General features: G+C 38.1%; 1 protein-coding gene and 1 long non-coding RNA gene across 2 annotated transcripts; one reads left to right on the forward strand and one right to left on the reverse strand.

The window, feature by feature from the left end:
• Window positions 1–6,311: 6,311 nt before the first annotated feature.
• SLCO4C1 (solute carrier organic anion transporter family member 4C1) lies at window positions 6,312–35,034 on the forward strand. The gene is made up of 13 exons (XM_064642659.1): window positions 6,312–6,645; window positions 11,447–11,710; window positions 15,612–15,806; window positions 18,498–18,594; window positions 19,502–19,623; window positions 20,595–20,710; window positions 21,007–21,151; window positions 23,104–23,299; window positions 26,142–26,298; window positions 28,042–28,229; window positions 30,283–30,347; window positions 32,199–32,336; window positions 33,878–35,034. The coding sequence occupies exons 1-13, from the start codon at window positions 6,411–6,413 to the stop codon at window positions 34,000–34,002; spliced, it is 2,043 nt and encodes a 680-aa protein (XP_064498729.1). The 5' UTR covers window positions 6,312–6,410; the 3' UTR covers window positions 34,003–35,034.
• Window positions 35,035–69,443: 34,409 nt separating this feature from the next.
• Window positions 69,444–70,052, reverse strand: LOC135407584 (uncharacterized). Its single transcript, XR_010426934.1, has 2 exons — window positions 69,680–70,052; window positions 69,444–69,575 (listed from the first exon to the last, which is right to left on the reverse strand). It is a non-coding gene; the product is annotated as an uncharacterized LOC135407584 (long non-coding RNA).
• Window positions 70,053–72,089: the final 2,037 nt, after the last annotated feature.

A 72,089-nucleotide genomic window follows, 5' to 3' on the forward strand; every position in this document is an offset into this window, starting at 1 on the left:
CTTGTATCTTTTCTTCAGGGCTCCTCTCTTGCGGCAGCTGGTGGCAAGTTCACCATAAAGCAAGATCTTAGGGAGGCGGTGGTCCTTCATCCTTGAGATGTGTCCTGCCCAACGCAGCTGTGTTCTCAGCAACATGGCCTCAATACTTGTGACTGCTGCTTGTTCTAGAACAGATGTATTGGTCACATAATCTCTGACCAGTGGATGTTTAGGATCGTATGAAGGGAGTGTTGATGGAAGTGTTCTAGGAGTTGCAGGTGGCAGCGGTAGATGACCCATGATTCAGATCCATATAAGACAGAAGACAGCACAATGGCTCTGTAAACACTGATCTTGGTACTTCTCATCAAGTGTTTATTTTGCCAAACTCTCTTCTGAAGCTTTCGGAAAGCACTATTTGTCTCTGCTAACCTTTTGTCTGTCTCTCCATCAATCTTACCATCCGAGGAGATGAGGCTACCTAGTTAATTAAATTGCTGGACTGATTTGAGCACTGATTTGCCAATGGTGATATGGAGATGAAGGAAGACTTCCTGAGGTGCAGGTTGATAGAGAACTTCTGTCTTCTTTAAGCTGACTTCCAGACCAAAGAGCTCAGTAGCATCTGCAAAGCAGGATGTTAAACGCTGCAGAGCTGCTTCTGTGTGGGCAACAAGGGCGGCGTCATCAGCATAAAGCAGCTCCCAGACAAGATGGTTTAAGGTCTTGGTGTGGGCCTTCAGTCACCTTAGGTTGAAAAGGCTTCCATCAGTACAGTATTGAATGTAGATACCGTCCTGATCCTCGAGGTCTGCCGTGGCCCTTTGGAGCATCATGCTGAAAAAGACTGTGAATAGGGTTGGAGTGAGAATGCAGCCTTGTTTCACACCATTAATTATTAGAAAGGGCTCAGAAAGTGCTTTGCCATAACTGACTTGGCCGTGCTGATCCTCATGGAGTGAGATGATCATTTTAAGGAACTTGGGGGGACAACCTAAACATTCCAAAATCTGCCATAGACCTGTCCTGCTCACAGTATTGAAAGCTTTGGTGAGGTCTACAAAGGTTACATAGAGACCTTTGTTCTGTTCCCTAAACTTCTCTTGCAGTTGTCTGAGAACAAATACCATGTCTGTGGTGCTCCTGTTGGCTCTGAAACCACATTGGCTTTCAGATAGAATTTCTTCTGCTATAGCGGGTAATAGTCTGTTCAAAAGTATTCTTGCCAGGATTTTGCCAGCAATGGAGAGCAGAGTAATACCACGATAATTTGAACAGTCTGATTTAATTCCTTTCTTCTTATATAGGGTAGTGATGACTGCATCACGAAGGTCTGATGGTAGTTCACCTAGTTCCCAACAGTGCAGTAAGAACTCGTGAAATTTAGCATGGAGTGTGAGGCCCCCATGTTTCCAGACTTCAGGTGGAATTTCATCAACCCCAGCTGCCTTGCCAATTTTCACCTGCTGTATGGCCTTGAGGGTTTCTCCTAAAGTGGGGGCAGTATCCAATTCATACTTCACCGGTTGTTCTGTGATGGACTGATTTGCTGTGTCTTGGACTACATGGTTGGTACTGAAAAGGGTCTGAAAGTGTTCAGACCATCGATTCAGAATGGAGGTTTTATCTGTAAGAAGTGTTTGACCATCTGAGGTCAAACACTTCCAGTGCTGAGTAGAGGACTTTGAACTTGGTATGTAGGCCCGTATGCTGTTTTCAGGGCTTCATAGAAACCTCTGTGATCACCTGTGTCAGCGCACAATTGCGTTTTTTCAGCTAGACTGATCCGCCACTTATTCTGGATGTCACGGAGTTTCTGTTGGAGCTTGCTGCATGTAATGTGAAAGGCTGTTTTTCTTACGTGACAGGAAGGTAGTGCAAGGTGTGCTTGGTGGGCGGTTCTCTTCTTCCTCAACAATTCCTGGATCTCTTGATTGTTTTCATCAAACCAGTCCTTGTTCTTCTTGAGGGAGAACTCTAAGGTTTCTTCAGAGGACTGCTGGATGCTGTTTTTAATATGGTGCCAGAGTGTTACAGGAGAGGTATCTGTAGAATCTGAGGAATGGTTATCTAGCCTAGTTTGAAGATTAGCCTGGAATTTGTGTCTCACTGTGGCTGATTGGAGATTGTTAACTTGGAGTCTCCTCCTTGGGATACTGCCCCTTTTAGGTTTGAATTTAAGAATGAGGTTAAGTTTACAGCACACCAGTCGATGGCCTGTTTGGCATTCTGTGCTGGGCATCACGTGGGTATGGTGGACATAGAATCATAGAATCGATTGGGTTGGAAAAGCCCTCCGAGATCATCGAGTCCAACCCTTGGTCCAAATCCAGTCCATTTACTAGATCATGGCACTCAGTGCCACGTCCAATCTGCGTTTAAAAATCTCCAGGGATGGTGAATCCACCACCTCTCTGGGCAGCCCATTCCAATGCCTGATCACTCTCTCTGTAAAGAATTTTCTCCTGATATCCAACTTAAATTTCCCCTGGTGGAGCTTAAGCCCATGCCCCCTTGTCCTATTGCTGAGTGCCTGAGAGAAGAGACCAACCCCCACCTGGCTAGAACTTCCCTTCAGGTAGTTATAGACGGTGATGAGGTCACCTCTGAGCCTCCTCTTCTCCAGGCTAAACAACCCCAGCTCCCTCAGCCTCTCCCCATAGGACTTATGCTCCAGTCCCTTCACCAGCCTTGTTGCTCTTCTCTGGACCCGCTCCAGCACCTCAATATCCTTTCTGAACTGAGGGGCCCAGAACTGAACACAATACTCAAGGTGTGGCCTCACCAACGCAGAGTACAGGGGAAGGATCACTTCCCTGCTCCTGCTGGCCACACTATTTTTGATACAGGACAAGATCCCATTGGCCTTCTTGGCCACCTGGGCACACTGTTGGCTCATGTTGAGCTTCCTGTCAATTAGTACCCCCAGGTCCCTTTCTGCCTGGCTGCTCTCCAGCCACTCTGTGCCCAGCCTGTAGCGCTGCAGGGGGTTGTTGTGGCCAAAGTGCAGGACCCGGCACTTGGCTTTATTGAGCTTCATCCCATTGGAATCAGCCCATCTCTCCAGTCTATCCAGATCCCTCTGCAGAGCCCTCCTGCCTTCCAGCAGGTCGACACTCTCTCCCAATTTGGTGTCATCAGCAAATTGGACATCTCTCCGTCGCACCAAGACATAATCAATGAGGTGCCAATGTTTGGATCTGGGATGCATCCATGTGGTCTTCAGACTATTTTTCTGCTGAAAGATAGTATTTGTGATGGTAGCTGTTGCTCCGCACAGAATTCTAGCAGAAGTCGACCATTATCGTTGCAGTTTCCAACACCATGCTTGCCTAATATTCCTTTCCAGGCTTCAAAATTCTTTCCTACTCTGGCGTTGAAATCACCAAGGATAATGATTTTATCATCTGCAGGAACCTTCTGGATAAGGCAGCGCAGGTCAGTGTAAAATTTATCTTTTTCAGTAGGGTCAGCTTGGAGAATTGGGGCATATATACTAAAGAGGAGAACATGTTGCTTGCTGTGGAGTGGAAGGTGTAGGGAGATAATTTGGTCAGAATGAGCTGATGGCAGATTTTCGAGTTTGGGAACAATAGAGTTTTTGATCATGAAGCCGACTCCTGAGAGATACTTTTCAGTTCTGGGTTTACCTGACCAAAAGTGTGTGTAACCAGCACCATGTTCTCTGAGGCTGCCTCCTGCGAACATCACTGAGAGCGGCAATGTCGACACTGAGATGTGACAGTTCATGGGCAATCAGGGCAGACTGGTGCTCAGGACATCCATTATCTGCAGAATTGAGCATGGTGCTGATGTTCCAGCATGCTAGAGTTAATTTGGCTGCACCTTTGGAGGCAGGTGTATATGCCTTTGTCTTTTGATCTTTGTGTGACTGCATTTGTAGAAGATGTTGATACAGAGCTTTGCAAATGTGTGTAAGGCCTTTGAGCCTGCACGATGGATTTTTCAGGTGAGACACAGTATGCGCTGAACTGAACCCACCCTTTAATCCTAAGGTTCATCTGCCAGAGCCGAGCGAGCTTGGATGGTAGCAGCGAGGTCCTCAGGATGTAGGTTTAATTAGAGTGACCTTCTCTTAGATGGATGGCCTTACAGGGCTGATCGAGCTCCATCTGCCCGGGTTTGGAGTTTTCCTTCTCTTCTGTGAGTTCCGGGGTCCCGCTCTCATCTCCCACGATGGCACAGTCCGCACCAGCGAAGCTCCTCCTCTCTCACTCCTTTCCATGCCTGGGGCCGGGCCCAAGCGCATGTGTCCTGGGGCCAGGCTGAGGCTGGGCCGTGCCGAGTGCATTCTAGATACTTTCCTGGAAACCAATCATATTTTGCCATTTTTGGGTAGATTTTGTAACCAGTCTTGGATTGCAAGGAACTTAAACTTCTGTAATAGCTTTAAGTATGGTCTCAGAGTAAAGCAGTTTATAACAGCTGGTTGAATCTACTGCATTTTTCTGTAAATTGCTTTTGGGGACATAACCACTGCACAAATACATCATATTTTATTCCCTATCTCTCTCTTTCTGTCCCTCTGGCTTTCTTCTAAAATCTGTGTTCTGCTAGCACAGTATAAATTCTCAAGAGTTCACTCCTATTGAATTTCCTGGATTATTCAATTCCCTATTTAATTCCCAGACTAGGCCTATACTGGACACCGCAATGCTATCCTCCCCACTTTTCTTAAAAATGTTGGCTTTATCTGAACACTTTATTTTTCACAGTGAGCTCCATTCACTTCTCTTTTTCCCTTCTGTTCTGTCACCTTCCTGTGGTGATAAAACCAAAACCACCAGCTGACAGCTAGATGAAGATAACAACAAACCTAGCTGATCTGGTAGAAAAAGGGAGGTTTTCAGGTATCCTTAGCAGTATAGTAATTTAGCAATTTTGTGGATTATTCTTACTACTCTAGCATGTAGGCACTCTAGCAAAGATCAGGGTATCATTTCTAATGCCATGTCCTACTTTATTTTAATTAGGAGGACAAAAACCCAATCAATAAAATGCAAACAAAAAAAGAAAACTCTACTAAAATATTGTTTCTGAAACAGACTAGTGTGCCAGCTGGCTCAGGCACATCCTTAGACCTCTCACAAAGCTGTTAACTGGGATATATCTTGATGACCAGCAGAGGAAAAACCACTCCAGATCATAGCCTGAAATGATAATAAGCTAGTTTCAGAGTTCGGGCATCATCAGTGACCAGCAGATGAATGCTTCACTGGAGAGCAGCTATCTGAGCTCCTGGGGGCTTGGGAAGGTCACTGCTCTCTATGGGGATGGAGTAGCACCTGGAAGGTACCCTGTGGTGGCCAAGGAGGAGCGTGAGGAAGGCCCAGCTGCCAGGGGATTCCATGGCCCTTCAGCTCTAGCCATCACCCACTGCCTCTGCAAGATGCGTCAGAAGAATCAGAAGCAGCTGATTTCCCATTCGCAATTTATCTATAAGAATAAACAGACGCATATTCTCTTGTCTAAGTTACTTGTTATCTTTTACAGAAGGTCATCTCCATGTTGTTTCTGTGCTGCTAATGAGTACTTGAAAATGTGTGCTTCTCTCCTAAGAGCAGACGGATGAGAATCGAAGAGGATGCCCTGGCTTTCACTGTGAAGCCAAGGTCACTGATGATATCTCTAGTTTCAATCTTGTTTCACCTGTCTCTAAAATGTAAATGACTCTTAAGAGGGGAATTACTTTTCAGGACTAACTTCCACTGCCCAGAGATGAACACCAGCAGTGACAGTTAATTGATCCCCAGATTCCCTCCCTACTGTTCTTGTGTAGATGAGTAAAATAATTTACACTATAGACAAACAAACTTGGATTTTCTTATACATTTGACAAATTCTAATGGTTGATGTCTGCAGCTGAATTAATGTGTTCAATGACTGGGAACTGGTGTATGTGGAAACACTCACTGGTACAGGAAGGGAATAAGTATTTTCAAAGGATGACATCCACAAATGTCCAGGGCTTTTGCTGTGGGTGGGTCACGTTGCCTGAAGTGGGAAAGCACCGTATCTGGTCCATTTTGCAACCTTTCCCTTTTTGCAACACTTACGTAAGGAGATTTTGAACTATTTTTTTTTCATTTCCAGAAAGAAACTTACGTGAAGACTTTTTTTTTTATTTTATTTTCTTCTCCGCACAGAACGAATGACGCTGGATAACACACCTCTCTTGGCGGCTTACACCGACCCGCCGGTGCGGGGGAATTTCCCTCAGGGAGCGGCCGAGGGGGCCGAGCCGTGTCGGGGCCGTGCGGGGGAGGTGCCAGCACCTGCCCGGCGGGGCGGTGCCGGCTCGGCCCTGCCCTTCCCCGCTCGGTCCGGCCCTGCCCCCGTGGTTATTCAGCGGCGGGAGCGTTGGGCGCGGGTGCTGCTCGCAGCCGGGGGTGGCAACGGCTTCGGGCGCCATGAGCGGCGGCGGCATCGAGAACGCGGCGTTCGAGACTCCCAGCCCCAGCCTCGGCCGGCAGCGCCCCTGGAACTACACCAGCTCCAGTGCCAGTTCTAGTGCCTGTGCCCCCTCCGAACCCGACTTTGAGGAGGGGCCCTGCGGGTGGGGCGGCTGCACCCCGGAGTCTCTGCAGCTCTGCAACAACCCCGAGGGCTACCTGGTTGTGTACAGCCTGCTGGCCACCTTCCAAGGTAACCCGTCCCTGTGGGCCCTCTGGTGCCCGGGGCACCTCTTCTGCTGCTTCTCTTTCCTGGGGGGAAGCCGGCCGGGAGCCTGGACTGGGGGAGGCAGGAGAAGCATGTTTTGGGCAGTGGGCAAGGAGGGACAGGGTTCCTCTAGAGACGGTAATGGCTTTGCTAGGGGAAGAAAGTACAGTAATGCCTTGTATAGGGAACTTGCTCGTACAGTGTTACTCTCTCTACTTCACTCTGTTCTGCCTCTTTTCCCACCTGCGTTACTGGACGCTGCTGAGTCCATGGTCCCACCAGGTCTGTGCTTCGTGCTCTTGTCAGTGCTGCATCCGCACTGCTCACACTTCACGTGCACTTACGGGTTGGGACTTAGAAGCCAGGGAATAAAACACCAATATAAACCAGTAGACAAAATTCTAGTACCCGAGCATGTACTGTGTTACTTCCCTGCTAACTAAAACAGTATCTTGACCTGGTTGGGTTAGGACTTTGGGTAATGAGGATGGCTCTGAAGACAAGCAAATAAACAACATGTTCTTGTTCTGTGGATCCCAGTGCAGCCGTCTTCCCAAAACTTAATGGTTTAACTTGATTGTGGGGGAAACCTGAAGTTTAGCTTGCCCTAAATTTCTGCTGTTCAGCTTCAGAGTTTCTTGTCCACAGTTTTGGTTTTGTGTAAAAAGATTTGTTAGGGCCTTAGCAAGTCTGAAGCTTAGGAAGCAGTAGTAGTGACTGGATGGAGGAGAAACATTAGTGTACCAAATATACAGTCTTGAGGTTTGTCCTTCAAATGGAGCTATTGGATTAATGTTCATAACCCTTCAATTTTATTGGGCTGACTAGAAGTGAAAATGTGTTTCCTGGAAAAATATGAGGCTTTAAAGCTCATTGTTGTTGCTCTTAAAGAATGACACCGCTGTAGAAGGGTGAAGGGAGATGTTGGAGATTTGATGCTACAGGAGCTGGCAGCCTTCACCAAAGATATGTGGGATATGGATGGCTGCATTCCTGCCTGGAACTGCACTGAGATAACTGGAGTGGTATGAGGAGAACTGAACAGGAGGTTCTGCTTAAAACCTAGAAGGATTTGAATGCTGTTTGTGTTGCTTGGAAAGTCCTTGAAGGACATTGTCTCTCAGTATGTGTTTCTGTGAACTTTTTCTGATTTCAACCTGTTCAGAATCTAATCTTAGCATACAGGTCTTGTGTTAGAAAAGAAATATCTTGGGAGTTTTGAGCAGAGCCTGTTATTTCTTAGTTGGATTTGAAAAGTCATGCTACAGCTGCTAGGATCAGGAGGTGATTACTGTTACAGTTGTCCTGCTGTTAGCTCAAATTTATTTTCTTCATAAAAAAAAGAAAGGTAAAGGTGGAAGAACTTCTTACATAGCAGATTTCAATGGCAGTTGAATAGTAGACGACTTTTAGAATACACGTCTATCTTTTTTTGAGTGACTTAAGAGTACTAAACCAAGTGTCTTGAATATTTCCAGCACTTCTAAGTTTCTTCAGATCTGGTTTGCTGTTGTGATCTGGTTGCTGAGCTGAATAATAAACTTCGTGTCATTTAAAATTTTTCTCTTTTTAGTAGTCTTTGTAGGTTGCCAGTCATAAAAGCATCTTGTACCATAAGAATTTCTGTCCCCTTAAGAAGGCATAAATGTGCTGCTTATCCAGCTCTTGGTCCTGTTATCTAACTTTATATATATTCCAGGTAACTAATCTAGTTCAGGTTTAGGGCCTTTAATGTAAGGAAACTTCTGATGTTGGTTTTGGAAGCTGATTTTGGAAGCTGGTTTTTGAAGTGTGGCTATCACAAGTCTTGTGGCATTCCTGATGTTGTTACTTCGATTTTCTGAATAAGAGCCTTTCCTTTGGTTTAGAACACAGAAAGGAAATTGGGTGCTAAAGACTCAAGCTGCAATTCTTTTTGAGAGGCAGAAAAAACAATTTCTTCCTTATCAGCAAGAAATTCAATGTTGTGTATGAAGCTTTGTGAAAACATTCAAGTCTGTAGCTTCAGACTTTAGATAAAAGCACACAAAATACGACTGGAATTTTGAAGTTTTGTGAGCTAATGCTGTGTGGTGGTTTTGGGTCTAATTATTTGACTTACCCTCCAAATTACAGAAACAATCATTGAGGAAGATAAAATATATCTATTTGACTTCCTAGCACACCTCTAGAAAAGATTATAACGTAAGGTATTGAAGACTAACGAAGGCTTTTTACGTGAGTGAACATAGTGGGTGATTATCTTCAGTGACCTGGTACCTGTGTGTAGATTTCTGGGTGTATCTAACTGAAAGCATGTATTTGTCAGGTTATTTTCTAGCTGCTTTAGAAAAGAGATTATTGTTAGCACCTGATGTGCTGTATTTCAGCTTCTCAGAAGATTCCAGGGGAACTTGTAATTTCTTGCTGTTTCTGTGTCAAGTATGTATGAAACCTGTATTTCCAGAATAGAAAACAATTTGTGTAGAATGTTGTTGCATGGCTAATACCTGCTTTCTGTACAACACGTGGAATTGCATAAATGTATGTTGTATCTTGTAATACAGTAACTGGATGTGCTGCAATTCCTAGCTGTAGTAGGAAACAAGGTAGAAATTATCTCACTCTTTTGAGTACAAGAAGGACTGTCAGTAATTTTTATTAAACAAAATAACAAAACTGCTGTTTGAGGCTGGTTCATTCTAATATGTCTAAAAAAATTGAATAGCACAAATATTTTATAGGCTGGTTAGGCCTTTTTAATTTTTTTGTGTACCTGCAAACTACTGTGTTAAAGCCACCATGCTTATAACAACTGCAGAGCAGTTTTGTTTTTTTTAAGACAGGATAAAGAAAAAATACTCTTGTGTTTCACTAGAGCAAATTAAGTTGGTTTATAATTAATCTGGATTTTACAGGTCAGTACCCACTGAACCTAAAGCTCTAACAGATGTAGTGGGACAATAAAGTTTTGGTTAGAAGAGTTGAAAACTAGCTTCTGTGCTACAACTTTAGAGTGTTGAGATGGCCTTGCAGAACTTGTTTTTCAGATCAAGTATTAGCCAGGTTCCATCTTTCCTAGCGATTAGTCACTAGATGATGCCATTGGAGGAGTTATGCTGCCATTCATCACATCTGTGTGTTTACAGATGAAATCTAATTATTCAGTAAAATTAACTATGAGGTTTTATGGCTTTTAGGATGCAAATTAAAGGTGATGACTTAAACTACAGTAAAAGACAATGCCTTCTAGCTCTGTAATCCACTTACTGTGTAGCACACTTGCTTCATATGAATGTCTCAAGGCCTTAGTAAATGTTTGAGGTGCTGGCAAATGGGGAAAAAAGTTGTTTGTTCATTCCTTCATGCTATTATTGTTCTTTGGTAAATGCTCCTTAATAGGAAAAAGTTGCCAAATGTATAACCAATGGCAGTGGAGGAACATTGTAATACTTCTGTTATTGACTGATAGGTAGAATTGTCAACATTAATAAAGAAGCCATAGGGTATTGGAATTAAGATTGTGCCAAGAGCTGCCTCTGTATAAAAAGCTGAAATGTTTGCCTGTGGTGGGGATTAGAAAACAACTGGCTGATTTGGAGTAATTTTTTTTCAATATGTTGGAGCACTTGAAGGAGATGTTGAAGTTTGTCCTCAGTAGTTGTACTTCTGGATGGTACAATGCTTGTTGAAAAGTAACTTAAGTCTATTGCTGTCACCAGTCCTTTTGTTCTGGTTGTAGAATGACAGTAGAGAATCATGTTTGAATTTTATAAAGAGTAAGAATAACTGTAGGGCCTGTGTCATGAGAGAGGCTCATCAGTCATCTATGAGGTTACATAACTCCAACTTATTTGCAACTGTGACTCCAAGACATCCTAACTTCTTTTCAGGTATATATTTTATTATGGACATAGTTTAATTAGACTGTGATGAAGTTGCCTGGCACTGTTATGAACTACTGCTATTAATCTCTTTGGTGTTTCACATAGAAACAGAATGTGAAGCAGGATGGGAGATTCGAGTTAGAATCTACAGACAGCGCATTTGTAAAAATGGACATGCGCTGGCAATTGCAGCTTACTTGCTTCTACTTTGGGATAATTTTTATTTTTTTGAGGTTCATCTGTGCTTCAGTAGGGCAGCTTGTGCAATGCCTTTTTTTCTGGATCCTTTCATACTTTTGCTTCTGGGAACTTAAAGATTCAGAGGACAAACTTTTTATTTTTCACTTAAAGTAAATCATCTCAGTTGCTCTAGAACAGTTGTGAAGTATTTTTAAATAGCTTTTTTCAATTATAGGGGAAGCATGTCTATTCAAGAGCCTTCTTATCTTCCCTTGTGGTGGCAGGGAGGAACTTATGTTTTTTGACAGTACTTTGAAAGCTATGTCCTGAACTTAGTTCACTTGTAGCTTTTATTCTAGTGCAAGCCATAACCTTGACTAATTTCCTTTTAACTTGTACAGTATCTTATGATACTGTAATGCATTCTGTTTGGAATCTGTGCTTCAAACAGAATCTGGAACCTTAATACATGAAAAGAGTTTGAGGCATGGTATATTTCTGGCTTAATGCTTGAGTGTCCACAGGGGAATAAAATTGAATAGGCTGTGCAATTTTGCTGGCTTAAGCTGGCACTGTATTGATCTACTATATACCTGGATTTTAAAGCTAATAAATACTTACAATGGAGCTTTGTAAATATGCTAATTTCATAGCATTGCAAGGGTAAACTTACCATTGTGTGATGGAAAGGTTAAAATGAATATATCTTTGACTAATTATCTCTTTTTTTGGTTTTGTAGGTATTGTGGTAAATGGCCTGGTTAACATTAGTATTTCAACAATTGAGAAGCGTTATGAGTTGAACAGTTCCCTGACTGGCTTAATCTCTGCAAGCTATGACATTTCTTTTTGCATGTTGTCACTGTTTATATCTTTCTTCGGAGAAAGAGGGCACAAACCACGATGGCTTGCTTTCTCAGCATTTATGCTAGGACTGGGCTCCCTTACATTTTGCTTACCACACTTTAGTGTTGGAAAATACCATTATGGAGCTAAACCTGAAGGTAAGCTTGTCTTTGTTTTGAAAATTACACACACACACGCAAAAAGAATCTCTGTAGTGACTTGGTGCAGCTCTTTATTTGGTACAATGTAACTAATCTCTGTTAAAATCCTAAAATAAAGTATTATCTGTGACACTGAAAATAATGATTCTGTGAAATCTGTAAGTTCAAGAAGTTACAGAACTCTGCACAGTGAACTTTGTTTAACAGAAGTGATCTAACTGTCAATATCAGTTCTTGCTCATAAGCAACATTTGAATAAAATGCCTTTTTTTTACTTGCAGTGATATATGCAATTAAAATTCACTTTTGAGAAAAGTATCTGGCATCTATTTGTGAATTGGAATCAAGTTAGATCAGTGAGGTAGAATAAGTGTCAAAGTAAAGCTTTGACTGTAGTCAAAAAAATCAGACTTGCCATCTTGTTGAAAGGTGGCTACTTTTTGCAGTTCTTTGGGGTTTTGAACCATTAAAGACATCTTGATTCATTTGTTAACAAATTTCTAAGTTCCTTTAAAAGATGTTGATTAAAACTTGTAGATTTATTTGAAATAGAGGCAACAAGCAGTACTGAACTGTACTGAACAAAGCAGTATTTAAATCATGGGAGTAGTTAGCTCTCAGTTCTTACATAACTTTTCTCATGAAAGAAGACTTCAATGCAGTGTGGTTAGTGCAGTGTGGTTTGTATTTCAATTTAGTGGCACACCTGTAAGTAATACATAAATATTCGGATATGTTTAAAGCAGGATGACTTAATTGTTATTGCGATGTTCAACCAGACTTATGCCTCCAATGACTAAGCATACTAGTGTGCTCACTTAAAAAAATCAGTAGCTGTTAAGCAACCTGATGAAAGGTTTTGATTCTCAATTTCTTTAGTGTTGATCATGTCATACACTTGCATAAGCTGTCCAGACATTAGTTAAACAAGTTTGGTAAGCTATTTTCCCCTATCTAATAAGTGAGGATCTGTAATGGAAGTTAATTGAACATTTAACTGAACAAGGCCAAAAGAAAACGGTCTTCAGTGTTTGAGGGCTGTGAGCAGATGATTATTTGCTACCTTTTAATAGAGGGGCAAGAGGTTACTTGCTCCTGGCTCTGTTACAGTCCCATTTCTCTACAATTTTGGTTTCAGTATTGTACTTCCTCCTTCACTGTAGTATGGAAGGGAAGCTGAATTTGATATATAAGTTTTAACCTGATTGCAGGTTCTTGTTAATTGAAACAAGATACTGATAGTGTGGGAGAGAAGACCAACTATCACAACTGATCTCTTTCCTTTCAAACAACTGTAGTTGAAATCTCAATATGTTACTGTTTTATCAGACATCTACATGGATGTAGATGTTGATGCTTCATTAGGAAGATGTTCTACATGGACTTCTAAAAATTCCCCACCACTTCTAGATTTCGAAAGGAATTTGTCTCCTTCACCATGGCACTGTCAGCTGACAACATTCCTGCTGTTTTGACTGTTCTAATGCAGGTGCCTGTGCTGGGACTGTGGTGAAAGACTTAGCTGACTTAAACAGAACACTATTAAAGATAAATGACTAAGTGTAGGGAACGTTTGCACTGTGACAGAGTCAACTAAATCTTCAGGTGCTGTGCAATGGCATCCTTTAACTGTGAAGTACAGGATCATGGGATGTCTGGTTTAGCTAGTTCTGATTTTGATGAAGCATCTTAACTATACAATTGGTTGTGGAATTTAATAGCACCACACCCCTAAGACCTTCCTTTTTGATTATTTGTTTGAATGAGTAGTTAATAAAAAATATTGAAGTTTCTATAAAACTTTTATTTGATGCTTTGTATTAAAATCTACCACCTAATTTATTTCTGAACAGCTCATTTTACTAGTTGGTTACTTGATTATTTATGTTTGTCTGCTCTATGTCACTACAGTGAGTTTTACCTGCAGGATAATTTCAAGTACAGTTCAGTGCAATTTTTAATATGGCTACCAGGCTAATAAATAGATCTAGACTGGAATACAAAATACATATAACCTCCAGTATAAGGCTTACAGACTTCATGAAACTTACTGTTTTACCTTGGGATATTAATTTACTTTTATTCTGAGTATATACATATCCTACTCTACAAAACGACTTCATTGTTTATTTATCCTAATACCACTTTTTAGAAGTCGTTTAGTTTCATATTGAAGGAGTTGTTAATGAATGGTCTCCCTATTATTAAAATTTTTTAGCCATAGGAAACATTTCTTTTCTAACCTCCAGAAAGGCTTCGGACTCGGATTTGTAGCTTAGGTGTGACCAGCTGTTTGTTCTGAACTTTTCCAGGTTGCAGAGTCGCCGGTGCCTCGGTTGGCTCCGATATGTGCAGTCAGGGCTCCACCTGGTGGTGTGTCCGTAGCGGAAGCAGCCGAATTTGATTAATCAGAGATGGCAGAGGGGACTGTGAAAACTGCAGATGCTATAAGCAGTGTACCTTTAAACTTCTGTCTCGGATTTTATTTTAAAAATTTAAACATATTTCAATATGTATTTCATAGCAAACATGAATAGTAGTTTTTCACTTGACTCAAGGAAGATAATTTCATTGTGAAGACAGTCAAACACTGGGACAAATTACCCAGGATTCTTCTTAAGTGCAAAGGAAGGAAATCTTTGACTCCTCCTCTTGATGTGAGGTTTTATTATCCCTTATGTTGGCCTGTTTCTGTGTAACAGCACTGTATCACCTGTTGTGAGCTACAGGGAGTAACGGTAAAGTCCATGGATGTATTTATAACACCCGTGTAGACAGTTTGCTTAAATATCTGCTGTGTGGCAAGGACTTCCTTGTACTTTGTTTTGTGAGCTCAAAGTGTGGATTGAGCTTGCCCTTTCTTTGCTTAAGTAAAAAGTGTTTTAAAATGTAAAAGGACCTGAGGAAGAAAAAAAAATGTAGTAATTTTGTGGCAAAGTAGTGTGAATGAATCAGTCTGCTTGTTGGATCTGAAGGATGTTTTCATATGTCTGTTCAGTGTGGCTTATTCCCACAAAACTGATGAGTTTGTTGTTGTTCTTAAGGTTTCATGCTCTTCTATGGAAAAAAAGAAGCATGCTTCTCTTTTATCTCATCACTTGGCACTCTTACTGAAAGTGCAGTGATAGCAAGGGGAAGGAGAACACATACTCCCTGTCATCAGTTCCTCTTTTCTCTTCCTTCCTTGTAGTGCCAAACAATACAGGAGCAGACACAACCTTACACTGCTGCACCACTGCTTTCCTCTTTGTGTGCTTAAGTACAGAGGCTTTACCTTAACCACTTGTTCTGGAGAGGTGACAGTGTGTGTGCTCTATGAGAGGTAGTGGTGTAGGTTTCAAGGTGGGTTTTCTTTTCTCCTAGGGAAACATTTCTCAAAAGAGTGAATGAGAAGGGAGGATTATCTTTGCTAGTGCCTGAGTGCACGTTCTAGCAGTCCAGCTTTCCTTAGGTTGTTCAGGCTGGTCTGTCAATTGAGTGGAAGTTGTTAGTGCTCCTTAGAATCATTATAACATACAAGAACAAAATGAAGTGTGTTACCCAGGAGTATTCACAACCTGTGGAATGACCATTTGACAGATAGTTGTTTGTTTGTTTGTTTTTTTCCATAAATCTGATCAGTAATGCTTTCAACAAGGCAAAGCATTTTAATAAGGCTATTTCATTCATCTTACCTTCCTGGTGAGGAAACAAGAACCAAGCCGTGATAGTATTTCTTTTGGGGGATATAAACCTTGGCACTGCCATATGGGATACCTTGATAGGTGTGAAAATTGAAGTGGGAGCCTGACATAACAGCACTTCATTTGTAGTTTAGCTTTCAGTACAGATTTTTTTTTCAGCTAGACTGTGATGAGCTGGGTATCAGAATTATAGTCTTGTTGTCTCTGTTTTTCAGACACTTGTCAAGCTCCAGAAACCGTGTCTGCTAATATAACTTGCAATGCCAGCATGAAGTCTTCACATCACAAGTATCTGTATGTCTTCATTCTGGGACAGCTGCTGCTGGGAGTTGGAGGAACACCGCTGTATACTTTGGGAACAGCTTTTATTGATGATAGTGTCCCAAAACACAAATCTTCCCTTTATATAGGTAACTTTTAAACTGTTTATAACATATCATCTGGATTGATCATAAACTACAATATCTTCCAAATGCTTTTATGAATTACTCCAAAAATCTTGTAATTGTTTACTTATGTGCATAAAGTGTTTCTACATCAGTTACTGTGCAATTTAGGTATTAGTCTGCTTGAAGTATCAAGTCTTTTCAAGTTTTATTTTGTAGAGCCTGATAAAGTTACTTTGAGCACCTCTCCTGTTACTTTTTGATGTCAGTAACTGAAAATGGTTGTGGTTAATGTAGCCTGTCTGTTAACAACAGAATAGGCTGTAGCAAAAACTTGCTTTTTAGTGTCACAGGTGTTGAAAAATACTGCATATCAATTAGTCAGTAGCTAGGTCATATTGTATCCTTTAACAATTTTATTTACTTACCTTCTGTTAGTAAGCTGTCCACTCAGTACGGAGACAGTGCTGTGCATTGTGTGATCAGTGCAGTTCTCTAGGCACGTACAAATCTGCCACTTTAGGAGGACATACTGGAAGTATCTTTCCTTCATTCAAAGCCATAGTATTGCTTCAGGGTTAGGGTTAGAGTTGTTTAAAAACTAGCAGTAGTTTTTAACTTTTTTCAGTCATCATTCTCTGGGTTGTGTGCATTTTTACTGCCAAGTTCATTGTAGTCGAAGTGTGTTTTCTCTGGGTTTAAAGATATTTGCTTCCCCCCATTTTGTGTGTAAGCTGATAGAAGCATTTTAGCTATACTGATAACTTGTAGGAGGAATTCAAGGCACCTCAGATTCCTGAACTCGTTTCCAGATTTTATGGGGCAAAATTGAAATCATCACCTATTTGCTTACAAGTCTTGCACATTTGTTCCAGGCAAGCCACTTCATTTGATGACAACAAATACAATAGTTGCATATGATAAATCTAAAATAACAAAAACAGGTTTTATTTTTGCTGGTATTATACTTTTTTTTCATTTCCCTCCCCCCATCCCTGCCCCTGAAGCCAATGAAATAAATAGAGCAGAATTAGGGCTGTCTGCACGATTGGGGGATTAAGTAGTGACCTGAAAACTCAGGAGAATTATGTCAGTGTTCATACTTTAAAAAGATGAGTACAATAAACTAATGCATGTACAATCTTCAGGTATCTGAGTTCAGAAGAGCAGTGTATTCTGCCTAATATAATTAAACTGAAATGCAAGTGAGTGGGCAGGTAGCTACCTTAAGCCTTAATTCTTTTTCTTGCTTTTATGCAATATATTAAGGATTTAAAGTATATTGTGTTGCCTTGCCTAATGCAATAAGGCTTATACAAGGCAGCAAAAAACAAACAAAAAACCCCTAAAACTTTCTGTAAATAGCTGCTAGCATCTTTGACTATAGGCTTCAACTCAAAAGTTGATAGTTTCTTTCTCTTGTAAACTGGGTGCATTTTCATGAGGACTGTTCTGCTCTTGCTGAACTGGGACATCAACAACTAAAGCCACTGAAAAGTTCAGCAATTGCAAATGGTATTTAAACTGAGTGATGTGTAGGAGGAAATAGGTATCTTTTAAGCTTGGTTTGAAATTCTGTAGAATGAATGTGAACTTAGAAAGTTCTGATAGGCATGTCACTATTTCCAAAATACAGGAAAACCTGGGATATGTTTACTCAGTATTTATTTTGACTTGGGTGTCGCTTTTGCATTGGTTTCCCCTCTCGCACCCTTCTCACCTTCCTGCCTCCCCCATCATTTCCTTTTGCCATCTAACTAGAGTGAAATTAATACTAAGTACTCAGGATCCAGACATTTTGGAAACATCAGAAATCCAGATTCTTCAGCCTGGGGAAGCAACATAGAATATCAGCAGTAAGAATGCATGTTTACTAATTATTTCAGATCTTGTTTCTGTTAGTTGCAAGCCTTAATCTGCAGAGTGCTCCTGATAGCAGTGGGTGCTAAACTGCCACAGAAATCTGTGGTAGGTCAGGGAGACCGTTGTGATATTGAAAGTCTTGTACTTTTTAGCAGGATATGGTTACACCTGCTACTTTGCAGGTTAGGGTTTGTTTTTGTTTTGGTGGCATGTTTTATTTTTTGGCTTTTTTTTATTTTAGATGGTGTGTCTGGATTTTTCTTGATGTGTGTTGTTGTTGTTGGTATTTGTGTGTTGTTTTTTTTGTTTGTTTGTTTGTTTTGTTTTTTTTTTTTAGTGCTGTCAAGCACTGTCAAGAGCCCTGGCTTTGTATTTTAAGGCAGATATTACTCCAATCAGACATTTTAATGGAACCTTGTCTTTTAGTCTTGAAAGATGTAAAAATACTTAAGATTGAAAAATATAAATAACTAGATTCTTAAAGATTTTGGTCATGTACTGTTAACAACTGGTGCTCATACTTTCACTTCAACTTTTTCCTCAGCTAGCTCTTGAATGTAGGCACAAAAGGTAGGTGCAAATGGCAGTCTAATAATACTTAAAGATGCAGTCAGTGAGATGTTGTTTGCTGAACCTCTGAGTTGCAGCTTTTAATGAGAGCTGCAAATTTCCTTGTTGAGGCACAAGTATAAATTTTGTCTTCTACATGCTGTAGTTGAAGTAATGAGAGTGAAAAGAACAAGTTGAATTACAGAATTTTGATCTGAAGTTGATTTAAGAATTTTATTGAAAGAAAGCTTTAAAAAAAAAAAAACTTAAATCATGGTGGACTCGATGTATTTTCTCTTCTAGGAATTGCCTATGCCATGTCTCTGCTGGGTCCTGCTATTGGATATGTTCTAGGAGGGCAACTGCTTAATGTTTATATTGATATCCAGATACCAGAAAGGCAAGATACAACTGAATTTATTGCTTTCTATTTTCTTTTCCTAATAATTTTAATTGAAATCTTCAGCTTTTCTTCCTGTGAGAAAGAGTTTTTGTTCAGAAAATACTGCATTAGCAAGAGCTTCATTGATTTGTAAGCAAGTTGCACTCATAAAGGCTTCAAGTAAGTGAAGTACTTCCCACAGGGAGTAGTGTGACCCCATTATGTGTGCAGCTTCCTCTGCAGTGCAAATATTTAGTTCTAGCTTTTCAGATATTGGCTATTTTAAACCTGAGTAACAAAAAATGCTTTGTCTTCTGTTTAGTTGCTCGTTTAGTGTTAAACTGCACCTATTGATTTCTTGTGCAGAAAGTTTCCTTGAGTTGCAATGAGAGGTAGGATAGTGCTGCTTTACTCCTGGCAAAAATCTTGTGAGAAAATCTAACAGGTTGAGTAATAGGCCACTATTAAAAAAATGTTATAAATTGTACTACTGTCCAAGCCAACAACTTCATTTAGATTTTTATTTCCTGTGTTTTAGAGCAATGCAATGGCATTCTGAACTTCAGAGTTGGCTTTGACATAACTCATTGGTTATGAAGGTTCTTTCTGAACTCAGCTTTTGCAGTATCTTAGTAATGCTTCAGGATCTTGAAGTCAGGGCCAAAGAGTAGCCTCTAAATCAGAATGACATTTACTAATGAGATGAAAGCTATATTTGGTAGAATGCAATATTTTTATAATAGACCCTGTGAATGTGCAAAGAAGCAGACAAAAAACTTAATACATGTGGAAAACAAGAAAATTACAATATTAAAAGGCTTTCTGTTAAATCAGTTTTAAGAATAAATATTCCAGCTCATGAAATCTGAAATTGCTGATTGAAATTCAGAATGATAAACCTGCTTTTTCTGAATTACTTTTTCAGTACAAAGGTGGATCAAGATGACCCACGTTGGCTTGGAGCATGGTGGATAGGATTTCTTGCATGCTTTTTTGCAATTTGGCTTCTTATAATACCTTTTTCAATGTTTCCAAAGCACCTGCCAGGTAAAGGTTTAGCAATACTGAGTTAGTTTGGAAGAGGGATTTGTTTATACTTGTGGTTTATAGTCTGCTGGACTGGATGTTTCCTCTTTGATTCCATTGTTTGGTTAACTTAAGTCTTTGGCTAAAATCTGCTAAATACTTTCCCCCCCCCAGTATGTAGCCTTTAAAATAAGGCAAATGGATGAGAAGAAGGATCTTGTTTATGGTGTCCCCGCCCATGGCCAGGGGGTTGGAACTAGATGAGATGTGAGGTCCCCTTCAACCCAAACCATTCCAGGATTCCATGGTTCTTTTCCAGTAGAACTGGAAACAGGTACCTGAATGTGGAGACTGATGGTCAAATTTTGAAGATGCTTCCATCTAACTACCCAGAACTGTATTTAAAGCTGCTGTGTTACCCACCAAGAATAATGTGGAAACTCTAATGACTTAACTCATGCACTGTTGTCTTTTGGTTTTTTATTAGTTTGGATGGAATAATAAAGCATGAATCAAAGTATCCCAGAACAGTCTTCTAGAGAGATACTTAGAGTGTAATCTCTGTTCAGGTAGATATTATCTAGGAGTCCCTTGGAATCCAAGCATCCAAAGGAACTTAGTATACTAATATTGAAAGAGAAATGATGGAGGAAAAGAAACAATGAAGTAGGGAACAGGGGAGAGTGTGAGGATGCTTTAAAAAAAAATCGAATGGGCTTCAGCATACTCTGAAGATTTTAGGATATTCCTGATAATATCTTATTGCAACCAAGATATTCCAATGGAAGCATGATGCTTTCAACAAAAATCTCCTTTCAATTTATTATTGATCTCTTTATAAATCTGTACCAATAAAACACTCAAGAAGACCTGCAGTATCTGAACTACTTTTTCCAAGTAAAGGAAACATGAATTTTTCTGCCCTTTTGACATTAAGTCTATGAGCACAGGTATTCAATGTTTTCATTGTCAATAAATATGACTGTTTGTAGGAACAGCAAAAATACAGGCTGAAAAAGTCTCTGAAACTCATGATGATGGAAGTGAGGCCCTAGTTCGAATCAAGAATATTGGAAAAAATTTTAAAGACTTTCCTATATCTCTCCTGGTAAGAAAAATCTGAACTTTGCTAAAACTGGTATATTCTGAGGAATGAAATGCTTTTTTATATAATCTATAGATATTTAGAAAGATAATTGCTTCTTCATTGTGTTGTGATAGTGGTCTCCAGTGCTACTGATAATATAACAGATATTCATTTTGTTGATACTTGAGGTTGTTAAAGCAGAAAAGCATATTACTGAAGTTCCATTAGACTATCTACTTTAAAATATAGTGGCTTCTACTTTAGTTGGTACCGAAATCAAATGACTTCTGGAGCATTATGATAATTTCTCTCCATAGATACTGTTGAGGAATCCAGTGCTTATGTGTCTAATAATAGCCAGTTCTTCAGAAGCTTTAGTTACCACTGGATTTGCCACATTTCTACCAAAGTTTATAGAAAATCAGTTTGGACAGACGTCAAGTTTTTCAGCAACTCTTGGAGGTAATGTGACTTTTTATTTATAAATCTTAGATATATTGTATTGAACACCTCATTAACATGGTGGAAGATTATATGGGTATCTTGTTTGCCTGAGATATTTGTAAATGTGATTACATGGAATGCAATTTCACATCAGAAACAGTATTTTTGTTATTCTTGCCTGCTTTGTGAAAACTTAAGTTTTAATGTATAAGTTAATACTTGTTAACTTAAACTTAATTCATCAAGGGTGCAAATCTACTTGTCTGTAGGTTTTTTGAAGACTGTCAATCTCATATTAGAAGTAGAATGAGAAATTTATGTGCTGATGAGACTGTAGTTTATTCCTTTCTTATTCTTGGTGAAAAACATTTAATTTTCCTTACTTAAAATCAGGTGAAGTAGCATTAGTATCTTAGTCCCACTAAAGCAATCAAGATAAATGGCAGTTGGAAAAAAAGCAGTGCTTATTGCAAATAAGGGGTTGTCTCTGCCCTTCTCTTCTTCAATTCTGCAATAATGTTACAGTGAGATTTATTTACAATAAAATGACTAATCAGGATATGTTATAAAATAATTATGTAACAACTTCTATAGCTGGCTTACTGTCACTTATTCCTATTATCTGATATGGAAAAGTAATAGGCAAAATTCTGTGAAAAGCTGAGTATTAGAGAAACAGAAAAACTGGGTGGAAGAGCTGCGCTCAGTATGGTGCCATGATTCACTCTGACACAATTTCTTCCCAAGAACAGCAACCAGATCAAGGCAGACATGTCCATAATGTCCCACAGATGCTTGCAGTATGGCAGACTCAATGTTTCTAAACATGTCTTACCAAGCTGTAGAGTGCTGCAATATAAGGATGAGGTAGCTGAGCTGCTCTTTCTCCAACAAATATGTTTGGGAGAGACTTCCTGACTGACTTACTTACCGCTCTGGACAATACTAGATATAGTACTGTCACTATTCCTGGCTTCAGAACAAAGTATCTTCAAATTTTGCATAGAAATAGATTGGAATACGTGCTCAATTGTTAAACAATAACCAGGGGTGAAGCAGAAAACTGAGTGTTGCATTTTATGTCCACAGACTTTATCTGGATGCCTTTGAGTTGAAAATGTTGATAGGGCTTATTAAATGCACAACTTTAAAGAAATGGCTACGCTAATGTTGAAAGCTGTCTGTACCTGAACTGAGCTAGCTAGTCTGTTACCAATGACCGTGAAAACTACTAAAACTACCTTTGACTGTGATTGATTGTGACCTGTGCAGTTTTGCCACTGTTCTTGAGCTGTCTCTGAAGTTAGCTGTCTCGGGTCAGTGCAAGTTATACTGAATTCTGTGTTATTTTGTAGGTTAGCCATGTAGAAATGCCCAGTTATTTATCTGGAGTACTAATAGAGCAAAGAGGATAAATCATTGTGGACTATATGGCCTTGGACAGCAAAACTGACTCACTGACCTAGATTTCTTTAAATCTTTCAGTAGATGCCTCACTGCTTCTTGTGCTGTCTCTTGTATAATAGTGGTTATGTTCTTTTAGTAACAAGTTCAGTACACATGTATAGCAAAGAAATGTGTTGAAATTTTTCACATATGGACATGTGAAAAAAGACACTGAAGCAGTGAATGGGCATTTTGTATTTTCTGAAGTGAAAAGGCCTACTGGTGTTCAGAGATTCCTGCCCAATATGTAGTACTCCTAAGGCATCGAGTTTGACTGTGCTGAAGTCGGGTTTTGGACAGCTGTAAATTATGCTGTCAAGGTAAGCTTCTGGAAAGGCTAAAGGTCATGTAAGGATAGAATAAATGAGTCATACAGTCAGATTCTGGTAGTACAGTTTGAAAATGACATCATGTGGACTGCATTTTACAGGTAACTGTTTTGATTTTTTTTTTCTTAGTATAAAATTGCACTCTTAATTGCTTCACAATTATGTCTTGCATTTTTGTGTCTTGTTTTCCTCTAGGACTTGTATTAGTTCCAGCAGCAGTACTAGGCCAAGTCATAAGTGGCATCTTGGTTTCCAAGTGCAAAATGGATTTGAAAAGCATAATCAAGTTCATGATAAGCACTTGTTCAGTGGCCCTGCTATTAAACACAGTCTTTTTATTTGCCAAATGCAGGAATGAACCTTTCGCAGGTGTCTCTGAAACATACAATGGGTAAATATATTTTAATGCACTATGGGGTTTGGTGTTAATGTTTAAAATAAAAAGGTTACATCGTAGAATATAAATCCTTTTAAAATGTCATATTTTGCTTCTATGTATGAATCTGAAATATTTTATGCAACTTTATAAAGCTTTGTTTTGGAATCTTCATGTAATAGATGAGAGAAGGTATGGATGCCTTGCCTGCAAAATGTTCTGAGCAGTCAAGCCCTGCTTGACACAAATCTCAGCTTCTGTAACAATTTTAGGTGTGATAGGCGCATGGCATTGACTACACCTAAATTTGTATTGCTGTAAAAGTAGAGTATTTTGTATCTTGTTTCATTTAATCAACTCTGGATAATCTGAACAGTTTGTTCCTGGAAGGAGTTGTCAATTTTGTGAAAGGACATGAAAGTGCACTGCAACTTACACTAATTGCAAGTTTTTCGCTAGGAGAGCAAAGACATGATTGTAGCATCAAGTTCTAGGGGACTTGGCCTCCTTGTGCAAAGGGGCCTTTCTTTTTTTTTTTTCCTGGTCTAATGGCTGATAGAGGTAGAAACTTAATGCAAAGAGGGAATAACTCAGTGACAAAATTTAAGACCAAAACTGGTGGAGTAACATGGTTAATTGAAACACAGTTAAAATATTTTTGGCTAGCATGTATACAAAAGAATTCTCTAAACTTAATGTACTTTACTTTCCCTTAAACAGCGTAATTCTGCTTCCTAATGAGAATGTAGTCTATCACTCATTTTTAGATATTTGTAGTAATTGTAAGAAATTCTAGGATAAATTCTTCCTGTTGCTGTGAACAAAATTTACTCTGTTAATTCAATGTTAAATGTTGAACTATACTATATACAGGTCACTATATACATGTGACCTGCATCAGAATAGTTAGTGGCACTAATACAATGCCAGTTCTGAAACTGTATAAGCTTGTGAAAGTATAGCCAAGTGTCTGACTCTTGCTTATACTACTGAACAAATGGTTCTGAAAGAATAAATTATGAAACTGCTCTGAGAACTGACTTGGAACCTAATCAGATTCATTTTTGTGGAGAATTTAAAGAAATCCTTCATCGCAGGCATTCTCCTTCTATTGAGAAATAGCCTAGAGGAGTGAGGAAAGCTTTCGTATGCTTAGTTCCAGAACCATACCAGTACAGATTCACTTTTGAGTACATGTGTTAGTGGAAATAGTATACAGTTGGTAGTAACACTGTTCATTACTAAATTTGGCTATCAGCAGAACTAGCATGGCTTATTTTGTCTTAACAAGCACTTCAAAAGAATTGTTTTTGCCAAATTTAATTGCCCAATATTTCATTGAAAACTTAAAGGAAGAGAAATGCATTAACTATTTATGTAGTTCTGTTCATTTCCACGTGTCTTTGGGATTCCTTTGCTGTGAAAGAACACCCAACTGATAGAGTTTTTAAAGGGCATTTAATGGTCTCATCTGCTAGGCTTTAGAAAAGCAGTGGTATCTTTTTTCAGTGTTTTTCTCTGACCATACATACCTAAATGTTCAATCCCTCTTTGAAGGGCAGGGAAGAGAGACATTGTCTGCACACTTAACTGATTAAATATTTCTAGCCTTTGCCTGCCTTGCAGGCTAACAAGGCACTGTATGAACAAATCTGTAATTAGTGAATTTGCTTATGATGCACCATAGTTAATTCTTCGTACACAGAAGAATGACAGTTAGTTTGCTTAGGTTTAGAGCACTAATGTAATTTAGAAGGATTCCACTGTACTACAACCAAATGGATTCTATATATAGTTATGATATCCCTAATATTCCATTTGCAGTTTGAATTCATGTAAGTTTTCAGCTTAATTCCTAGATAAATTTTCTCCTACTAGTATTTTTACTATCTTAAATTCTTATGGAGAAACCTGCTTTTATATAATTAATGTGGAACTTTTATTTTACAGTACAATATTTAAACTACTGGCAGTGTCGGAATCCTGGTTTTAGGTGATGGAACTCTGAACCAGTTAAACTTCTTTACTTATTAATGAACTACTATTAGAAAATCAAAGGGTGTTTTTTATTCTCTCTAGTTACACCTCAAGGCAATCCTCACACATCTTAAACTGATTTTTCATACTAATAACATTGTGGGACTACTTCAAATACAACTAGACTATGGCCTGTTATTGGAAGTAAATGCCTAAAATGAGAGTAGATAGAGTAAGCAAGAGTTTAATTTAGCTCTGTTATTCATTAGTTATTCCCCAAACAGCCAGGAAAAAAATGTTTCAGGTCTTCAGGGTGTAATAAAGACTAGTTTCTATGTCATTGAACTCTGCGGTTAGCATATGCAGTTGTCTTGGTGCTTGTACAATTTAGATGTATGCATAGCAGTCTTAAAAATAGTAAAAATGCAGTGGGTTTGCAACTGGACTTGAATCAAAAATGGGGCAAAACCTTGGAATATGATCAAAAGAATAAACAACACCAAATAGTGTTTTTAATCTTGTACTTTTTTTCTTAAAATTTTAAATTGAAGAAATTGAAGTACCAAAGTGTGTGGGAGGGAGAAGGTGGTATAAGATAAGAATTGGGCTGATATGCAGAATTTTGTGATCTGTTTTGTGAATGGAAACTGCAGGGATAATCTATGGAAGGAATAATAGCATAAAACCAACTAGGTGCACAATAACTAGAAATTCCTGGAGATGTAGCTACTATGAATGTAACTTTTAAAATAATCAAGTGCATCAATAACCTGACTTAAATACTTTGAGATTTATTATGCTGTAAATCCTGCTGTACTTATTTATGTATCTTTTGCTTTTCAATTACTTTATTAAAAGCCTTTTAACCTCTACTTTTCAGAACAGGCACACTGCGTAACTTGACAGCACCATGCAACGCTAACTGTGGATGTTTGCGCTCTATGTACTACCCAGTGTGTGGCAGGGATCGAGTTCAATACTTTTCTCCCTGTTTTGCAGGATGCAAATCATATCTTGTTAATAGCAACATGACAAAGGTACTTTATGCAGTGAATATGCAGTTCTGTTCTGATTTCCTGCAAAATGCATTGTATTTCAAAAGCATCCTTCCCTTAGTATGACAAGAAATTGCAGTATTTATGAGTCTAAGTCGTAGTCACTACAAGAAAAACTGTTTTTTTTTTTTTTAACTTACAAGTTGAAGTGGATTGAATACTGATATGTGTCACAGTCCAGTACACATTAGACATTCCACCTGTAGAGGTGTAATGTTTAATACCAAATTTACTTGATAACAGTTGATGTTACATGGGATTTATGATTTAGCAGAGTGATGCAAAATATGCTAAAAACACAACACAAATGTAAGTTACCTTTAGCAAAATACACCAATTGCAATACACAGTTCAGTTATGGTACCAGTGTGACTACTGTTGCTGCTCTCTAATGTGTTCACTGTCACAATGCTGGGCTTCCTCAGTTATTGGGAAAGGCATATGAAGCCAACTCAAGCCTATTGCTCTCTGATTTTTCTCTGGTAGTTGTCTGGCTTTTTATGCTTTATGTTGGGCTGAGCCACACTTCCCAGCTCCCCATGCTGGTCTGGCTAATTTAGAGAAACATTCCCACTCTCTTAATGAACTCAGGGAGACCCATTTACACCATTGGTTGATTGACTCAGCTGTCACAGCTGTTTCTTTTCTGTATGGCATTCTTTGCAACAGCTCTGGTCATTCACAGCCTGCATTGTTCTGTGAGCTTCCTGGGCACATCCCTCTTTCCCATCTCCTCTGAGCTTCTTCCCTGGTAGGATTTTATTGGTCGGTCACAGTGTTTCTCACTTGTGTGGTCATGTCATTTTGCAAATATTACTTCTACTAGACATTCTGATGCTGAAAATGAGTTAAATCTAAATGTACTTTAATAGAATTGTCAATCAGAAAACTAGAAATCAGCAACTGTTTTGACATTACCTACAGTTCTTTTCTACTAGATATTAAACTAGACTTTAATACTGCTTCTGTGAAGTTTTTAAAACTTGAATGTCAGTTACCCCTGATGCAGGAATGGTAAGCCATGAAATTGGCTGGTTATCAAGCCCTTCCAGAACTCAGAGGCTTTCTGTGCTTGTCTCTACTAGTATAACAAACTCTTGAGCAGGGATGTGGGAGGACTGTAGGAAGATTCTAAAGACATGCAATCCCCTAGATACTTTTTATATCAGAAAAGGACAGTGTTAAATGAAGAGGTATTATCCATAAGAAACTATAGGATACTGACTGCTGCTTGCTATGAAAACTTCACATTTCACTGACACGGTTTTTTTTTCTTAGAAAACAAACTTGTGTGGATTTAAAAGAAGTGCATGTTCCAGTTGGACTGCTTACAAAAGCAGTCCAATATAGCTTCTAGTCTTTCCTGCTTAAGTCTTAAGAGTAGAGCTTGCCTCTCTCCCTGCATATGGTTTGCCTTTAACTTTAAAATCTTTAGTTTCAAGGGGGTTTTTTATGCTTGTAGGTAAAAACTTGCTACAAAATGGAGACTGTCACTGTCTTTTTAGGTCAAAAAAGTAATAATAACTTTTGCTCAGGTGAGATGGATCAGTCAAGTTCTGATGAACTACTTTTAAAAATTAGGGTTAGTGTCATCAGGAAATGGACTGTTTCCCTTATAGTAGGGTCAAGGTTTATTCTTGTCTAATGCAGACCCAATGAATTTTTACCAAAATAATGTCATTTTGTGTCTTTCTTGCAACTAAATTTTGTCTTATATATTTGTAGATATACCACAACTGTTCCTGTATTGGGAAACCAGTAAGAGAAAATGGTTCAGAAGACTTTCTCTTTGAAGCTATCTCTGGGAAATGTCCAACACAATGCAGATTTTTACCTATATTCTTGACGATCTTCTTTTTTGCTGTTGTTTTTACATTTATGGCTGTTACTCCAACAACTGTGGCCATTCTCAGGTACGTTTTCTGGGCTGAAAGACAGGTAACATTCTTGTGAAAGCTCGGATCAGTGAAATATTTTTATTTGTTTTGCTTTGGAATGTGTACTTCAACAGGAAATACCTTGTGCATTAGTTTAAGTACTCTATGTAGTAAGCAGGCAGTACTTGAAAGAGAGGAGAGTCATACAACTGTTCACTCTCTTTAATTACATTTGATTAGTAGATATGGTTTGAATCTATTAAAATTTGCCTGTTTGTATCAAAATGCTTCTTATGGGAGCGCTCTTGACTGTTTTAGTTAAAGCAAGAAGGAATAACTATGCCATGTGTTTGGATGAAGAAAATGTTTGACTAGTCTGTGTATCAATAGTGTCAGATCTTCAAATTGTATCAAGAAAAGAATAAAAAAAACAGTCTTGCATTCTCAACTTTTGTTTCCTGTCTCAATTCAGAGTTCTGGCTTGAAAAATTGACCTGTCAAAGTCTATGGACTACCTTTCATGATGTCGATGTTGTATATATGGTGGTCACAAATATAAAGTGTGATAGCGTGTATGTTTATCAGTGGTTTGGCTGTCTTTCAAATCGCTGAAACTGATATGCATGAAAGCTAGACTATTGATTTTGGTGTTTGGTTTGTTGGGGTTTTTTTGTTTGTTTGTTTTTTTTTTTTTACAATGTGGTCCTCATTCTGGGTGTAGGGCTGTTTTCCTGTACGATGAAGTCTGACTTGTACCTCTAATACTTCTAGAGAGAAAATACCCATGATGCATAGGCATACATGCAAAATACACATGATGCTTTGTGAAGTTGTGGCTAGATGCTCTTTGGCAGGGGCTTGAGGACATAAATGATATACTGCAGCAGTGCCTTGTAATAACCTCCTGTTCAGGGTAGGTGTAAATTTGGAATTAACACCTTGTCATATTAGTGCAGGGGCAGAATAACATGAAGTGTTGCATTATCTTCAAAACTGAACTGATGTAGTTTTATTTTGATAATTCTAAGCAGCAGCATTTGGATATTTGATTACTTGCACACTTCAGCTAAAATAGCGAGACTGTTTTTATGGAAGAAAGGACGATAGAGTAGTTTAAATGTTCAAAACCTAATTTAAATAACTAAATGTCAGACAAGTTTTACAGTATATTCTGATATCTTTTCAGCTGGCCTATTCTATGCAACTTTAAATGTAAACTCACATGCTCATGACAGTGTTTTACTGCTAGATATAATGACCTGCATGATGTAAAACTCCTTCTCCTTTCCTTAGCTGCCTTTTGGGTATTGGGGTCCTAACACTGACTGCTGTAACTACTCATCTTTGATGTTTTGATACGTGACTAATCCTCATACATAATCCAGAATGTGAAAATAACTTCTGAATGTGTAAATATGATATTTTTCAATACTGATAAAGTTTATTAAAGAAAAGACATGTTACAGTTTATTAAAAAATAGTTCTGAAACAAAATTGTATAAATTAAGCAAATTAGGTTGTATTTAGTCTTTATAGTAGTATCGTTAGGACACTGTCCTGAAAACATGTTTGTTCCCAGAGAAATATCTGAAAAAAATGGGGAAGAGGTAAGGAGGTAAATTTTGCTACTTACTAAATCACTATATTGATTTGTATAGCATAGGCCAGAATGGTTTAATTATAAAGTCACGTAATTATATGCAAAGGTTATGAGAATACAACATGTGCTCTGCTGAAGCCTGGTCTCAATTCATTTAGTGCTTCTTTAGGAGTAGTAACTCAGGATTACAATCTAGCACTTTTTGATTTCCTTGGTTGTTCTATGGAAAAAAAATTCGACAGTATATCAGGGTGCTGGGAGCAAGCTACCTTTTTATTTATACTGTTTGTTAAACTAGTTAAATCTAAAATTTCTTGATGGGCTATGGGATTTTTCTCAGTGTTTTGTCTAAACAGCATTTGAAATAGTTTTGTAACTTGTTCTGCAGGCTGGATTTCTAAACTAAAGCATATTCACTGAGGGAGACAGCAGAGAAATGAAACAGTTAAAACTTGTTTACTGTGCCTTAAACTTCAAATCTTGTTGCAGGTGTGTGCCACATAAACAGCGGTCATTTGCTCTTGGAGTACAGTTAGTGTTTCTACGACTACTGGGTACGATTTTCTTGTTGAAACATTTACCTCTGAATAATCTTCTTATTTGACATTTCTTTCTAGACTTTTAAATAATGCATTAAGAAGCTTTCAGAGGAGCTTGAAGCAGCCTGTCATTGGCTTATAGGATACACTTGTTGTAAGGTACCATCTGGATTCAAATTCCTTGTTAAATAGGGCATTTGTGCTCGTTGTAGCCTTTCTTGTTCTTATCAGCACAAACCAGATACAGGTAACTGTCATTCAGCAAAAGGCACCTGCTGTTATTTTCCCCAGAAGAAGGTCTGTTAAGAAGGTTGAGATAAGAAAAACTGATGTAGTAGAAAACAGCTTCATGTAGTTAACATCTGAAGATCCAGAAGTTTAAAGAAAGTGACTGTCATACACCTGTATTCTTATTGGCCATGCCAGTATATTTCAAAGTGGATAGATGGAGTCTTCCCTCCCCTCCTTTCCTTTAAAATTCCTTTGGCTAATTTTGGCATTTATTGAGTTTGTAGACACTTGTACATAAATAATTACTGAGTTTTAACATGGGAAATATAACACTTCTAAATCTAAGCATCTTCAGCATCTCAGTAAGACAGATGAATCACCTTAAAAAACAAAACAAAACTAAATGTAGGTATATTCTGATCCACACTGACCTGAATTTTCTCAGGCATATTTTAAATTCTTGCTTTAGTAATAGACAGTTTTTAAAAGGCATATTTAATTCAAGACTGGGACAAGACATGGTTACTTATTTGACTTTTATGTCAGCATTTAGTACTACAGCCATTCCTTCTCCTTTGAAATCAAATATCTAAGTGTGAGTTCTGCTTTGCTCTACCAGTTGAAACCTCAATTAATCTAAGTCATTCTACTAATACAGCATAATAAAAGCAAACATCCTCGCAGGTAAAAATTAGCTGGGAGGTAGTGTTGAGTATTATATGAGGGGCCTTCTCTGTTTCATTTTACTCAAAGTTATTTATGTTAGTCTTGACTCCTAATTTCACTGTGGAGTGGTAGAACTTTTTGCACTACCTGTACTATGACTGAAGAAGTGCAGCAACTAACAGCATTACTTAGCAGCTGCTGTAGGCTTGAGGAATCACACAGAGGTTCTAGGCAGAAGACCTAGTGAGGACATAGCTACTTGTTAGCTCTAGGACAATTTAAGGGTTGGGTAGGTTAGGTAGATATACAGTGATGTACCTGGGGTGTTCAATATAAAATTGGCTATACCTGGATGCAAGACACTTGTGCTTTATAAAACACTGCTGTAACAAAAATCACACAGATCTAATAAAATTACACAGGAATAATTTTAAACACTGCGCTTTTTTTTTTTTTTTTTCTTTTTTTTTGTGAAGTTTTTTCCTGGAAGCTTGGCTACATCTGAGGGATGGGAAGAAATAAGTAGCTGAAAATACTAATATAATAATATTTTAGTTCTCTGCATTTGGAACAGGTTAATGAATATGATCTGAAGGAAAACTATTAGTTAAAATCCTGCTTCCTTGATTAGCTGCTTTCACCCCTGATTTGAATAACTTTTTTTTTCAATGAAAACTGAGGAAGCTTTAAAAAACTCAAGTCTTTGAACAAACTTCTTGCTTGATAAAGTGAGAGCTGTATAAAGAATTAACTGGCACTCTGTGCATCTTACCTTTAATTGAGAGCAATGTTTAGGTGCACACTTGCTGTGTAGTATGAGCCCCATGACTTTGTTTAAAATGTTCTGTTTAGTGTTTGGTTCTCCCTTTTTATCTTCCCCACCAGTTTGGCATCTCACTGTATGCACAAAGACCAGGTAAGACTGTTTCAAGTAATTCAAACATTCTAACATTTTATTGTATTTTTTAGGTACTATTCCTGGGCCAATTTTGTTTGGTGTTTCTATAGACAGCAGTTGTACTCTGTGGGATATCGATGAATGTGAAACTAAAGGAGCCTGCTGGGTATATGATAATGAAAGAGTAGTTTATCTGCTGATGGGCATGAGTAAGTAATTTCTTTATATTAAGTCCGTGTACAAGGTAATAGGTATACTGACCCTGACTGCTAGATGGGAATTATTTTAAAACAGAACCTTACACTTTTAATCTTTAGCAGCAGTGTTTTAAATTTTTTTTCATAAATAATAAAAAGCAAAATATTGTGCAAGGAGAAAGACAACATTAAGTGACTCTTTAAAGGTTACTTAGAAAATATTTTAAATAATAGTACAAAAGAGTTTTGCTCTTTAGTTTTCCTTCATTGTCACACTTTATGTACTGAATTTTAAGGAACTGGCACACATCTCAGTCTGACCATAAAGATGATTAGGGACAGAAAGATGATTAGAGGGATGGACCTCTCCTATAAAGAAGAGGCTGAGAGAATTGGGATTGGTCAGCCTAGGAAAGAGAAGACTCCAGAGTGACCTTACTGTGGCCTTTCAGTACCTGAAGGGGAGCCTACAAGAAGGATGGAGAGGGACTCTGTCAGGGAGTGTAGTGATGGAACAGTGGGTGGTGGATTTAAACTCAGAGGGTGGGTTTCGGTTAAATATTAGGAAGCAGCTCTTTACCGAGAGAGAGGGTGACCAGGGACTGGAACAGGTTGTCCAGACAAGTTGTGGATGCCCCATCCCCGGAAGTGTTCAAGGCCAAGCTGGATGGGGCTCTGAGCAACCTGGTCCAGTGGAAGGTGTCTCTGCCCGTAGCAGGTGGCTGGAACTAGATGGTCTTTAGGTTCCCTTCCAACCCAAACCATTCTGTAGTTATCTGGGTTGTGTGTTGAAAGCTTAAGGTCTGAGGAGCTTTCTTCTTCTTGTCATATTTCAGTTCTTTTCTCTAAAGTATATAAAGTTCTTGTAACTATCTCTGAACACTGGTCAAAAAAATGCCCAACTTGTTTAACAGTCTGTTCCCTTCAACTACGGGAACTGTGTGTGCCTGTGGGAGAGAAGACAGGCTAAGCTTGCATCTGTGATAACTGTTCTTGTCATGTCTTCTAGGTACTTACAGTACATAAACTGAAGTACCAATATCTAATCCTGAAACTGAAAAAGCAATGGTCACAAGGCCGGGTTTCAGTATCTCCCAGGCATGTTTATGATACAATACAATCCCTCCTGTTTTCCCTATCCTCTTGGCCCCCCAAGTTGCACAAACACCTGTATGTAACCTTTTTAAGGTAGCTGATGAGAGAACTCTTAACAGACACTCTATGTGGGAAGTTCTAGATTGTGGAAAAGAGACCATTGATACAGCAAATGACAGTACTGAAACAAGGAATGACTTGCACTTCAGGCTAGAAGTGCAAAGCAAACTGAAGCAAAGGCAACAGCTGCTGCAAACAGAAACTCTCAGGCCAGTGAAGTTCGGTTGGAAGACTGCCTTTACCTGCCCTTTGCAGCTCATGTAAAATACATTTAAATGGATGCTGTGCATTTCAGAGTCTTACAGTGTAACTCCTCATGTGAAACTTCATAAATGACTGAAACACATTTTGCTACTGGAGGTGAATGCAATAAGGACTCTTCTATTCTTTGCATTCAGGTGCTGCTTGCAAAATCATCACAATCGTCTTTGTGGTCCTGGCAGTGTATTTCTACAAGCCTCCACCACTGAATAAAGCAGTGTCGCCAAAGGATGCAGAAATGGTATCTGCTGTACACACATGAATTATGAGCAAATCAGGGACTTTTGAAAGAAAGCAGTAAGAATAAGCACTTCTACAACAGTTGTACCAAAGTTCTTGTACACCCTTGCCTGAATATACAAGATCACATTTAACATCTGAGCAACTTAAAATATTTGTGAACCTGCAGTGTTCTTTAATCTGCTAAACATTGCTTAGTATTCCATTGTGTATATCCAAAGACATGGCACTTTAATTTGCAGTCTAATTTAAAAAGTCTAGTTTGTAACTTAATTGAAACAAGTTGCTTACTCTGACTGAGCCCCACTTACCTCTATTTGTAACTGTAGTGGGAGAAAACAAGTAACTTGGTTTAGTAAAGGGAACTATGTAAGTTCTAAAAGGATTTATTTTAATGTGCTCAAAATCTGGGCTAATGCCTTTGGGGATTTTTTTCTATAGCAACACTTGGGAATATGCAAGTTTGGCCATTTTGAAAAAATATTTCTACATGTTATTTTAGTGGTATAAGTTCACTTTATAGTATTGTAGGAAATTGTAAATGGTTATATGTTGTATATGTTATATGTAATATGTTAGCTGGGTTGTAAAATCAAAATATTGCTTAATTTGAGTGTTTGAGTTTCTATCTGGACTATACATAGAAAGTTGCTGTTCAGCTGATTTATTGAAACATTTTTAAAATGTTTCTGTAAAATTTGAAGAGAACCTATTTTTTTATAATTTCTGTGTATGGGCTGTCACTTCCAAATGACTGAGTTCTAGGCTTCTCAACTCCAAGAAGCACAATTCTGAAAGCTGGCAAGAATGTGTATGGAAAAATCAGAAGTAGAAAAATATAGCTTTAGTTGTTCTTTTTGACATAATAAGTAGTTATTCAAGCTGTATTTGTATAGCACAACAGGAGTGATATACAAGTCAGCCGCTGTTACCAGACATTAAATTACAGTGCCTGCTACTGAAATATCATTCAATGTTGACAGGAAATTTTTAATGAGCCAGATATCCCACATGTTTGTTTTACTTTGTTAATAAACACTTCTTTTTTGTTGCACTGGCTGTGCATGTCATTCTTATGTAGCTGTGTGCGCCCTCTTCATTGTGTTACAAGGACTGTACTCATTGACTCTACCAAGATTTTTAAACAAGTGCTACAGCAAAGGATTATACTTCATCTAATTCTTTAAATGTAGCTGTTGAATTAGGTAAAGGTTAAGTATGCAACTCAAGAAGATCCTCTGTAACTACTTGTAAGTTTTATTTACAGGAAATATTTTATTCAGGAAATAAAGCAAAATCAACTACACCCTGTAACACAACACTTGAGGTCTCTTGAGGAAGAGAAGGAAAGGGGCAGAATTTGCTTGCTCCGTATAGCTGAAGGTCTCCTGATAAGGTCTGTGATTCATTCCTGATAAATAGGCTCAGAGGAAGATTGGTAAAATCAGTTGAAAGAATGAAATAGAGATCTTCCTTAAAGTTTGGGAATGCAGCCTAAAATTCTGAAATAATTTTCATTTTCCAGCTCTGAAATGGTTTGTGTGAGGTATAGCAAATCACTTAATCATAGTAAAGACATGTAGTACTGTAGCTCAGCTATTAAACTTGCTTCTCTTGCTTAGACTTAGATCATAATTTCTGCTGCTGAATGTGGTTGCACAGACTACAAAACCTGGGGGGCAGAGTAACCAGAGTTTTCTCTTCTGAGGAGGTTACCCGCACTCTTACTTGCACTGGAGTGGTTATTTGGGTGGGGAAGGAAGGAAGCATTGCTGTTGTAATTTATAACCTATCCTGTGACTTGTTAAAGATTATGCTTGCTAGTTTAGGAGTAGCAGCATAAGGACTAGAAAGACAGACCAAATAGAAGTTTACTGATTTACCTTGTGTCATAGCCATGTTAAATTAATAGATACAGCAATAAATAGTGGAGGAAAGTAGATGTTGTGTCAAAGGTTTTTAGAAAGTGAGGGTAAACATCGCAGAAAAGTGCATCTTATGTGTGTGGACAGGGAGGGGTGAATTAAAAACTGCCCCCATGACTGTGCCTGGAATGTCAAAGCACAAAGTCCAGTTTGAGTCAAGTCACTGGTGCTGAACCCCACAGATCAATTCTGGGGCCAATACAGTTCAACCTCTTCTTTAATCACCTGAATGATGGGATAGACTGTGTTTTAGAGAAGTGGCTGATAGACTGGATGTTTACTGCCGTCTCCAGAGAGACCTTTAAAAGATTGAGAAATAGACAAAGAGAAACCTCATGAATTTCAACAGGGAAGTACAAAGGCCTACACCCAGGGAAAAATAATCTCAGGTTATTTTGGAGGTGACTACCCAACTGGAAAGCTGCTGTTCAGAGAAGGCCCTTAGGTTCATGGTGGACAAGCTGACCACAAGGCAGTAATATACCCCTTCTGCAAAAAAGACTAATAATGTCTTGGTCTGCTTCGGGCAAAGCGCTGGCAGCAGGTCAGGGGAAGTGATCCTGCCCTTTACTCAGTGCCGCTGAGACCATATCTGGAGAGCTGGATCCAGTTCTGGGCTCTCCAGAACAAGTGTATTACGGACTTAATAAATGGGCTGTGGTGCAGGGCTACAGAGATGATTAAGGGGTGGGAATATAATTCATACTGAGAGAGCTGGGGAAGCTTGTTTTAGCCAGCAGAAGATCAGGCTCAAAGGGTTCTGAGCCTTGAAGAGGTGGAAACCAGACTGTTCTTATTAATTCCTAACTCTATGGACAAGAGGCTGTAGACACAAAGGGAAACATCTGAAATTTTCTCTGAACACAAGAAAACATTTATTAACTGTGAAGGTGGTCAAATATCGGAACAAGTTGGTCAGGAATTTGTGGAGTTTGCCATTCTTTGAGGTGTTTAAAAGTATGATGTGTAACTTCTATATGTATTTTTACAAGGAAAGACCTATCTGTTCTTGAGCAGTGTTTTTTGATTCCTTTTTTTTTTAATTGGTTTTATTGCTGTTTTTTTTTTTTTTAAAAAAACCCACAAACTATCAGCTTGTTTCTCATATTAATACTTAGCAGCTAATACTTTGTGTATGTCTCACTGGTTGATATTAGTTCTTTTCTTGCTAAGAGTGATAAAACATTTCAAACTGAAGTTGACAGTCTTTCGTGATTTGTACATGCTCTGTGAACTACTGTTTAGAGTGCTTGGACTGCTAAATTTAGGGACTCGTATCTTTGAGGTTGTGTCAACAACCACAGGTTTGGGGTTTAAGAATTTCAAATATTGTCCAAAATAAGGGTGATTTAAAACTTTTTGAAAGTTGTCTTGTAATGAGCATGATTATTTTTAGAAACATATCCCAGTGCAAATGAAGCTGTCCCACTAAACATTGTAGTAAAACAAAAGTTTTAATTAATCTGTGAACCAGAAGTAAGCTTCTAAACCTAAGTATATTGCCCTGTATGTCTAGTGCAAATGAATTCTCCAAAACGTTATTGGAGCCTCTACTCAGTAAATCTGTAAGATTCCAGGATGCTTACAAGGGAGTGACAGTAATTAGCTATTAAAGTTGAGACAAAGTCTTTTTGTGGTTGTGGGTTTTTTAATCTTAAAACCAAGACTGCAAACTGTGCTTTCTCTGTCTTGAAGAGGAAGGACGATGATAAAGTAATCTCAAGATCTGTTTGGACAGTGAAAGCTGGAGCCCCTATTAAAATAAGCTAATTGTTTTTATTTTAGAACTTCTTCAAAGTGAACAGCTTAACACCAAAATTCACTTACCATGGCAAGAATACATTCTTTCTGGCATCATGAATACTGAGAGAGGGGAAAATATGAATTTTGTTTTGCATGTGGCTACCGTACTTATCATCACTTAAAAGTAATATTTTGTATATATACCTGGTTTGTGTAGTCTTTTTGCACATGGTTAGAAATATCTGAAAAAAATTACTGAAATGTATTGATTGTAAAAAGAGCAGACCAAAGTACATCTACTGGCAGATTATGGACAGAAACGTAGGAACCTTAGGAATGCTGCAGCTTTTTAGCTGTTTTTACCAGCTTGAAGTTCAGTTGCTGACCATTACTGAGATAATGACAGTAGGACTTGCGCTGCTTCCTGGTTTAAAATATATTACAGGTAGATCAGGTGCAAGTAAGTGTGAGACAATTACTGAAAAAACCCATCATTTAAGTCTGAAAGCCTTTAAAAGGTTTTGAGTTGAGTAATATTTCTGTTTAGCAATGAATGACTATAATATACTTATTTAATCTTTTGTTAGAGTAGCAGAACATACAGTTATGATATATAACTGGGATGAGGATTTTTTGTGTGTGTGTGTGCTTTTTTTCCCACCCACCAGATGGCTCTGTTTCTGCTAAAAAATATCAAATTTTGTTGGTTTTTGTATGGAACATTATGAGTCTTTAAAATGCTGAGCAAAAAATATGCAGCTTTTGCAAAAATATTCTGTTAATGGAAGTGTGACTGGTGCCTTTTGTCTGCTTGATTTCTGATTTTGCAGTGGCAGTGACTTTCTTTTTGTGGTAAATACGTGAATATGCCTGTTTGTGATTTATTTTCTTTTTATGACATGTCCATGGAGCATGATGCAGCTCTACTTTTGTCTGGATCCTTGTGGAGTTTTTTTGCTGAAAGACAGAGATCTGCAGGTAAAAAAGATCAATATTAGATTAAAGAAGCTTTAGAAAAGTACTGAGGAAGACAGTTAATCTTGTGTCTCAGTAATAAATGATGCAAAAAATCCAGAATAAATTATTTGTCTTTGCTTCTGTGGAAAATATACCCAGAAGAGTGAGTCTGCTATACAAGAATCTTATGAATTTGGGCAGCTTATTGTATGCCTTTCCAAATCTTTATAATGAGAGTGTTGATGAGTGGTTATAAAACACCCATTCCTCTCCAGTCTGCAGAACACCTTAGTAAATGTCCCAAATGGAAGTCCCAGTGTCACATACAACAGTTTTTTTCTGACCATTATTAATCTTTGAGCATTCATATTGAATATGTGAATTTTTTAGTATGAAATGGCACTCTTTAGCAGAGGTGAATATAAACCAGCAAAATCATATTCAAGCTGAGTATGGAGATCATAATTTCCTCCGAATTATTCAGAAACTTTAAAAAAAAAGTGTCTGGGCTAAATAAAGACCTGTTTTGCCCACAGTTTTTTGCTCTGAAATTGTCTTTAAAGGTACAAAATGAAGGAAATATTTAACTTGTCTGGAAATAAAAACAGAATCATAAAATAGGGTCCATTGGTGTGAAGTCAGGGAAGGTTTTGCTGTTTATTTAAGGGGAATCAGGGTGCTTAGACAAATTGCAAGACAATTCTTTGATGTACTTACCATGTATCCAGCTGAAGGAAGTTCTTCTCACAGAACTGAAAGGCTTTAGTAACCTATAAACCTTGTAAGAAATGACTGAGCTATAGCAGAAAATTAGTGCTTTTCAGAATTTTTTTTCCTACTTAGTCAGGTTTTAAAGATGTCTCACTTGTCATGTTTTAATTGGCTAGATGTAGAGATTAGTTTCATAGTTTAGGAAAAGCATGGTGATTAATGCTAATCCACATCTCCACCTTTGCACTTTGCATTTCTCAAGCGTCTGTTGCCATTCCTTCAAATGGCAAACTGTCAGGCTACAGATAATGGAGGCTCCAAAACACTGAAATAATAACCTGCAGTAAGTGAACTGAAGCAGTTACAGCAGGATATTGGCAAATAAACATACTAAACCAGCTATATCACGAGACATGAAATGAGACAGAACAAATGCAGGCTGAAAATGTAATACAGGGAAATACATAGAGGAGATGAAGAAGATTACATTGCTATTGTATTATTTCATTCTAGTCAAGGTTGCATTGAAGAGCTTTGTAAATCAGTTGATTGTGCCTACCAGAACACAAGGACATCCAGTGTTTGGTTGCAAGGGGACATAATCTTTTGGAAACAAACCCTGGAAGCAAGTCTGATAGTGTGAACATTGCAGTATGTGGTGGGTGTTGTGCTTTAACCCCTTCTGGCAACTAAGCCCCACACAGCCATTTTTATACTCCCTCCTGGTGGGATGGTGGAGAGAATTGGAAGAGTGACAGTGAAAAAAACTTGTGCATTGAGATAAATAAAGTTTAATAAGTAAAGCAAAAACCACACATGCAAACAAAGCAAAACAAGGAATTGATCCACCCCATCCCATGGGCATACAGGTGTTCAGCCACCTCCAGGAAAACATGGCTCCATCACGTGCAATGGTAACTTGGGAAGAGAAGCACCATCACTCCAAACATTCCCTATTTCTTCTTCTTCCCTCAGCTTTATATGCTGAACATGATACATATGGTCTGGAATATACCTGTGGTCATTTGGGATCACCTGTCCTGGCTGTGTCCACTCCCAACTCCTTGTGCACCCTGAGCCTCCTCACTGGTGGGGTGGGGTGAGGGGCAAGGTCCCCCTCAGTTTCCTCTTCTTGAGACTAAACAAACCCAGCTCCCTCAGCCATTCATCATAAGACGTGTTTTCTAGTCTGTAGTGCTGCATGGGGTTTGGGGTTTTCTTTTTTTTCTGTTTCAAGGCATGCAATCTGAAAAGCAGTTAAAATTATTTGGGAAAAGCAAACAATACATTTTTTTTCTAGGGCTTCCCGCATTACACTCAGACAACTCAGTATTAAATCATCTACAGGAAAAAAACATGGTATCAAAAATACTATGTAAAAGAACTCCAGATTGCAACAGTGAAGTACCAGAAGACTAAGCAGGTAAGATGGGTAAGAATTTAACCACTAAACAGTAGTGCTAAATATTTTGATTGTCTTTGTTTTCACTTTGAACTTGTACATTGCACCTACTGTGCTTAAGCTGTACTTGATTTAAAGTAATTTTAAAGCATTTGTAAGTCAATTCAGAATCATGCTGTTCTAAATGAATTGCTATAGTGGATGCATTTGGAATGATTCAAATGTGTAGAATGTACGGTGTTGTTAAATAACTGTTCCACTTACTAATGTGACTGAGCTTTATTTTTTTTTTTTTTTGTGTATTCTTTGCTATGCATGATTGTGTTGTGGCTTTTATCCTGGTTTGGGTTTTTTGATGCCTTTTTTTTTTGTGCAAGGGTGCTTGTTGCAGGTAAGATGGTTGTTGCTGGAGGTTCTCTGCATTAATTGAGAAAAAAACTTTGCTTTTTTTCTCTTCCCCCTTTTAATTAAAAGAGCAAACATAAAACTCCTTGGAACACTGTGCTGCTGTGATCTCTGCGTGAAATATTTATGGAGATATCACCATGGGCCAGAAAGTGTATCACATAATGGGATGGTTGATGTGCATGTGGGAGCCCTTAAAGTACAGAACAACAGTTTGTTGGCAATAAAATGTGATGGAAATCAATGTGGACTGGATAGAATTTGATCCAATAGAACATCTGTCCTGAATGCTGGAAGTAAGACATATTTGTGTCAGCCGCATACAAAAGCTGCATAAGTAATGGAGAGTTAGAAACAGAGGTAAGTTTTAGCACATTGCTACTCAAAGTATTTAGTATCCATGAAGACACATTTATTCCCAGGATAATAAAATTGAATAAAAAAGGAAAGGTATGTACACATTTCAGTTAGGTACTTTTATATTCAACTAGCTTTGTGCTACTATCTCGTATTGGCCTTTTTAGCCACCAACACGCTTGCAACAAACGTGGGTAGAGCCCTTCCCAAATCTTCGTTTGTGAAGCCCAGCCATGAAAAAGCTTTGTGTTTCAAACTCAGCTAGAATGTATCATTATATGCTATTTGCTAGTAAAGATTATTGTACCGTGAAGTTAATTTCAGGAGAAGTCACAGAAGAAATGGAATTGGTGCAGGAATGAATCTGGAAAACAATTGTGTGATAGGTTTAGTGGACATTCTATACAGTACCTTGCATATATATGTCATGGGTCTCTTGGACCTTACTCTTCCATTTGGAGGAGCTTGTGTTTTGCACGTTGTCTTGTGGTGGCATTTGAGACTGAAAGCAGTTCAATTCTACACGGTATCCCTTGTGTACATAGAGGTCAATATTAAAGGTGGTACGGCCATAAGTCAGCTTCCTTCTGGAAAATTAGCAAACTAAACCAGACCGACAGCAGTGATCTAGTTAATTCTTCCGTTTGTTGGTTTGCGTAGTTTGTTTAGGTATAGTCAGTCTCTGCCAATACTGTGGCTTTTAAAATATCAGCTGTTATAACTGCTGTTATTCTGTGCTCTGAGGAAAAGGCATGAAATCTTCTTATACAGTGAATGGTTGGTAGTGTCTCATTTATAAAACTGTATTCTTTGAATAGATTTAGACTTATTTTGAATGCATTTTATTCACCTTGAACTCCACAGTGGTTTGCATGGATTACGTGGTGCACTCAATGTGTATTTTGCTGTCCTTCACTTTCATATTGAAATGAATAAGGCAAAAGATGATATTTACTAATTTTATCTCGTAGCTTTGTGTATGTCAGACAAAATATTTTCCTTACATTTACCTTTTAAAATTTGGTTTAGAAAGCAGTATCTATTTGCCTGAACAATAATGTTCTTTTAGCATAGTGCTTAACATCACTTGTAGGTAGTAAAATAACATTATTAGGAGGTCAACATATTACATATTTTAACATGAGCCATGTGTTTCACTGTGGAGACTCTTCAGAGTGTTCAGGTAAAGCTCTGCTGAAAAGCTTCAGCAATCTGAAAAATAAGGTCACTTAATGAGACACCTGAAAGGACTATCTATGTGTGCAGCTGCCACACAATGTAGGGGTACCTGAGCTCCATTTTCCTCCTGCATTTATCCAACAACTCAGCTTTAGTGTTTGTTCAGGCAACTTGAGATGAATAGAAGTCTTCAATGTAGACCTCTTCAGGGCATCCCAAGCCTCAACTTGCATTAAAAAGCAAAATCTTCCATGGTTGTTCTGTCTGATATTCTAAGTGTTTATTTGTTGTTATCACAGGGAGTCAGGTCTAGTTGCCCTTGAGTGAGTAATTTCTTTTCAGAAAGGATATTGGGAGAGTAAGAGTAATTGAGATAGATAAACTGGGACACTGAGACCCATTTCTCCCCCCCACCCTCCCGCCATGCTTCTAAATTATTGAATTAACTACACTGTAGTGACTACATGATCTAACAGCACAAGACTATGTTGTTGATGCTCTCTTAAAATTATGATCCTAATGGGAGTTTATTTCTTCAAGCAGCAAATTCATTTGCTGAGATCAGCATATTGGTAGCAGAAAATTAAAATGAAAGTAAAATTGTAACTGTCAGCATCTGATGCAGAGCAATACACCAGTAACCATTAAATCTTATTTTTCTCTCTGCAAAGGGAAAGTGATGATCAAGATGACTGTTTTTAACACTTCCAATTTAACCCTACTGCTGTTTGTTTTAAAGAATTATGTGCTTGAAAAAAGTTCCATTTCCCTTTTACAGTATTAGTCTCAGATTCTAGCCCTATAAAGCTTCTTTCAAAATTTGTTTATTGGTTTCACTGACTGAAAATAAGTTGAATCTGAAACATGGCAAGTCAGCATGTTTTTAACTTGACAAATTAAAATGTTATTGTAATACTGTACAGTTTGGCAGTGACCCAATACCAAAACTCTTGACAGGTGTTTCATGCGGTACTTGTGTCTTCATACCCAGCATGAATCTGAGTCTCTGTTGGGTGCAGGGTGTGTTGTGGGTCCAAATCTCTCTTGAGAAACTGTGAAAAGCATCACACACTGATACTGCATGCTTGGCAGGGATTCAAACAGTTTGGTTTTGTTTTCTGCATTAACAGTGGAAACTGTGAGACTAAATTTTTCAGTGGTCCCGGGGTATAGAAATTTGACCAACACCAGTGCTATGCTATACTGTATTTTTTTTTTTAAATAATATTGAAGTTAATTTTAGAGAAAGTAGTAGATCTTTCAGAATGTCAGGTCTTTGGACAAAAGATATAAAACTTATATTTTCTTAAATTGTAGCTCTTAAAAAATGACTTTGAGCCCTGGAAATACATGCAAAATGTAAAAACAAATATAGAAATAAAAACATGAAGGCAGTTTTTCTATTGCTATAATGGTTTTAATTTTTGATGTAATTCAGAAAAATGTTTGCCTGTTTCAGAAGGCCATTCAGAACATGGGGGCAGCCACATTAATTCAATCTGAGAGGATCGCAATGTCTGCACGAGGCTGATGACACTGAGACAGAGGTAGGACCTGCAGGAAGAAAGTTGTGTTTGGGACAGAAGTCCAGATTTTAGAATATGTAAAGCCCTGAGCGGTTGCTGTCTGTCTCAGGAAATGCCCAAGGTCTTGGGTTACCTCAGTTTCTGTTTGCAAGCTTCTACACATGTGCCTTTGGATAAGTGTTATTAGTTATGCTTTAATGAATTCATTGTCATGGTGTGTTGCAAGTGACTGGAAATCAGACCTGCTCCTGTTCTGATTTAACAAAAATGCATTTGACATGAATTTGATAATAAAGAAAAACTTATAAATATTACTGAAAGAAAAAACATTGTGGTCCAGGCTTACCACCATGCCAAGCTCAACACACAGGAAGCATTTCTGCAGCTTAGTACCTGCAATCTCCATGAGCAGCAAATACTGGATGGTTCTGTATGTAAGGGAATTTGCTGAACAGAAAAGGCGGTAATGGGCTATCTGCTGCACACTTTCTTTCTTACATTTTTTCTTCACATTCCATTACAGGTGAAACAACTTATTAGGAGAAAATAAAATAGATACAATAACACACAGTAAAATAGAAAATAAACAGAAGAAATTGAAACATATTTGTAAAACAACCATGTAAAGCGTGCTTGGAAAAGTGTTTCTGTGGAAATGATGTCTTGGCACTCCATATTTATTTTCTGTTGAAGCTTCCAGATCAGAAGTGCTCAGTTAATAAGTCAAAGCAAGATTTTTCCAACAGCCCACACAGCATGCCCAGTGCTAACTGAAATTCAAGCTGTGCTATTCCACTTTCTAAATCATCACTAATATAAAGACTCTGGAGTCAGATTTTCACTGGCAATTCTCTTCATGCATTTTACAAATGAAATGTCTTTCTTTTCCTTAATAACTTACCATAAACTTGATTTGGACACTGAAATCAAACGCTTATATCACAGAAGGTAGAAAAGGAGAATATATGTGCAAACAACAAGGTTACTCTTTTCCAAAATCATTTCATCAGGACTGTAAACAAAATCTGGTTTGGAGAGAGTAAGAATCTCATTTCACAGATACCTAAAACAAATACCAAGTGCCTATCCTGACTTTTGTCTTTCCCTTTTCAAATTGAAACTTTTACCTTATGGTATAGAGAATGACCAAAATCTCAGAAATGTGGACTAGTACCTACTTCTAATTAGTGCTTGGAAGTAATAAGAATATTTAGAAAGATGGTGGTCATTGTCATATATAAATTAAATCTCCATGCTGTGTTTAAAACATGATAAAATTTTATGTTTGTTATACTGCAGTAATATTAAGAGACTGAGATACTGCGAGAGTATTGAGAGTGAATCAAAATAGAGCACCTCTTATATGCAAAGAAGATGCATACAAAAGCAGTCCTATATTGAAGGACATGCAGGACAGGACTGCAGTTTTGCAGTAACTTCAAGCTGTATCATCACATTCTTCAAAAGTTTACCTGTCTCAGATGTAGCTTTAACCTGGTCATATTTCTGGCTTGATTTTCTGACCAAAATATTATGCAGGCAAAAATAAGTGGTCATTGCAGATCCAAACAAAGGCGGTCGGGCAGGGGGAGTGAGTGAGGAGGAGGATGAAGGGATGACCTGATGGTATTTTGAGGACATCGTGAGAGCTCATTGTGCATTAGCGGAATGATATCCACCCTGCCATGGAGAGTGGGAAGTCTGGAGAGCATTAGTGCTGTATCTCACTGAGTCAAGATGTAAACTTGCTCATCTGTCGTTTGCTTAATCATCATCATTGCTTAGTCCTTAATTGTGACTTTTCATAGAATCATAAAACACCCTGAGTTGGAAGGGATCCACAAGGCTCCAACTCCTGCCCCTGCACAGGACCATTCCCAAGAATCACACAATGTGTCTCAGTGTTATCCAAACACTTCTTGAACTCCAAAACAAAGCAAGATTTAAATATATCTTCTTCGTCTATGTCCCTGTTTATGAGGTGATCATCCTCATCATGTGACTGGGACTGGCAGTGTTATTTTTGCACTGCCTTTTGCCATTAACAAATTTTAAAAAGCTCTTTTGTTGTTCCTGCAGTACTGACCCACTTCAACTCAAACTGAGTTTTGGCCACACAAATTTTTCCCTACAGTGGTGAGCAGTGTCTCTGTATTCCTCCCATGTCACCCAGTCTTGCTTCCACTTCCTTTTTTCACCTTATCTCCAGAATAAGGTGCCTACTCAGCCAAGCTGGCATTCTGCGTTGCCTGCTTGACTTCCAACATTTTGGAATTGCCTGCTCATGTGCTTTTAGGAGATGCTGTTGAAAACGTGACCACCACTGATGGACCCCAGCACCTTCTAAACCATTTTCCCAGAGACCTTACCACCTAGTTCCCTGAGAATCCTGCAGTCTGTGCTCCTAATATCCAGAAGGATATTGTGATACTAGAGAAAACGTCTTACAATTCAGTGTGGGAGGTAGTTTGTATGCAGTCTAATTTTTAACTTTTTTTTTACTAAATAGTCTGAGACTAACCAGTAGAATTTTTTTTTTCTCCACTTTAATTCTTTTTGATAGTTCCTGGCTGGATATTTTGGAGCAGGCACATGTGCCCTTTGTGTATCAGGCAGGAAGTTTATTTTGGTGAGCTGCAAATATTGACAGCTTAATGAAGATTATTCTTTGTGGATGATGATTCTCCTTTCTTTAAACTTTAATTGAAGAAACAGAAAATCTAAATTCCTTGTGATTTAAAGTTTGGGTGTGGACAATGTGATTTAATATCCAAATAGCTAATGAATGATTCTTAATCATGGTTGGATTCTTGTTCTTTTGCCAGTTAATGACCAGCTGAGAGGAGTTAATGGTCCTCAGCTGCATCTTGGACCATTAAGCACTGAGGAAATTATTTCTTAGTAAGCGCCTGCTGTTAGGAATTTTACTATTACAAGCTAAATGTATTTTAATGTCTTCTGAAATGATTTTTGGTGGTGGTGGTGGCGGCGGTGTTTTTTTCCCCAGAACTTGTTTCACTCTGTTATGTCATTGCATGGACTTAACTTTTTATTTGATACCACATAAGTTGTCAACAAAGAAAACACCGAAATGAACATTCCTGCATGTTTAAAAATTGAAGTAGTCAATACTCCAAAGTATTTTCTGTTATTGGAATTGAGTTACGTTATTTTTAATCTACTTGAGCAAGAAAGGGACTTTGTATAAAACCTAGTCTATTTTGGTCCTTCACAGGGTGTTTGGGGATAGCATGAGGACAAGGATGGTGATTACGTTATCTCCATAATTTGCATGATGTTGGTCTGTTGCATATTGGGATTGTGCAGCATTTAGGATAACTCTTTGGGATATGCCCACTGCACATAAAGGTACTCAGTGTGTTATAGTTTTTTTCTTTATGTTCCCTTTTATTAATTATTTGCAACAGCTGTACAAATAAGTTTGAAATAAATGATCATGAAATCTTTTTACTGTCTCAAACGAATGGATACACCTAATATTAGAAAGGATAGAATGGGGATAAAGTATTAAATTTATTAATTAGTTTATCCTAGAATATTTCCTTAAAAAACAAGTATCTTAAATATTTTGATATTTCTTGCTATTGGCCCTAGAAATTACAAAAGCTTTAGAAATTGCCCATGCTTTTTTTCTTTTTTTTTTTTTCATAATTACTATTTAAAAATCTTAGGCCTTTCTTGTTCTGTTAGTAAAAGAGGTAGTGTTTCTGCCCTGTAATATTACAGTATGTCTTCTTGTAGCAGACTTCTTAGTGAAAACCACTTCCATGTTTCAGATTTCCTATGTCAATTCTGAAGGCAAAATGCATATACTTCTCATTGACTAAATCTTCATAGGTGACTTAATCAAATTATGGTTTCTGACAAACAAAATACAATGAATGACAACTTTGTAGTGGAAGTTCTATGCTGAGCTTGATGTGTAAAAGAGGTAAAGATGTTTTTGAACGGTTCTGCCCTGGCAGAATTAATTTTAAAAAAGGTAATGATATATAGTTTGTATGTTAGTAAGTGTGTAAACTTTCTAGAAACAGAGTGGCTGCTGCTGCTGCTGCTGTTGTTGTTGTGGTGGTCATTTTTATTATTATTATTATTATTGTTATTGTTATTATTATACTTCATTTACTTATAAACATCAAAAGTGTTTAATGTCTAGATAGGCCATACAAGGTTATTATAGTGGGTTGGCTATTGGAGTTTTTAGGCCTTCCTTAGCAACGCGGTCAGAAATCTAAGGAAGTATTCCTTATCATCCTTTAACATAACATAACATATAAATAAGGTGCAGATAAGAGAGCTCGCTCTCTTCTCTCTTCCGGTGACCGAAGGCGACAGGTCTCTCTGCAGACGGTCTTTGTTTGTATAGACCAGGGCCTGCCTGCTCAGACCTGCCGTTATCTCTGGTCCCTTTGGGAAGTGTGGGGTGTTGGTTGGTGCTTCGCATGGTTCTGATGTCTCATTCAGGGAAGTATTTAATTTGTTGTGTTTTTTTTTTTTTTTCTTTTTTTTTTTTTTATTATTTGTTCGCTAGCTCTCTATTAGTGGTGTATATTTGTAGTGTATTTGTTTTGGGGTTTTTTTATCCCTGTTTCCCCCTCCCTTTTCCCTTTTTTCCCCTCAGGAGCTCCCTATTGTGTGTACAGTATATTTCAATTGTATATATAATTGTAAATATATGTAAATATATATTTTTGATATAATCTCATTTTGATTGGTCTTCTTTCAGTTTTTCTGTGGTTCGTTTTCTTTTTTCTCTCTTGAAAGAGCGGGATGGGGGAAGGGGACAGCTTAGACTTGGCAAGAGAGCCAGACCAAACTGATACAGTTATATCTTTGCGTATACTAAAATGTATGTATGCTATGAACAGTTATTTCTTTATTTAGAGCTAGGTAGACCTCTATAGTTCCCCTCACCAACTGATGACCAGCCATCTGCTTCTCTCTTCTACCTGAATCTTCTGGAGTTTTTTGAAGAAGTAAAAAGGTTGAGCTTTACAGCCAACAGTGTGTGCTGAAATATCTCCTACTGAAATAATTAATTACAGGTATATGAAGATGATCCTGATCTTACACTGATTTGCAGTAACTTTCTAGAATGCACTGCAAAACCTAACAAGCTGATGTGTCTGTTATATCCAGGAATCATACAAACCACTGAATTAAAGCTTTAATCTCAAACTGCCCTTGAGATTAAATGATGCTGAAACAGAGAATTTAACAGAGCCTGAACGCTCTTTTGTTAGTAATGGTTTCATTTATCAATCTGAAATGATCCAAAGATGTTGTAATTAAAGTGATATAGTAAGTGTTGGGAGAAATAATAATAGAAAATTATTGAAAATTTGTCTTAATTTTTTTTATTACCTTTATTTTTTATTTTTAATAAGCAGATGCGAAGGTGGGCTGGATTTATGCACACACCAAGTAAATTTTTAGGCAGCTAATCACAAGGGCATTCAAGACTGAGAAGAAACAGCCTCAAGTTGTGCCAGGGGATGTATTGATTAGATATTAGGAAAAAATTCCTCACTGAAAGGGTGGTCAGGAATTGGAATAGGCTGCCAAAGGAAGTGGTGGAATCACCATCCTGGGAAAAGTGTGTGGATATGGCAACTGGGGATATGGTTTCGTGATGAACACAGTGGTACTGGGTTAACAGTTGAACTTGATGATCTTGGACATCTTGTGCAACCTAAATGATTCTGTGGTTCCATAAGAGTCTTATGCATTAGTTCAAAGCACAGGAGGATCTCCAGTGAAGCTGAATTGCACAGGTAATTGAATGGGGAGGTATGAATCTTGTAAATTACTTTGTATCCTCTACTGCAGCAGCAAAACGGAAATGTAATAATGAAGTTAACTCTAACAGATAACACTGAAAACTGGCAGCTGGCTTTGTTCCAAGAAGCCTTTTAGGCCCTCTCAATATACAGTTATTATTGTGCTCCTAATTACAGCTTTACTGAACTCCTTTATAAACTTTACAGTGTAAGTATTTAGCACATTTTAAGAGCAGTTGGCTATAATGTATGTCCAATAATATATAACTATGTAGGCTGTAGCATGAATAGTTTTTGCATTTTGTGGGTTTTAAAGATCCCACTGCCATCTGAAGATCAAGTATTTCATCATTCATGTTAGAAGTCTATGGGTTACAGCTGTTATGGCTGGCAGGTCACGGCTGTGAGTATAGGTCTCTTATTTTAAAACAGTAACAGAACCATGATGATTTCTCTGTGTAAGTAAGTAATGGATTACATGGCTGAATTCATACACCAGATTCTCAACTTCATTCAACATAAATTTCCTGAAGGGTTTTGGGAAGAAGCAGTGTTGTCTTTTCACTGTGTTTGTAGTGACTAAGGAGCCAAGATCTGAAGTTAGCAGATCAACTGTGTTCTCGCTTTTGTATGAGAAAATTGATTCTACAACTCCATGTCAGTTCTGATGAGGTACTAACTTAGGACTACTGGCATGCTTTAAATTTCTGCTGTGTGTTTTCCTCCTGCAGCAGCATATATCAGAAAATCATCAGATCAGTGCCAGGATTATGAAACAAAGAAACAAAGCAAGACCCTTCCCCCTGCCAGCCACACACACATTCACTTTCCGGGTTTTGCACTATTTGAGGAGAAATCTTGGGAGAACTTAGATACAGAATTTTTCCACACAATCATGATGATTCAGTGAAATCTGTATGTTTTACAGAGAGTTTTTTTTGGTTGTTTCTTTGTTTTTTGGTTTGGTTTGGTTTGGGTTTTTTTATAAAATGTCCTTAAATATCAAGCAATATTCTGATATGTGTTGGAAAGTGGGTTAAATACTCTCTTCCAGGGGCCGGCTCTTATGAAACCCTGACCACTTGGTGGGTCTTGAGTCTTGCCTGTATCATGTCCCCTTCATCACTAGATGTTTTCACATCCTGTTAGGGGCTGAGCTTTGAAGAGCTGAGGATTTGTAGTGTGCACACCTCTGGATCAGGTAGGAGAAGTTAGTCCTGAGATTTTAAGTTCTGGTCTGCCAAGACTGGGTGTTGCTGCTGTTGATGGAGCCCTTTCTGGACAAGGAAGATCACATTCTTTTGATTTGTGTACAGACCTTCAGGATTAGTATTTGCTGTGTGTGGAGTCTTGTCAAGCCTAGAGCTGAACCTCTGACATCTGATTCAGTCTTTCCTGACAAAGGACCATTTAACGGATATTGAAAGTATTCCTTAGAAAATATCTGTGGAGAGCAGATGCTATCTTGAGCTGTATTGATATGTGTCCTAATTCCTTGTTCTGACCCTACAACTTAAAACAATGTCCTGGTTTTCAGGGAATTTTTTTGAAAAAATGGGGATCTTTAGAATTAAAATACTCAAATACCTTTTCACTGGGACTGAGGTACTCACTACGTTGTCTTTGAAAATGAGTGAACTCTCAGAGCTCATTGGAGGTGAAAGTTGCCCATTCAAATCAAATATGTCTTAATGAGCAGGCTTGCTTTTTTTAATTAACTCAGGTATATTCTTATTAGTTTGGTCAATATTGTGAAGAAAGATTGTCTGTGATGTGAAGAATCCTTATAAATATTTGCTGCAACTCAACAACAGATTTGAGGTTTGGGATGACAGTCTAAGGTCTGTTCCCAAAATTTTGTTTTGCAGAAATTATTCCCTAATAAGCCTGGGGAAGGACAGCAGGAAAAAAGTTAATGGTCAGGCAATTTCTTATATATTAACTGAAATTTGATATATATCTGCCTCCTGACTTCAAAAAACACCATGCAAACTTGTCATATTTTTGCTTCTATTTTCTTACAACTAGGTAATATACCCATTTAATACATAAATTAGCCATGCAATTAGTGTAAATTCTGGTGTAAATTTATTACACATTGAGTTTCTGAAATCTCTCATGAACCTTTTGATAATACAGTTTATTATATTTAGAGTGTAAGCTTGTCCTTTTTGACTTTCACTTGTGCTCAGAGCTGTGACAGCTGCAGCACACAAAACATGGGACGCCCTGCTGTTTATGGTTTATTTGCCTCAGATTCTGTAACTGCGAAATAACTCCAACTATTTTTTGTCATTCCAAGAATAAAAGATGGATAGTCCATAGAAATAGTAAACATAGTTATTCACATACCTGTGTGATTCGTAGTTTTATGTAGCTGACTTAACCTTCCTCAGTTTTCTGTTTTCTAGGTTAGTGGGGACTATTTTTCTTAGTCTTTCCCCTCAACCAGTGTGACTGTCCTCTGAACTTTCTCTGGTTACCCTGTGAGGGCCTATCAACATCGCATTTCTAATTATCAATGGTAGAGCAGAAAAAAATACCCATGCACCAGTAAGGAAACACTCAGAAGTCTTTCTGGGATATCACAAACGTGTTTATTTTGTGTTACAGCACAGAGATAATTTTATGTGTCAAAATCTACTTCAAACAGTAGTAAGTCTATTGCCAAGAATGAGATTCAATGAAATGTACTCCTACCCCTGTGACTTTTGAAATCTATTTTGGATAAACAGAACTTCATTTATTTGATGCTGTTCTGAGAAGTATTCAAAAGTAAATTAATATTTGCTGGCATAATTTCATTCAGCTCTAATTCACTGAATGTTGTATTTTTTCCTGTCAATGTGATGTCTCTACTACAGTTAATGCAGCCTTCAGACAGTTACTGACTGTACATGCTTCCAGTAATGTACCTCCCGCACTACAGTACTTCTATGGAGACACATAATTGTCATAACTTGCACCATCTTGAATGAACCTGGTTTATTTTCTAGACTTAATTGTTGCTTACCCAAGTCCCAGTTTATTGCTTATCATTACTCTGGATTGGTAGTCCCTATACATGTATATATTAACCCTGACTCATTTCCTGACAATAAATAGCTTAATTAATTACATGTACTTCACTTTTTGATCAATAAAATAGAAGCAAAAAAAAAAATAAAATTCAAACACAGAGAATGTAAAAATGCAAAAATGGATGGCTATTCATTTACAATATCATCATCATGGCTGGGCTTCGCGAACGAAGATTTGGGAAGGCTCTATCCACATTTGCTACAGGCACGCTGGTGGCTTATGAGGCCAATACGTGACAGACATATCCGATTGCAAAAGGCACAGCAGAAAGACTCCTTAGATGGTGTATTCTACAATACACGGTTCTTTCTGCGTTGCCTTTTTTCCTCGAGGGTGATCCTGCCTGTGTTCTCAAAAACCTTTAATTTGTAGTTGTTGACATCATAACCTCAGGCACCATGTTTAAAACTATGACATGTTTATATTTTGAATTTTATTTCTGGGAGCAATTGAGAGCAATTTCATTTTTTTTTTATTTTTAATGACTTTCCTAATAATGGAATCAGAGTGGCTTGAGTTGGAAGGAAGCTTAAAGATCAGCTATTTCCAATCCTGCTGTTGTGTACAGGGACATATTCCACTTTATCAGGTTGCTCAGAATGCCATTCAACTTGACCTTGAACACTTCCAGGGATGGGGCAGCCACAGCTTCTCTGAAAAACCTGTTCCAGTGCCTCACTGGAAAGGTAAATCCTCACAGTATTTGAGGATTTTTTTCCTCATATCTAACTAAACCTACTCTCTTTTAGTTTGAAGCCATTCCCCCTTGTCCTGTCACTACATGCTCTTGTAAAAATTTCCTCTCCGTCTTTCTTGTGGGCTCCCTTCAGACATTGGAAGGCTGTGATTAGGTGACCCTGAAACCTTCTCTTCCCCAGGCTGAACAGTCCCAATTCTCTGAGCCTTTCCTCAGAGAAGAGATGCCCCATCCTCTGGATGTCCCTCCTCTGGATTCACTTCAACAGGTCCATGTCCTTCCTGTGCTGGGACCCCAGAGTTGGATGCAGCACTGCAGGTGGGTCTCACCAGAGCAGAGCAGAGGGGCAGAATCCTCTCCCTCACCTGCTGCCCGCACTGCTTTGGATGCAGCCCAGGACACACTTGGCTTTCTGGGCTGTGAATGCACATTGATGGCTCATGTCCAACCCACCAGCACCCCATGTCCTTCTCTCCAGGGCTGCTCTCAATCTGTTCACCTCTCAGCCTGGGTTGATACTGAGGATTGACCCAACCCAGGTGCAGCATCTGGCACTTGGTCTTGTTAAACCTCATGAGATTTCCATTGGCTCGCTGCTGTCTGGACTTGACCATCAAAGTGTCTCCTGTTCCTCCTAACAGTCCACCCATCAAATCCATCTTTCTTCAATTTAGAGAGAAATGGAGTAGAAAACTACTGATGTAGTTAATAATTTAATACAAAGGCCAGTTGAAGCCAGAAGAAATTTTTCTGTGTTTTCAGTTTCTCTTCCTGCTCAAGTGTGTTTTCTTAAACTTGATTTAGGCTTTATTTGCATATGTGGCATAACATATTGTGTATGTGTATTTTTTATGAATTTCATATAATTTCTGCCATTTGAAAATCTTGGTAACCAAATTATAATAAATGTCAGCACTAATGAGATTATATGTTTTATTCAGAGGTTGTCTTAGATACTTATTCTACATTATTTACTTCTTGTAAAAATTTGAGAAAAACAAAGCAATGCAATTTTACAAGGCAATAAAAGTTGCATCTGTGATCTCATGGGAGTACTTAGAATATCAGCTACAGAAATTTTTGAGCTGGTTGGAGTTTAGAAGGTTTGTGAGAAAATAGAGAACAGCACCTCAGAGAGGTGGTGGTGAATACCTTCACTGTGAAAACTTAATGAGGATAAAGTTAAGATCTGATCTCAACTCTACCCTCCCTTAGGGCTTTTCTACCTCATGGCTTTTTCCCATTTGCTGTTGAGGTAGCCTCCAGGTCATTCCAGTAGAGGTGAGGGAATACATCCTACCTGTGAGCCTTCATATTTCCCAAAGTGGTACAAACAGTTTTCAGGGCAGGCAGGACCTATTCTGGATGGATTTGCAGCACCTGGGTGATTGTATAAATGGTTTTGGACTGATGGTTCCCCGATGGTGTCAAATTCCTGCAAATTTCAGAATGTAAGAAGTAGTTATCTTCCTTCTGTCCAACTTCAGTGTTAATTCTGACATGATGTTACAAAGCCAGTTTGAATTTGGTCTTTTACTGACCATTTCACTAAAATGAAATATCTTTTCCCAGGTGCATCCAGATTAGCACAGTTAATCAGCAGAGGAAAGATGGTGGGTAGGTCTCAGTGGTTTATGTTAAATTTATTGATCGGAGTCAGGATTATCACTAGAGATGTCAGCAGCTTGTTTTTGTTGGTAAGAGAAAAAGTGACAATATTCATGATGTTCACACTGTTGTATCACAACTCATAGATTCCATTTTTTTCCCCTAAAAACATTAATTTTGTGTCAGATCAGCTGTTCTTAAACACTGATTAGCTTTTAATGAGGAACTTACTATGGTGCCTGAAATTTTTATTGTTATTTGAAATAACTATTTCAAGTTAGTCTTTTTTTTCTTTCCCCATTAAATTCCATGTTTTAAAAGGTCTTACAGATGCAGAAATATTTCACAATGTGTAAGCATTAAACAGCCTCCAGATCTGGATAGAATGCAAATACATTTTGCTGTGGATCTCTATGACACAAGTGAAAGCAGGACTGGAGTAATCACAGGCAGGAATAGGTCCAGATCACAGTTTTGTGTGGTCTGTTCTGAAAACTGAGCACATTACAAAACATTGTAATGTGCTCTTCCTTATAAATGTATTGGTTCAGAGAAATATTATTGCTAAAAATAACAGGAGCTCACAGTTCTTTACTACTGACAGAGTAAGGCAAGGGTAATATAGCTGGATGTGGACTCTGAACACACGAAGAAATTGATGAGAAGTATATTGAATAGGAAGTGTGAAACAAAATCATTAAAATCCTCATCTTAAGAAAAGTTTTAACTAAGTGTCGATTCTAGTATGTGTACATGTAATATAAGAAAAAATAAGAAACCGATTATTTGGGCAGAAATACTGAGTTCAAATTAATGCACACATTGACAGTGACAATGCTGTTATATACCTACTTGAATGGTGATGTAGTTGAAAACCATTGTTCGGTCTTGAATTTGCTCTTTGAGTATTAACTTAAATAATTCAATTTTCTATATTGTCCTGGATTTCAAAATACAGATATGCTGTTCATCTTCATATGGCTCAGTAGGTATTGGAGGATTCCAAGATTGTTTTTTGCTATGGAAATCATGGAATGAAAATCTATTGACTGTGTTTTGCAAAATAAAAATTGAAGGGATCATTATGGAATTTATACCACTTTTTAAAGTTACAGTCTTTAAGCAAAATCTTGAAGGAATCTGAAGATGTCAAACTGTGCTTTACCTTTCAGTGCAGTTTAGCAGTCCCTGTGTTGTTTCATAATACTATATTATGAAAAAAATTCCTCATGTTCCTACTCAAATTTTCCATCAGTTTACAGACTTGGAAAGTGTTCATAGTTATAAATGACAAGAAAAAACCTTGCCACTTTCTTTCTCTTCTCCTGCATAATTTTTTTATTTTTTTCATTTGAATGTCTGTATTCCTGACAGGAAGAAAAGACTCTAGCTCTCATGTTTTATTCGTCTGGTGTATATTCCTCTAGAATTGCTCTGCTTGGATTTTTTCTTTCTATGATGAACTATTGACTTCTATTAAAAATAATCCAAAACAACTTCAAGAAAATTCTGATAAGAAAAAAAAGTGTTTCTTCCTACCCCCAGCCTCAATCTCTAGTCTCTGGAGTGGTAATCCATATATACTAATCTATAGTAGAAGATTTACTGATGATTAATAAGTACAATTAATAAATACTTTTGTCTTAATCTATAAATATTTTTTAGGGTGCAGTCATAATTGACTATGTTCAATATTTGTAGGAGAATTTTTACAGTGGGAATCACAAGTTATTCCAAGTACTTACTTATCCACATGGAATATAATCTCTCAAAACAAGATAGTCATGGAAAAGTTGCAATTACTTTTTTACTTCTACAGTTCTTTTCTTTGAACTTGTACAGAACAGTCCAAGGAAATTGGAGCTGTTGGCTCATCCACTGATGAGGGATGTCACTGAAGTCATTAAACTTTTAAGTAAATTTAATGTAGGATATCTGTATTTCTGTGTTCTCTAGGAAAATTGTCCCACCTTGTAGCCTTATAAATTCATGATTTTTCCAGAGTGTGAAGAGATCCCTAAGCTGCATTTCTCATTTGCTAGTAGTTTGTTTTTATCTTTGACTATTATTGTTGATTGATCCAAATAAAAGATTAAGTCTAATGGACTTTAAATACCATGTTTATAGTAGGGTTATGGTGAGAAATTCATACACATAAAATTCTGTTTGACCTACTACTTCGAGCTGTTCTGTTTCAGTGGCAGTCAGTATGTACCTCACGCTCCGTCTGAAGCATAATTTGTGAGTGACCATTGGGTGTCACTGCTGCTGCTCATAATACAGATCTGTTCCCACCACTATTCAAAGAGAAGTCAGAGGTTTAATTTCAAGATCTGCTTTTTCCCTTTTAACAACATGGAAAAGGGTCACCCCGAAATACCATGACTGATATCAGTGAAGGATAAGAGGCACAGTAACTGAGATGTAGTTTCCACAGATATTCTGCATGGTCTAATGTGTATAATTAAATCCAATTGCTCTGGGATGATATTGACAAAATTAAGATAAATTTTTCCATCAAGGAACAAATTTTCACTTAAGTGAAATCAAATGCATCTTTGCATTTTAAGGGAATGAATGCTGTCATGTTGCTGTTCGTAAAACAAAGACAGTTTTGGTTAAGAAAATACCAAACAGTGAAAATCCTGAAACTGCAAAGCAGCATTAAAATTAGTTAGAGCTCTTCACATGTTCACCAATAAGTGAGCGCCTTACATCACCAACAAGCACAGCAGGTGGCCTATGAACCTGGAAAGGCTGATAAAGTTTCATACTGTTGTGAGAATCAAATGTGGTTTCATACTGAGTGGAAAATAAGGCTCTGATGCTCTAGCATGCACACATTGTTACCTTTAGAGTCTTCTGCATTGGAAGGCTCTGCATATTCCAGAAACATGCAGACTTTCACAAGACTCAGCTCGGGTGGAGAAGTCTGTTCATAAAGAAATGCTTTGTGTCCAAAATACATACTACAGATCAGAAAAAATGTGTTGTTTTAACATCCTTTGTATCTGAGAAATCAAGTCAACTGTATATACCATAAATATCTGTAAAATATATACAAAATGTTTCTAAGAATGAATGTGGTTAGACTGTGTTTAATGCACTTTGTGCTTATGCATTCTTTTTTTTTTTCAGTAATAAGAATTTTATCTATTGTCTTTTTTTTTCTTGCTAGGGGTAAGCTATTAGTAGAGGAAATCAACACTGCAATTTTGTCATACTTTTTTAAATTAAAGACATGAATTTCATATATAACTTTAACATTATCCATGTGCAAGGTCTTAAGATGTTTGTAGACTTCAGAGAAAAATGACTTAGTCATTTAAATGTTTAATATTTTTCTATTCCTTTCATGAAGCCCTATAACTCTGTGTAGGCATCTGTGGACATGTGTTGCATGGACAATGTTAAGTTTAAATTAGCAAAATATGGTCTATAAAACTTTTACAATGCCCTTATGGTATTTTGTGAGTCCGACTACTGCTACTATCCTTGTTTTTAAATATGAGGAATTAAACAAAAATGCATCAAAGACTTTAATTCTATTCGCATAAGATATTTTAATTGGAATAAGTAATTGACCCTAACAGTATACAGTCCAATGAATTTTTAATTGCTGAATATTCCCACAAATTATATAAATAGCAAAGACAAGGGGAAAAAAACTCCATCAGATTTACTTCTGAAGTGGGATTTCAACTTTGGACCTAGACAAGTATTGCAGACTTGTAAAATAAACTAGACTTGATGGCGGTTCTATGGTCTGACCACCAGCTTAGGCCATGACTGTCAAAGCTACCACAGGTTATGTGGGACAATGTCCCTTTTCTTTTTAAGCATTTCTAAGAATGGGATAGCATAATTTCCCTAGGCCACATATTCTAGTGTTTCCCCACTGTCACAGTAATAAATTTCTCCCTTACCTCTGAACAGAGTGCATCTCTGCTGAGCTGGGAGCATAAAATACCATGTAAAGGTGCTGGTGGGTGGGTAAACTGACACAACAACTGTAAAATGAAACAAATCCCACAAGCTCTAAATGCTGGAAAATATTTTTAAAAAAATGCTTTCTTCTGAGATCCGTCTGATGTTTCACTTAAATTAATGTTCCACTCAGAGAAATCTTGGTCCCAGAGGTTGTATTGTTTTCCAGCCTCAGGGTCATGGTTGCAAAATAGTTGTTACTAAAAGCTAGAATCAGCTAAAAAATATGTTAAGAGTTTTTCCTCTGTTTTCAGTTTGGCTTCTATTATCACATAGGGTTTCTAAATCTCAGTTTCTCAGTGCACCATCTTCATATGGGATTTTGTAGTAACTTGCTATGCCTGTGAAGGTTTGAATGAAGATTGAAGATTATCATTAATTCAAAGACAGATAAAAGGTGGCAATGATTTTCCTTTATGGTCATATGGATATGGGAAGGTAAACTGATGACAGATTCAACTGTATAGGGTTTTTAACAGAATTCATTCTCAAAGAAGTTGCAGAATTTAAAGGGGACCATAAAGAACTCATGATGTGAATGTTTCTAATGAGGTGGGAAGTTGTTCTACTTTCTGTACTTTAGAGAAGTCTATGTTCAAAGAGTTCTCTGGCATGATCTTGTTAAAAAAACCCCATAATAATTCACATCCTTCTTATTACTAGGGTACAGGCCACTGTTTCATCAAAATCTAGTAATACTCAAAATTCTTTTGCATTTTTGTGCTTATTATGGAGATGATCTGTACTCCAGGCTGATTTAAATTTTAAAAAAAGTGTAATGGATCTATGGTTCAAATTAAAGTGTTCACAAGATGACAAGTTATGATCAGTGTCTCTTCATATGAAATAGCCTGTAGAGACCTCAATTTTATTACTGCTAGCAGGGGGTCACAATGTCCGACTGCTTCCTTAACCGTTTTGCTTCAGATCTATTGCACTTCTTAATTTAACTTGGCAAAATCTTTTCTATTGACCACTCAGTATGGTGCCTACTGGCATAAGATGCCACATCCAGAATGTTCAGAATGACTTCCCACAAGCAAAATCAGTATAAGCTGATCCCTGGAAAAAAAAGGAGATGTATCGCTCACAGTAGAGGTCTGTATAGATTTTGGTACCCACTTTGCTTGGGAACTCAGCTGTGCAGTGGTTACTTTCCTTTTTCCCTTTATGATATGCTCCCCTACTCTGATCTGAAAATGTTTGGTTTTGGGGCCACTGAACATGATTTGTCACTTTAGAGCATCTGAATATGTTCCTATTTGATTCAAACAAGGTCTACCATGTCATATTTTCAAGGAGTCAGTTTCAATAATGGTTTGTTCGAACATGAATTTGCAGGACTCTTTTGTTAAATTAATTTCCTTCCTCTTCCTCTCTCACACTGTTCTCTACTGTTTCCCTCCTTACTTTAGAAGCAAAAAGAAAAGTCACTTTTTCTCTCTGCTACTTTGTGCATAGGGACCAGCATAAGTACACTGCATGAAAAATGTCACTCCTACCTATGGTTCTTCTGCGTGGCTGAGATAAATAACTAGTTTCCTAAATGGTCACTTATAATAGAAGAACTGTCTATCTATTTATTTCAGTCTCACAAGGTCTTTTTCCTCAACAGCTCTATACACAGTGGAAAAAATATACCATCAGGAGATAGGTTAAAGCCGAGGAACATAGGTGTGAAAGTCCAAGGAAGGAAGAAGGCCTTGGGAGTAGGCTGATGAGGAGAGATGTCTGAAGGCAGGAAGAATACATCAGGGAGTGGACAGTAATTACAGCAAAGAAAAGGAGAAAATAGGTATTGCCCAGAAAGAGGGTGCAGATTCTAGAGGTGGGTCACTGTGAACAGCTTCTAGAAATGACAAAACAATACAAAAGTTCAGTAAAATGTAACATAAAAGATTAGGGAATTTAGTTCTTAGTATTGCAGGGTTAGGAGTGGAGACTTTTTGAAGATAGCATCAGCTGTTCTTAGAATGTATACATAAATTCCAGAGTTTTTTGTTATAAAGAGAACATCTTCATTAGCAGAAAGTTGGTTACAGCCTTGTTAAAATTTAAGTCTGTAGCTATCCCTAGAGAATTACAAACTCATAATGACATTAAAATCCAATTAATTGGACTTTAAAATAAAGCTTAGGCTTTTATAATTCAACCATATCTAAAATCCTCAGTGCAGTAAGTAGAGTTCAGTGCTTTAAGAAGCCTTTCATGTGTACATTGGGCACAAGCTCTGAGCTGTGGTAAGACCATTATGTCAATGGTTCTACCTTATGTGTATGTGAATCCTTGTCCTACTTTCTCACACATACAGGGGTATACAGTCTTCTTTCCACTGAACTTCTGTAAGGTGGTGCTGGCTCTTCTTTCTCCTTTGTTATTGGAGGCCACTTTGAGCAGAGAAGGAATGTACTTATTCATGGTTCTTACAATGTGTTGTTTTGGTGGCGGAATGATGTTGTTTAACACCAATGAATTATGCTGTGCAAGCTGCGCACTGACTATTATTGCCACTGAAAATCATTCAATATAAATTATGTAGTGTTTCCTTGTCAGTACTCCCCTGCAAGACCCGTTATAGCTTCAAGCAGGGCCATCTCCTGTAGCTTATTCTATGATCAACTTGACTTCTGTTGACACTATACTGCTGTGTTTAAAATATGTTGGCTGACTTCTGATAGAGTAAAAATAATATACAATCTGCATAGCCCAAAATTTTCAGCAAGCTCCACAGAAGATCAGATTAAAAGGAAAAAGCAGATCTGTAAATACAAGTTGTGTGGTTTACCTACAAAACCTAAGGTATATATTTGTTTATTTCCTTTGTGTCAAAACCATGAGGATTAATATTTTGTGTTCTCTTTTGTGTAACTCCATCTCATAGCTTCAAGTATTAGTGACTACTCTGTCATATGTTTAATGAACAAAAAATTTGATATGTTTGAATTTTGGAAATATGAGCTAAATAATGGTAACTATACATTCCTCCAATTAAAATATATATTATTACCTATACATGGATCGCTACCAAGCACAGCAGTGGGAAATAACAGTTAAACTGATGACACTACTTAATCTTTTGAACAATGTGAAATTGGAACTGAAAAACTCAAGTCACTGATAAAGCAACTGTAAAAGCTAGTGTTGAGCTTTGATGCTTTGAAGTACTTGTTCCTTTATTTTAAAATGTTCAGATAAAATGCAGTATTTCAAATGTCATGTGCAGCAACATGAAAGATAATCAAATACCAGATTTTTCCATTTGACAGTTCAGTCACGAATGTATGTGTGTGAAATTATGTCCAGAGTGGGAAGAAAATGGAGATATGTGATGATTGCAACATTATTATAATGGTTATTTAACACATACCGTTTTCAGCCTTGATTGTGAGTTTCTTTTCTGATGAAGAATGAAAGATAAGTCAGGGTTTATTCTCCCTTTGAAGCGGCATCACACAAAGCTAGGATTCAGAATTCTTTTCTCCCTAACCAGTCATATTCAATGACTTGGTTTTGAGGTGACAAAGAAAACTGACAAATTCTGCAGCTATATTTTTTCTTATTTTTTAATGGAAGAGAAATATGTATATTTCTTCATTTGCTCTACCTCTTGACAAATACATTTATCGCTCTTAGATGGCTGTTGATTATCTCAAGGGTACCTTGCATGATGTGCAGCTAAAATGTTCCTGAGGGTTTGAATCTCCAGAATATTAGTTGTACCACTTAACTGGTCATGGGGCAGCACTTTTAGAGTGCTGAGCTGATATAGCTTTACAGACTTCCAATACAAATCATTTAAATGGTGAGCAAGAAAGAATATTCAGGAATCAGTTTAAGTGACTTGTTAATTAAGACTCTTAGTCCTGCACTTTTATTTAGAGTGAAAAATCTGTATACAATTTTCCTATGAAGAAAAATAAGAAAACCCTGTCACTTATCCAGGTGTGGGATGACATTTAGGTCAGTTCGTTTCTACAGCCTGCCCAAATTCCCCCAAAATGGTAGCACTACTTGTTTCTTACAACAATTTCCTGTCATCCACAAGCCTGAGATTTCAGATGGTGTCAGCAGGCTGGCATCTCTGGCCCCCAAAGGAGCCTGCAGCATTCTCAAGACTTTCCTCTTTCCTGCAGACATTGAACTCGGACTCAATTGGTCCTGGTGAATTCCCTGGCATCTCTTAACTCTTCTGAGAAAATGCTTATTTTCTGAAGCAGATGCTTTGGAAAACAGATTTTTCAGGCAAGTAAAATATGATTCTGGAGATCATAAACTGTAGTAAACATTGGAAAAAATCAGTAAACTAATGAAAAAGAGAGCTTTTGGAGAAAGATATATATGAATGAGGTGGTTTGGCAACTCTTTCTTCACAGGTATTGTTCGCACAGATCAAGACTTGGTTGCAATTTGTAGCTTTTGGCTCTTGGAGGAATGGAAGGTATGTGAAAGTCAGATTTAAAAAAGGTTGAAGGCATATCTGAAGGTGGAGACGAAAGACAAGGAAAGATCTGTTACTGACTGCAGTAAACGGCAGTTGGAGCTAGTGAAAGGGTTGTATGTCATCTTTTGAGTCTGATCATAAAAGAAATAGAAGAAATACTTTGTAGGATATTAGTCTTGGGAAGACCAGAGCTTTCCAATTGAAGGCAGGGGTATACTACTAGTGTTTATGGTGCAATTGATTTCAAAGAAGATATAAGAATAGTACAGAAAGAAGGTAAGATTCATTAAAAAAAAAAAAAGTAGGGGTTGTGCTGGGATTGATCAATCTTCTGCCATTTTGCTGTCAGTTTTGTGGGTTTGATAGTAATGAGTATAATGGAATGATGTGAGAATTAAACTTACCATTTGAAGATTCAAAAATAAATGTACTGTCAGGTACATCTGGATATTTGCAGATTTTCTTTGAATTCACAGAAAATACAAAAGATGTTGATGGTTTCAAATTTGCCTTTGATAAATAATCAGAGTCACTAAAGAATGGTTCACTGTAAATAAAGAATAAACAGATGGAACCAGTATGTCAGCTGCAAAATAACAGTGTTTCAGATGTTAGAGGTCAACTTTATATAGTCAAATTGGAAAATAATTAGATCAAATATGGAAAGTAGATAGAACTTCTACTAAACAAAGGAGAAAGCCTAAAGTACTTGCTGAAGCAAAGGTGGGGACTAGCACAAATCTTCAGAAATTGAAAAAGACTTTCTCAGTTTTCTGGCCTAAATTTTTAACTTTTAGATATGTGGAAGTTCTGGAATAAAATAAAAATTGCAGGAAGTTTGGTCTGCAAAAAAGGTAAACCAAAACCCACATTGTTCTTCAACTTCACCAATGAAAAGAATAAAGGGAAGTAATAAAGGTACCATCCTGTGAACCTAGAGGTTTGGAGAAGTCTAGGTAAAGGCCTAAAACTGGATTGTCAATGCCCATCTAGGACAACAGTACTGGTAACTGGAGTTAAACTGCAGCAGTGATCGATGAAAGGCTAGACTATAAAGAATGCTTCAACTAGGGTGGAAGTGAAACTGAAATTGATGTTTTCAAACCTGATTATCTAACCTTTCCCCTTGACTACTGAAAGAAGTGCCTGATGTTCCTTCACTACCTGTGTAGCAAGTTTCATTGTAAGTGATAGTATTTAAGAAGAAGACAGCATGAAATGGTTTGGAACACATCCCTGCATTTTCCTTTTCCTTAGGAAAGTGATAATTTCCAGGTAGTTTTTTAGCTTTCACTAAGTAAAGTTCCATGAACTCTCAAGGACCTCTCTTACTCTGGAGGAAAGGAGGCTCAAAGGGGGACTTTATCTCTCTCTACAACTACCTGAAGGGAGGTGCGGGTGGGGGTCAGTCTCTTCTCCCTGGTAACAAATGACAGGACAAGAGGAAATGGCCCCAAATTGAGCCAGGCGAGGTTTAGATTTGATATGAAGAAAATTTAATCACTGGAAGGGTGCTCAAACACTGGAACAGGCTGCCCGGGGAAATGGTGGAGTCACCATACATGGAGGTATTGAACAGATGTGTAGATGTGTCTCTTGGGGACACAACTTAGTGCTGGACTTGGAACTGATGAGTTAACAGTTGTACATGATAATCTTAAAAGTCTTTTACAACCTTTGATTCCAAAATTGCAGTGCCTTGTATGGCAAAAAGCAGTAAGACCATTAGCCTTTTCTTAGTTATTTAATTGAACCTTTTAAGAAAAGAGAAAATATGCCCTTAGAAGTAATGGACTAAGAATTTAAAAGAAAAAAAAAAACAGCTCATGGACTAAAAAAAGGTAACACATTAGAAAATAATTCAAAACATTTCTTTGTGAATAAATTTTGTGAAGACTTTTAAGTAGTTAAAGAGAAAATTGCTTTAACCTGCTCTGGAAAGGAAATTGTCAGGTAGGAGGAAACTTACAGGTAAGGTTGTTCAGGGATCAGTCTTGGGACCAATATAATTTAATATTTTCATTGCAGTCTTTGGCAGAAGAGAGCTAATGAGGCCTGCTAATAAAACAAAGTTGTTCAGCATCATCAAAAAGAAGGATGAAAAGCTAGGTCACCTTGTGCAATAGTCTGCAAGGTATGAGATGAAATTTAATAGTACGACTGCTTAGTCATATCCTTAGGGAGTGGTAATAAGAAAATTCATTATTAACTGAAAGCTGTTTAGTTGGAAATGACAAAAGATTAGAGGAATTTAATGTCACAGTTGATAACAGAAAAAGTACAATTCAAGAGTTATGAAAAAAGATGTTCCCAAGAAAAGGGGCAAAGAGATCCCAGGATTCCTTGCTAGCATACTATATTCTTTTCTAGTACAAGAGTGTTTCTAATGCAGTGTTCAAGAAAAAGGATACAGGCAAGGATCAATGTGCAGCCTGTTATGAGAAAAGTTGAAATAAGCTATGGGTTTGGCTAGCAAAGTGAAAGCATGACCTCTAGAAAGGGAAAGGAGTGGTTTAGCTATATAACAATTCGTATAAATGACTAAATAAAGTAACCAAAATACAGTTTAGAAAATCAGGGAAAATATTCGACTCTCAGAAACAGTTTGAAGTTGTGAAAAAAAAAATTCTACAAGGGTAGTAGGGCAGTCCAAGTGCTCTTTGGGCACTCTTTTGAGTTTGTCACCAAGGAGAAAATGTAAAAGACTTTCTAAATGTGATGAAATACCAAAAGCAATTTTTTCAGGCTTTACATCTCTTAGCTAATTTGAGCTTTATTGAAGACCTAAATATTCCCCTGAGAGTTTTACTGCAATTGTTCCTGTGTTTACTACCATTTTCATATGTTTTCTTTAATGAACATTTACTTATTAGCTACTTTGTTGCTTGTGGATGGATTATTTCTTCTGCCCCGAGAAACTGAATTTAAAAAGTTGGCAAGTAAACTAAATAAATGAATTACCTTAATGACTGATCTTGAATTCCTCTTTATCTTTTGAATTTTTCCTATGTCCCTCCTCCTTCCTTTTTGATGAGATTCTTCTCAGCTTTTCTTACACTCATCCAGTTGCCAAGCTGACACATTAACACTTCCATTTTTTTCACCTTTTCTTAACAAATCAGCAGTGAATTTGCTAAAGCCTGAGGTTTTGCAGGTTTCACACTGAAGGAATGCCAGGCACCTCACATTTTAGAACAGTGTTCTTCAGCCTGCTTGTAGTTGTAATCAGTCTATGCCACTTCATACTTGGTTTAAATCACAAATTAATTTTTTAAATGGGAAGATTAGAAATTTTACTTTACAAGCAATGCCTCTGCTTTCGAAAAACTTTGTGGTATGTGCATCAAGTCTGTATGAACTTGTGGCAGTTTTTCTGAAAATAATAGTGTGTTTTTTCAAGTTGAGATTCATAAACCTACACTGCATGATACCCTTAAGTAATACCAAGACAAGTCAACGGGAGTAAAGTCTCCAAACAGCACTGAAGTTTAGTACAAATCCATGAGAGATCAGATCTTGACCCTTTTGGAAGTGGCATTCAGAACCTTAAGAGTCTCAGAGGAGTAACCACTTACTACATGAATATCCTAACAGACATCCTTATCTTCCCATAAGGCATTATTAAAAAATCTCTCCGAGACTGAGCATAATTCTTTGCTTTTGACTTTATGGACTGCAGTACCAATCCAAGAAGATCTTTGAAATACTTGGTAGAATGCTATTTTGGTTCAGAGAATAAGGACTGTGGTGATTGAGAAGAATTATGTTTGGGTAGTGATGTCCATCTATCTTGACATGCTGAGGTAATAAAAAAAAAGGATAAAGAGATTAAAGGGAGCTAAATAGTGCATACAAATTCAAAGAGCACTAAAGAGTTACACTGGCCATCCACAACCTAGTCTTTTGGGGGATGACATTTAATTTTCATTTATGTGGACAAGAATATCTCTGTCAAAACTTGTTGTTCTGCCATTTTTCACAGCACAATCTTGAAAGCAATAAATGTACTAAGAGAGATTCTGAGGCTTGGTGCTGAAGGCAATGATTGAGAGAAACAATCAGCATTTAGAGAGAGGAAATTTTTATTCCACTTTTTTATTATATACTGCTGTAGCTCAGATATGCATGATCATGATCTGATTTAGATTTGGATTGTTTGAATATTTTTTATATCTTAGCAATATGCAAGAATTTTTATCCTAGGAAGAGTACTTAAATGTTTTTTTGAGTTTTCCATAAGCATTTTGCACAGAGATTTTGCTAATAGAATGCTGACTTAAAGGTTATAAGACTTACTATAAATCTCTGCTGACATACTGTACTCAGTTCTGTAAATCCATGGCCTCTAGGCAATGAATTTCTTAGTGAGATTAATGCTGAATGACAGCACATTCTAGTGCTATTCAGATTTTTGAATAGGGTATTATGTTGACACATGCTTGAGACCACTGAATAATTCAGAATTCTGTTGGTATATGCAATTCATTCTGATGATCTGAAATAGTTCCCAGGAATCTCACTTTCTGACCTAATATACCACCTGAAGATCATAAGGAAGCACCTTTTCTGTATTGAGATCTGCAAGACTTCCTCTCATTCAAGGCCAGCTTGTAATAGCTGCAGCTCTACTCACCGTCTGAAGTGAATGGGAATTTTGCTATTGGCTTCTGACAAAAGAATACAGAGCACAGAGAAGAAAACTCTATAGAAATTTCTTACTCTGATGTAGTACCATTTTCCTAGTGGTTTTTGATCTAATGGGGTCTTTAGGGAGGGCTTTAGGGAATTGCAGGAGTGAAACCCAGTTTTGTTCTGAGTTTGTGAGAGTGTGTTCAGCCCCAATAGTAGTCACTAACTCAGTAGTGTTTTGGAATAAAGCTTTTCTATTAGTGAAGTTAGAAGAGAATTTTCCATTTTTAATAAAAGATATTGCTGAAAAGCATAGTCTTGCATATTGTGCAGCTGTATATGATGTTGTAGTGATAGTTAACTAGCTGTTTAGAAAAGAAATACTATTATTTTTCTCTAGAAAATATATTCCAAAGTACATTCCTTATTTCAATTTGTGTTTTTTCAACACCAATAGAAAAAGGTCTGTCTTTTTTATGAATAGAAATGTATATAAATCCTTTCTTCATTTTGTTTGGAACGTTTGAAAACATTGTTTAAGTTTTTCAGGTTGCAAAAACAATAACTCTAAAAATAAGTAGCTTTTTCACCCTTTTTCGTTCTTGTTTGTCTATAAACTGAGACTTGATGTGCTAGCTTCTCTAGAGAAAAAGTAGGATCTGTTTTTTAGGTTTAATTGATTTTTTTCCCTGAAATCTGTTGAAAGATTTCTTGGCTTATTGCAGGCCTTCATTATGTTGTTTGGAAAGGGAGGTCAGCTTTCTTTAAACTGACTGATAGCTTGTTCCAAAGTAAGAATCAGGTAGTGCTATTTGCAGTAGTTCCTACACAGACCAATTGCACAAGATCACTAATATTACCATCTAGTACTGAGAAAATGTGCTCACAAAAGTGTGTCTAAACAATTAATGAAGAAAGAAACAGGACAGAAATATTTCAACTTCAAGAGTGGTGCATCAACTTTAATAGTGGCATTTGGACAAGGAAGACACAATGATATAGCAGACAGTGAAATTTTGTGATATATGTGCATACATGTTTATTAATTTTACATTACCTTTTTAGATGATGATGCTAGAACGTATCCTTAGCCAGCTCCTCCCAATTTTGTGTCATCTGCAAACTTGCTTAGTGTTCCTTCCAGTCCTGCATCCAAGTCATTTATGAAGATGTTGAGGAATGCAGGGCCTAAGATGGAGCCCTGTGGAACCCCACTAGTGACTTGTCACCAGTCTGATGTTCACAATTACCCTCTGTGCTCGATCTGTGAGCGAATTGCTCACCCACAGGAAGTTGTGTTTATCCAACTGTGTGCTGGACATTTTACCCAGAAGGATGCTGTGAGAAACAGTGTCAAAAGCTTTAGTGAAATCCAAAAAGATTTCAAGGAAAGCCAATCAGCTGTGCTGGTGCTGTGGTGCCACTTCTCAGACTCGGGTCAAGGCACACTCAGCAGGGCAATTTCTGCTTCAGAGGTTCTGCAGCTCTGCACCTCTGTCCTCATGGTCACAGGCTTTTCCCCCCAAGGCTGTCTATTGGAGTGGCTGGGGCTGCCCGCTTTGACAAGAGATCCTCAGGGAGGTCCTGCCCCATGGCTTTGTAATTGGGGTGATGATGCTTAGAACCCACTGATCCTGAGGGGAGTGGTGTTAAGGCTGGGACTTGTTGGCTGCATGATGTGGCTCTGGTAAATGTGACATCATAGAGGACGGATCACAACGGGAGCTGTCCCAAAGGACAGCACCAGCCAGCCCCACTGAAGTTGGGCTTGGGTGATCAGGGGGTGCACATGCAGAGGAAAGGCTGGGATTGCTGGGGAATGGGGAAGATGCCCAGGGGGGTTTCTAACTCTGAGTGAAAACTGAGTCCCTCAGAGCAGGGCAGAGTTCTGCCACTAGGACCTAGGACAGAGGTGCTCAGGGCTCTCCAAAGAGGCTTTGGGGATGTGCTGGGTGCCCCTGGGATGGGCTGCTGCTCCAGTGTGGCAGGGGTGGAGCCTGGGGAGACTTTGCTGGTGTGTCTCTTGCCCCTTTGTGAGGAACAGCCGAGACAGGGGCTGACAATGAAGGTGGCTCAGGCAGGATGGACCCTGTGCTGTCTTGAGCCAGGAACTGTGTTCCCTTCAAGCCTTTATTCCCATGCTCCCTCCCACCCAGACCTGCTCAGTAAACTTTTCTCCCATCTCCTCCAGGCCATGGATGCAGCAATTGTGCTCCTCCTGGCTGTGCTGGCCATCCTGCCCAAGCAGACACATGATCACCAGATCAATGTACTCACTGCCAAGCAGGTGAAGGAACAGGAAGAATTTCTGCATCAGGAGATGATACAGCTGTGGGAGGAAATGAGGGGATCGGGGCCCTGGAAGAAGCCCACTCCTTTTGATGTTGCAGCACTGGCTCTTTTGGGTGGCTACATCAGCTATGCTCTGCTGGCTGGCCTGGCATGTGGAGGCTGCCTCTCACAGATGCTGTGAGCAGGATGGCTCCAGAAGAGAGGAGGAAGGTCTCACCAGAGCACACAGTGGTGTCAGGCCTTTTGCAGAGCTCACCCTCTCACAAATGCAGGAACTGCCCTACATGGGCAGAAATCTAAAGAAGCTGGTGCGTGACCTCCTTGAGGTCTGCCAAGTGCTTTCCCAGAACACATTCAAGCCAGAGATGCACCCGGCCGCTCGGAAACATGGCACCATTGAATCCTGGAATGACTTTGGGGACCAAATCTTGTACCACCTGTTCCTGTTCCTAAGGCCACCCCCCAGGCACTCTTTCAGGCTGCAGCTGCCCAGCAGAATGGATGTACCAGAGAGGTGCTCTGACATCCCTGTGGTGCTGGAGTGCTCATGCTCCAGGATGATGGGGATATGTTGTTCTTTGTCCACCCCACGCACAAAAATCAGCGCTCATGCCTTGTATGCACCTCCGCACAGACTCCTACTTGAACATGGAGAAAATCACTGGCTGGGTGCAGAATTTGGTGGAATCAGCCTGGAAGCATTTGCCTCAGTGGCACAACTGGGAGGTCAGGGAGCTGCCCTCCTCCTGATGCTGCCTGTGCCTGCTGACCAGCCCCTCTGAGGTGCAGCTCTGCTCTGTGCTGATGTTTGCACTTCAGCAGGGCAGCCCAGGCATCTTCCTGGTGCTTCTGTAGGAATTGGCAACTTTCCCAGGTGCTCTTTTGAGCAGCATGGAGAGTTGGAACACACACAGCCGGGTCAGCCCACCAGAACATTATGTTCAGTATATTAAGGAGCAGCAGTCCTGTCTGTGTCTGCTCCCAGCTACCTATGCACCCTGTTGTGGTTTAAGCCCAACTGAAAATCAAGCACCATCAGTCACTTGCTCAACCATCTTCTGTTCCCCAGCACTCTGGTGGAATAGATATGAGAATCAAAAGTAAAACTTGTAAATAGAACTTGTAGGTTTAGATAAGTTTTATAAGTAATAATTGAGATAAGTTTAATAATGGAGAACAAAGTAAAATACAATAATAGTCGCAAATAATATAATGTTGATTGTTGCAAATAATTACCTCATCACTCTCAGCAAATACCTGGTGGGTGTCAGTCTCTTCTCCCAGGCAACCAGCAGTAGGACAAAAGGGCACAGTCCTAAGCTCTGTCAGGGGAGGTTTAGGTTGGATATTAGGAAGAAATTTTTTACA

Source organism: Pseudopipra pipra, chromosome Z (assembly GCF_036250125.1).
Source record: "Pseudopipra pipra isolate bDixPip1 chromosome Z, bDixPip1.hap1, whole genome shotgun sequence".
NCBI classification, from domain to species: Eukaryota; Metazoa; Chordata; class Aves; order Passeriformes; family Pipridae; genus Pseudopipra; species Pseudopipra pipra.

Coding starts and splice junctions, on each gene's coding strand:
- SLCO4C1 (XM_064642659.1), top strand. CDS start 6,411: ATGAGCGGCGGCGGCATCGAGAACGCGGCGTTCGAGACTCCCAGCCCC. Junction 6,646..11,446: donor CCTGCTGGCCACCTTCCAAG/GTAACCCGTCCC, acceptor TTGGTTTTGTAG/GTATTGTGGTAAATGGCCTG. Junction 15,807..18,497: donor CAAATCTTCCCTTTATATAG/GTAACTTTTAAA, acceptor TTTCTCTTCTAG/GAATTGCCTATGCCATGTCT.